We start from the raw sequence: 72,089 nt of genomic DNA on the forward strand, positions 1-72,089 counted from the left end.
TAAGGGTTTGTCTATTTTGTTGGTTTTTACATAGAACCAACTCTTAGTTTTATTAATTAATTCAATAGTTTTTTTTTTTACTTTCAATTTCATTGATCTCTCCTTTTATTTTTTTGAATTTCAAGTTTAGTGTTTGATTGGGGGTTTTTAATTTGTTCCTTTTCTAGCATTTTTAGTTGCAAGCCCAATTCATTGACCTTCTCTTTCTCTATTTTATACAAATAGGCCTCTAGAGATATGAAATTTCCCCTTATTACCGCTTTGGCTGTATCCCATACATTTTGGTATGATGTCTCATTATTATCGTTTTCTTGGATGAAGTTATTAATTATGTCTATAATTTGCTGTTTCACCCAATCATTCTTTAGTATGAGATTATTTAGTTTCCAATTATTTTTTGGTCTACTTTCCCCTGGCTTTTTATTGAATGTAATTTTCAATGCATCATGGTCTGAAAAGGATGCATTCACTATTTCTGCCTTGCTGCATTTGAGTTTGAGGTTTTTATGTCCTAATATATGGTCAATTTTTGTATAAGTTCCATGAACTGCTGAAAAGAAGGTGTACTCCTTTCTGTCCCCATTACATTTTCTCCAGAGATCTATCATATCTAATTTTTCTAGTATTCTATTTATCTCTTTGACTTCTTTCTTATTTATTTTGTGGTTTGATTTATCTAATTCTGAGAGTGCAAGGTTGAGATCTCCCACTATTATAGTTTTACTGTCTATTTCTTCTTGCAGCTCTCTTAATTTCTCTTTTAAGAATTTAGATGATACACTACTTGGTGCATATATGTTTAATATAGATACTGCTTCATTATTCATTCTACCCTTTAGCAAGATATAGTGCCCTTCCTTATCTCTTTTGATTAGATCAATTTTTGCTTTAGCTTGATCTGAGATCAGGATGGCTACCCCTGCTTTTTTGACTTCACCTGAAGCATAGTAGGTTTTGCTCCAACCTTTTACCTTTAACCTGCATGTATCTCCCCACTTCAGATGTGTTTCCTGTAAACAACATATTGTAGGATTCTGGCTTTTAATCCATTCTGCTAATTGCTTCCTCTTTATAGAGGAGTTTACCCCGTTCACATTTATGGTTAAAATGACCAATTCTGTATTACTTGCCATCTTGTTAACCCCGGTTTATGCTTTTCTCCCTTCTTACTCCCTTACCCCCCTTCCCAGTATTAAGCTTGTGAGCACCACTTGCTTCTCACAGCCCTCCCTTTTTTAGTATCACTCTCCCCCCCTTAGAGTTCCTCCCCCTAATTTACCCCTTTCCCTCCCAGTTACCGTCTTCCCTTCCACTTAGCTTATTCCTTCCCTTTTCACTTTTCCCTTCTCACTTTTCAATGAGGTGGGAGAAGTTTCACCATAGATTGAATATGTCTAAAATTTTTCTCTTAAAGCCAATTCTGAAAGCAGTAAAATACTCACTATATTCATCCCTCTCCATTCTTTCTCTCAGATATAATAGGTTTTCTTTGCCTCTTCATGAAATATAGTACCCCCACTTTCCCCTTTTTCTGGTACAATGTCCTTTCCACATCTAGTTTCTAGAACAAGGTATACATGTATTCTTTATACATCTTTATAGCCGAAATATAGTTCCCAAGATTAATCTTTACCTTTTTAGATTACTCTTGAGTTCTGTGCTTGTAGATCAAATTTTTTGTTAAGTTCTGGCTTTTTCATCAAAAATAGGTGAAATTCGCTTACTTTGTTGAATGTCCATCTTCTTCCCTGGAAAAAGATGCTCATTCTCGCTGGGTAAGTTATTTTTGGTTGCATACCAAGTTCCTTAGCCTTTCGGAATATCATATTCCAGGCCCTTAGATCCTTTAATGTGGATGCTGCCAGATCCTGGGTGATCCTTATTGTGGCTCCTTGATACTTGAATTGGGTTTTTCTAGCTGCTTGCAGTATTTTTTCTTTTGCCTGAGGGTTCTGGCATTTGGCCACTATATTCCTTGGTGTTTTGATTTTAGGATCCCTTTCAGTAGGGGATCGATGAATTCTTTCAATGTCTATTTTACCCTCTGTTTCTATGACTTCTGGGCAGTTCTCTTTGATAATTTCCTGGAAAATAGTGTCCAGGCTCTTTTTTTCATCATACTTTTCTGGGAGTCCGATGATTCTCAGGTTGTCTCTCCTGGATCTGTTTTCCAGGTCTGTTGTCTTCCCCAGAAGGTATTTCACATTCTTTTCCATTGTTCGATTTTTTTGGATTTGCTTGACTGATTCTTCTTGTCTCCTCGAGTCATTCAATTCCATTTGTTCGACCCTGATTTTCAGTGAAGTATTTTCTTCACTCACTTTTTTAAGATCTTTTTCTAATTGTCCAATTGAGTTCTTTTGTTCTGTGGATTTTTTTTCCATTTCGCCAATTTTGTTTTCCAGTTCACCAATCCTATTTTTCAAGGATTTGGTTTCTTTATCCACTCTCTCTTTAACTGACTTCTCCAGGCTCTTTTGCCAAGTCTCCCTCTCCTTTTGCCAAGCCTCCCTCTCCTTTTGAAATGCCTCCCTCTCCTTTTGCCAAGCCTCCCTCTCCTTTTCCCATTTTTCTTCTAGCTCCCTTGTGAGAGCCTTTTTAATTTCCTCCATGAGATTCATCTGTGCTGAGGAACATATGATCTCCTCCTTTGGGGATTCACCTGGGGACTGTTTGTTTTTAGTCTCCTCAGGATTTGGAGTCTGCTCTTTATCTGTATAGAAGCTGTCAAGGGTTAAAGTCTTTTTCAGTTTCTTGCTCATTATGTCTAATAATCAAAGACAAACTATCAAAGAAACAGAAGGAAAAAAACCCTTGAATGGAGGCTGCTTTCTTTGGGGGAGGGGCAGGGTAGCCGTGAGGCACGGGTCCTACTGTGCTGGCGCCTGCGCTCTGAGTTCGGAGAGAGTACTGAGACACTGTGGGGGAGGGGTGGCCAGGTCCTGAGAGACTCTAGCTGTTTGGGGTTGTATTCTTCACCCTCGGTGTTTTTAGCTTCTCTGCTGGGCTGCTGACTTGCTGCCGGAGCAAAGTATCTAATCCTGTAGCAAAGCTCTCCCCGCAGAGATGGCTGCGATCACGCCCCACCCCCTCTCCGCTCTGCTTGGCTCTGAGCTGCTTTCTGTGCTCTCGCTGCAGCTGCTGCCCGAAGTCTGCTTCCGATCTAATAACCTTCCCGCCCTCGTGAAAAACAGACCTTTCTTGAAGAGTCTCAAGGATGGTTTCTCTTGGTAAGTAATTGTATGTTTTTTTTTTCAGTCTAGCATTAATTCAGAGGCATGAAATGAAATGGATAGTGAGAGAAAAACACGGAGGTTACACAGCAGTGTGTCTCCTCTCCACCATCTTGGCCGGAAGTCCCCTCATGACACCTTTTGCATATGCTCATTTTTGTCCTATAATACTGCCTCTACTCTGATCCAGGTCCTTAATATTTCTGACCTAGATTTTTGTAGTGTCATTGGTCGGGTTTCATTCTCTCAAGTTTTCTTATCCTATTCTATACTCCAGTGAGTTGTCTAAACATCTCCCTAAAGCACAAATTTGATTGTGTCATCCTCTACTCAATCAACTCCAATGACTCTCTATTGATTCCACAAACAAATATAAAATACTTTGACTTTGAAAGTCCTCCATGGCTTTCCTTTTCTTTTCTTTCCCCTAGTTTTTGAGCTTTCTTATTCTTTACATCTGCCTATCTACTGTATTTTCACTGCATGCATTTGTCCTCCTGTCAGTCATGCTTAGAATTCTCTCTGATTCTCTGTGTGTTTTTCTCTCTGTGTTTCTGTCTCTCTCTGTTTTTCTGTCTTTCTCTCTATTTCTCTGGGTCTGTCTCTTTCTGTCTTTCTTATGTCTGTCTGTCTGCCCCACTCTCAATCTCCTTGGCTTTCTTCAAGTCTTGTCTAAAAACCTATCTTCTGAAAGAAGGCTTTTCCCAATCCTCTTTAATGCTAGTGATTTCCCTGCAAATATATATATATATATATATATATATATATATATATATATATATATATATATATATATATATTTGTTATCCATTTTCTCCCCAGGTAGGTTGGAACTGTCTCTCATCTTTGTCGTATTCCCATTTTTAGCATATGCCTAGAACATAGACAATGCTTAATAAATAATTGACTTATTGAAATAGGTAGGACTTTGCTAAGTGTGAATTTAATACATCTGAACAATGTTATAGCAAACCTGGGCAAGTGAAAAGACTGAGATGATAATGAAAAAACATTGATGCAAAAATCCTCCCTTGTAATTTATTTTATTCAATTTTCATTACAGCAAACATGAAAGAATAAATACAGTCTTATGTGATAGTAAAATCCTAGAAGGTTATGATTTTAGCTTCCAAGAGAATAAATGATGAGCAAAATATCAAGATATATGGCAATTGTGTATTTTATAGAGTTAAGTTAGTTCTTAAATAAAATTTAGTTATTTTTTTTCCTACTAGAGAACATGAGGAAGGTTGGAGGAACAGCTCCATACTTTGTAGATTGCTAGCCTAGAAGACTAGAATACGTGTTTCCTTGGGATAATAAAAAAGAAAAAACAAACAAACAAACAAACAAAAGTAATAGAGTATTGTAAATCTCTCTGGCATGAAATAAAAACTTTGGTGGCACAGGTGACCTTTGTATCACTTCTACCATTTGAATGAGGGGATTTCAGGAGAGTATAGATTTAGAAAGTTCGTTGATAGAGACAGAGAATATGATATACATTTTGGTACCACAGTTTAAGATATAGGAATGGTGCATTCTTAGTCAGAAAAGGAGCCGATATTAATCAGACTAGTGAAAATGTATCTGCCTGAGAGCATGCCAATCTGATAATGATAGTTTCAAAGCAAAAATAAGAGGAAAAGAGACATACACAAATATCTTCCAAGCTAGATCTCATAAATATTATGTAGCAGGTAAACACAGAAAAAAATTGGTGGATACAATATCCAAGAAGAAGAGTAATAATAATTATATATATATATATATATATATATATATATATATATATATATATATATATATATATATATATGTATATATATATGTATGGAAGATATATATGCTTTAATGATTTGACAATTATTTCATTTTATCTTCAAAACAACATTGAGAGATGATTGCTATAATTTTCTTCTTTTTATGTATGTGGAAATGGAATGTGTGTGTGTGTGTGTGTGTGTGTGTGTGTGTGTCTGTGTTCCACTACAGAATTTACACCAAATTTTCATTTTGCTTAGTTACTGGTATGAATAATAAAAAATTAAATAAATAAATAACATTGTACTGAAATTTGAACATTGATCTCTGAGATGATTGTAATAGAGAAGAAAACAAAAAAATGATCTTTCAAAAATAAATCAAATAAGCATGGAGTGGTAAAAACATGTAAAATAAAAAGAGAGCATCAGATGTAACTAGTGCTAGCTGAGCATAATCCTTCACAAATGTATTTCCATTCCTATTTCTCTATTATCTCTATTGTTCTATTATAATTTATAATATAGGAGAAATTTATGACAATTATTTGGAGAATTTGATAGGTTGAAGTGTTCTTTTCAATAATTTTGGTAGAGAAAAACCAAAATAAACTTAGAAATGCAATAATGATATTCTTCCCTCTAAAAATAATTAGACATATGAAAGACATAGGAGCTTGTTGATGAAGAAAAGTCTATGTTATTTATAAAACTAGATCTTCAAATGTAGCTGAAGATGAGTATATATAAGGTCAAAATGATTTTCATAATCATTCAGTGACATATTAATTGCCACTATGGTTAATAAAATTGCTATAATCCATAAAAAATGAAATGTTATAAGGAAGTACTCAATAATTTCATGAAAAAGTTTTCAGAACCAAAAAAATAATTATTATTATTCTATAAGTAATAGTCCCCCTAGTAGAAGGTAAGATCTTGAAAGAAGGGAAGGACTGTTTTTTATTTCATTTTTGTAGCTCCAATGACAAATATAATTGTTTGCATTTTATAAATACTTAATAACCATTATTGGGTTGAATTCACCAAATATCATAGTTGTGTAGAAGAGAGACAGAAAGATCAGAGAAGTCAAATTAAGGCTCTGTTAGCTTATCACTTATAAAATAACTGTGCTCATTATGTTCTGGGCGCTGTTGAGTGAAAATGTCCTTGACCTCAAGGATCTTATTAAAATAAATTTGTGTGCCTTTATTGAGAGAAAATTACCAAAAAGAAAGTAGATTTATGAGGACAAAGAATTCATCAGTGTAAACCCTACACAGTAAAATGGGTTTGTAATTTTTCAAGAGACCTTGAAAATAAAATTCAATACATAGAAAAATATTACATAAAAGATAAATTGCTTTAGGGGATATTGACTGGAACTTTCAAACATGAATTTCATACATCTAAACAAATAAATTCAAGAATCATAAAAGGATTTTCCAGTATGCTTTCAATTTTATCCACAAGTGAGCTTAATAATACACCCCAATGATTTAATGTCATTTCTATGTATAGGTTTTCTATAACATATAGTCTTTAGTGGGGTCAGGTAAGGAAAACTTCTAAAAGAAATGATTCTAAACATATCTGTACATAAGAATTTTACATTATTATTTTTGAATTTGGCTATATATGTGTGTATTACATAATACACACATTATATACATATTCATAATTTATGTATATTTACATATATGTACATATGCACATATACATAATACATAAAGTGTGTTTATATGTGCAATCTTTAAATCTGATACTGACAATTTAAAGTTCAGTAGATTTCTTTCTAAAAATCTTGTTTTGGGGTGCCCTTTTTCTTACTCAATGTCAAGGCAGATAATAAACTGACACATATGAGAAACTGAATCAGAGAGATGTTGTGGTGCAAAATGCATGATTGTGATAGAGATAAAATAATTTCAATACCAGAAGGAACTTTACAGATTGTATAAATTGACCCTCCTATTTTGGAGGTAAAGAAAATGAAATCTAATGAAGTAAATCAACTTCCATAAGATGACATAGAAAATCAGTAGCAAATTTCATAATGAAAATTATTGTTTATATGATATTATATGTTAAATTAAGAAAGTAGATTTGGAGAACATTATCTATGTAGTGTAAGTCAATGATGAATTGACTCATTCAAAAAATTAGGAAAATAACTAATAATTGATGTGGAAACTAAAACAGAGCAAGATTTAGTAACTTGCTCAGTATAACTCAACTTTTAAGATAGAGCTGATAACGATAAAATCATTTACAGGAACATCAGGATCATTTACTTGACAATGAAGGGAAAATTACAAACATCATCCTAAAAGGAAATAGAAATAAAGTGAAAAAAATAAGGGGATGGAGGGTCTTGATCTTTTTTAAAAGCATCAGGAACTTGGAAAAGAATAGTTTTTTATTGAAAATGATGTTGAAAAGGAGACTGTAGAGAGCCCAGAAAAAAATGCACAGCAAAAGTGGAAGCTATTGGAATAAATTCTCAGGGAGTTTAACCAAGAAGGGGAGGAGGCCATAGTTAATGGAATAATTAGATTGGATTGTTTTATTTATTTTTAATAACAAGGAAGTAACAGACTACAGAAGGAACCAAGATAGAAGGACGTACATAAGAGAGAAACTGAGAATAATGGGAGAGGGATAGCACAATCTGTTGAATAAAACAGGAAGGGACCAGATTGAGGGTGTATGTAAAAAGAATAACATTGATGAGGAGAGGAATCACTTCTTTATGTGAGAACAATAAAGTCTCTTTCAGTTTAGAAAATATCTAGAAGCTGAGTCAAAACAGCAGGAACTTGCCCAATTTCTTTCATAAATTGCTCCAAATTCCTTTAAATAATCATTCTAGGCAAATTTTAGAATATCAGAACACCCCAGAAAAAGGAGTAGGACATTTTCCTACCAAAGGTGGCTTGGAAGTTCAGCAAAAAAAGGTCTGTGACAACAGAATAGGAGCCTATCATGCAATTCTAGACCCAGCCTAGCCTGACCTCTGAATCAACAGCAGTACTGGTGGCTTCCAAACCTCTCAGCCCAGAGACACCAAAGAGAAGCTGGAAGGTCAGCAGAAAAGGTCTGTGGGAGCCTACTATGCAATCCCAGCAGAAACCTGGCCCTGGCTCCAACTCTGGCCTGGATCCCAGAGTCAGTGAGGTAGGACTTCAGGATCAGTAGCAGTGCTGGAGGCTTCTGAAATTCTCAGCCAGGCAACACTAGGGAGGACAAAGAAAGTCAGTGGAGAGGGTCTATGGCAATGACCTCGGAATTTGGTGTATAGTCCCAGTTCAGCTCTGGTCATTGCAGCCCAAGCCAGCACACTAGATCTTTAGATACAATGGGGCAGGAGCATACTTAACAGCTCCAGGGTGGAAAAGAGTGCTTATGGTCAGATTCCTAGAAGGATTTCTGAAAACATCTGGACAAAACCTCAGAAGCTTGGTAGAGTGGATCCTCTGCCCTGGAAAGAGAGTCCTACTCTAACAATGAGTTTAAAATTAAGGAATAGACTAGGAAAATGAGCAGAAAACAAACAAAAAAGTTTCTGACTTTTGAAAGTTATTATGGTGATAAGGAAGATCGAATACATACTCAGAAGATGATAACAAAGTTAAAGCTCCTACATCCAAAGACTCCAAGAAAAATAAGAATTGAGCTCAGCAATGGGAGAGCGCAAAAGATACATTGAAAATCAAGAAAAATAAAAGAAAAATTAGAGAAAGAATTAAGAGTGCTACAAATAAGAAACAAAATTGGTCAATTGGGAAAAGAGGTACAAAAGCACACCAAGGCAAAAAAAAAATCCTTAAAAAATAGAATTGAGCAAATGGATGTTAATGACTTTATGAGAAATAAAGATACAATAAAGCAAAACCAAAAAAATAGAAGCAGGGACAAAATGTGAAATATTTAATTGAAATAACAACTAACCTAGAAAATAAATCCAGGAGAGATAATTTAAAATTAATTCCAGAATTCTCTCAGGAAAAAAAAAAAACAAAAAACTGTAAAATCTTCCATGAACAAAGTGAAATATACTATATACAAAATAATAGCAATATTCCAGAATTCTATAAAAACACAATATTCCATCAATAGTATAATCATCCATATCTGCTCTAAAGGACTTATGATGAAAAGTCCTATCCATACTTAGAGAAGAAACTGATTAAGTCTGAATACAGATTGAAACATTCTCTATTTCTCTCTTTATCTATCTTTATTTTATAACATAATTTTCTTTATTTTCATTGGGGGGGAAGATCTATGTTTTCTTTCACAAGCTGACTTTTATAGAAATGTTTTGCATAACTTAATTTGTGGTTTCTTAATTGTGAGTGGAGATAAAGGAGAGAACCTTGGACTAAAAAGTCTTAAAAATAAATGAATAAAACATATTTTAATGTTACTGGAAAAATACTAAATAAATAAAAATTATAAATAGTCATACAGCATGTATATTCAAAAAAAGGAGTAAAATATCTATTTATTTTGTTAAATATAAATATCTTCAACAAAAGTCCTTCAAATGTGAATTTTTTAGTCTCCTTTTAAATAGTGTCATTATAAACTTGGCCTCCTATGCTAAGATAATCCACACCATTTGAAAATCCCTAAGTGTTGGGAAGATTTTTCTTAACACCTAAATCTTAGTGCTTTTTCTACCATTCTATCCTTCGAACAAGAAGAACAAGTTTAATCTTCCACATTATAGCTCTTCAAATATTTGATAACAGCTAACAACATTTCACAATACCTAATACCCTTCTAATAGTCTCTTCTCTAGGTTAAAGACTCTCACTTCTATGATTTCAAAATTATATTGTGCTTACTCTTTGATCTAGTTATACCATTTGTTGTCTAGTCATTCAATCATGTGAGACTCTATATAATCTATGAATTTTTGTTTATGAGGTTTTCTTGGCAAAAATACTGGAGTGATTTATTTTCCATCTCGTGAAGTGTCTCCATATTATAAATGAATTGCTGAGGCAAATGAGGTTACATAACTTGCCCAGAGTCACATAGCTAAGACCTGAGGCCAGATATGATTTCACATCTTTCAAACTGACTCCATATTCTAACCATTGCACCACCTAACTATACCATATTCCAAAGAGAATCAAAAAAAGTTCTAAAGAACTAATAAGTACAAAAACACTTATATTAACTCATTTTGTAGTAGTAAAAATGCAAACTAGGGATTGTCCACTTATTGAGAAATACCCAAACAAATTAAGATATAAGATTATAAAGTCATGCTTTTTGTGACACAAGAAATTATGAAATGGACAGATTAAAGGAAATAGAGAAGGTCTCTATGAATTAATACAGAATAAATTGAGTTGATTTGGAGGTGAGCTATGGCATTTGCAGTAGCTGTTACAAGGATTATTTCCACAGGAATTATTTCCTGGAATGAATCATTGCTATCCCAAATGCTCCGGAGCTCAACATATTCCCTTGGGTGAAAGAATATATTCAATGTATTGTTTGTGATTTTATTTGTCTGGCACATCATGCCTCCTGTATCTCCTTGTTTGAACTGGGTTGGTAATGGGTAGAGATGGCTGGCCTTTCTTTACATGAAGTATGATGGCTCTGAGGGCTGAGCTAGAAGTAGGACTGAGGGTCTGGAGGATGTAGTTATTCCCAGACTTCTTTTGTACTAGACAAAGATACTACTTCCCAATGTAGGGAACCTCATATCCAAAATTAAGGAAATTATTTCTAAACAAGGCTCAGACTTCTATCTTACTGCTAACCTGAATTCATTTTAGCAGGAAGTGGGTAACTTGATTGTATATGCAATCTATATAATCATCAAAATTATTGACTTCAAAAAATAATCATTAAAATGATCCAGTTATTGAACTAAGGAAAAACAGATCAGAGTGAGATTGTTGAGAACTTTAATAACAATTTAAAAGATTATCTAAAACAAAATAGGGAATTACTATCAATCCTTGAACAGGGGAGTAATATGTTTAAATCTTGTAATTTTCTCCTTGGTTTTCTGGAGGTCTCTGGGCAGCCTTCGTTTCAGTAGAGTAATCACCACAAGAATAGCCAGATGTTAAAGTCCAAAGCCTTTATTATCTCCTGTACAATCTAGTTTCCTTGCCTAGAGCTGGGGACAGCTTTCTGGAGAGCTTTTCAGACTGGCTTTGGTCTCAGTGGGGGAAATGCAGGAGGCCAGCCACCATGGTACTGTGAGATGAAGTGAATGAATCTGACGCTGAGTCCCCAGGCTTGTGTTTTAGCATCCAGCCACCACAAAGGTGGACAATGGAATGAATCTGTCTCTGAGTCCCTGCTGGCTGAATCTGTCCCAGCTTTATATGCTCATTTTAATTACACCATTGTAGGTATGAATCTTGTGGAACTATATTAAGTACTAAGTACATGTACTGAACTAGAGAACTATTCTGAGTTAGCACCTTGTAAGAATCCTTGTTTTAAGTACAGAGTTCTGGCCCATAACATCATCTTTGTTTTAAGAATATGTTTAAGAGATATATTGCTAAAGATGGATTGGAAGAAGAGTAATTCTTCAAGCAGGATGACCAATTAAGATCATTATTTGTATTATAACAAGGACATTTTAAAAACAGTCTTGAAAGTCTTAAGCATTCTAAGCATTGCAATGAGGGACATAATTCTAGAAAAACACTGATTTAGAATGCTACAGAGCTCCTTACAATAAGTTGATGTACTAGTTGTATAGAATGATATATAGATAAATAGACTTTCAAAAGTTTGCTTTACTTGTCTGATTTTCTAAATTAAAGCTTTTTATTTACAAAGCATATGCATGGGTAATTTTTTCCAACATTGATCCTTGAATAACCTTTTGTTCCAAATGTTTCCCTCCTTTCCCCTCACCCCACTCCCTAGCTGGCAGGTAGTCTAATACATGTTAAATATGTTGAAATACATATTAGATCCAATGTATGTATACATATTTATACAATTATCTTGCTGCATGAGAAAAATAGGATCTAGAATGAAAAAAAAAAACTGAGAAGGAAAATAAAATGAAAGTAAATAACAACATAGAGAGTGAGAATGCTATTTGGTGTTCCACTCTCTGTTCTCATGGTTCTTTCTCTGGATTTAAGTGGTTCTCTTCATCACTGCACAAGTGGAACTGGTTTGAATCATCTCAATGTTGAGGAGAGCCACATCCATCATACTTAATCATCTTCTTATTGCTGTGTATAATGATCTCCTAATTCTGCTCATTTTATTCAGCATCAGTTCATATAAGTCTCTCCAAGCCTCTTGGAAATCATCCTGCTGGTTGTTTCTTAGAGAACAATAGTATTCCATAACATTCATATACCATAATTTATTCAGCCATTCTCCAACTGATGGGCATCCACTCAGTTTCCAGTTTCTTGACACTACACAGAAGGACTGCCACAAACATTTTTGCATTTGTGGGTCCCTTTCCCTCCTTTAGGACTATATCCTTTGGGATGTAGTACCAGTAGAAATACTGATGAGTCAAAGAGTATGCACAGTTTGATAATTTTTGAGCATAGTTCCAAATTTCTCTCCAAAATGTTTGGATCTGTTCAGAGTTCCATCAACATTGTATCAGTGTCCCAGTTTTCCCACATCCTATACAACATTCAGCATTATCTTTTCCTGTTATCTTAGCCAATCAGAAAGTTGTGTAGTGGTATCTCAGAGTTGTCATAATTTGCAGTTCTCTGATCAATAGTGATTTGGAGCACCTTTTTATGTGACTACAAATAGTTTAAATTTCTTCATCTGAAAATTGTCTGTTCATATCCTTTGACCATTTATCAATTGGAGAATGGCTTGAACTATTATAAATTTGAGTCAGTTCTCTATATATTTAAAAAATGAGGCCGTTATCAGATTCTTTGAATGTAAAAATATTTTCTCAGTTTATTGCTTCCCTTCTAATCTTGTCTGCATTAGTTTTGTTTGTACAAAACCTTTTTAATTTAATATAATCAAAATTACCTATTTTATGATCAATAATGATCTCGACATCTTCTTTGGTCACATATTCCTTTCTCCTCCATAACTCTTAGAGGTAAACTATGCTATGTTCTTCTAATTTATTTATTATCTCATTCTTTATGTCTAAATCATGAACCCATTTTGATCTTATCTTGGTATACAATGTTAACTGTGAGTCTATGCTTATTCTCTGCCATACTACTTTCCAATTTTCCCAGCAGTTTTTGTTAAATAGTGAATTCTTTTTTTTTTAATATTTTATTTTATTTTATTTAATAATAACTTTATATTGACAGAATCCATGCCAGGGTAATTTTTTTTTACAACATTATCCCTTGTACTTGCTTCTGTTCCGATTTTTCTCCTCCCTCTCTCCACCCCCTCCCCTAAATGGCAAGCAGTCCTATATATGTTAGATATGTTACAGTATATCCTAGATACAATATATGTTTGCAGAACTGAACAGTTCTTTTGTTGCACAGGGAGAATTGGATTCAGAAGGTAAAAATAACCCGGGAAGAAAAACAAAAATGCAGATAGTTCACATTCGTTTCCCAGTGTTCTTTCTTTGGGTGTAGCTGCTTCTGTCCATCATTTATCAATTGAAACTGAGTTAGGTCTCTTTGTCAAAGAAATCCACTTCCATTAGAATACATCCTCATACAATATCGTTGTCGAAATATATAATGATCTCCTGGTTCTACTCATTTCACTTAGCATCAGTTCATGTAAGTCTCTCCAAGCCTCTCTGTATTCATCCTGCTGGTCATTTCTTACAGAACAATAATATCATTCATATACCACAATTTACCCAGCCATTCCCCAATTGATGGGCATCCATTCAATTTCCACTTTCTAGCCACTACAGGGCTGCCACAACCATTTTGGCACATACAGGTCCCTTTCCCTTCTTTAGTATCTCTTTGGGGTATAAGCCCAGTAGTAGCACTACTGGATCAAAGGGTGTGCGCAGTTTGATAACTTTTTGGGCATAATTCCAGATTGCTCTCCAGAATGGTTGGATTTGTTCACAACTCCACCAACAATGCATCAGTATTCCAGTTTTCCCGCATCCCCTCCAACATTCATCATTATTTTTTCCTGTTATCTTAGCCAATCTGACAGGTGTGTAGTGGTATCTCAGAGTTGTCTTAATTTGCATTTCTCTGATCAATAGTGATTTGGAACACTTGTTCATATGAGTGGTAATAGTTTCAATTTCATCATCTGAAAATTGTCTGTTCATGTCCTTTGACCATTTATCAATTGGAGAATGGCTTGATTTCTTATAAATTTGAGTCAGTTCTCTACATATTTTGGGAATGAAGCCTTTATCAGAACCTTTAACTGTGAAGATGTTTTCCCAGTTTGTTGCTTCCCTTCTAATCTTGTTTGCATTAGTTTTGTTTGTACAAAGGCTTTTTAATTTGATATAATCAAAATTTTCTATTTTGTGATCAGTAATGGTCTCTAGTTCATCTTTGGTCACAAATTTCTTTCTCCTCCACAAGTCTGAGAAATAAACTTTCCTACAAATAATGAATTCTTATCCCCAAAATTGGAACCTTTGTGTTTGTCAAAAACTAGCTTATTATAGTCATTGGCTATTTTGTTCTGTGAACCTAAACTATTCCATTTATCAGCTTCTCTATTTCTTAGCCAGTACCAAATGGTTTTGGTAACTGCTGCTTACTAATATAGTTTTAAATCTGGTATAGTTAGGCTACTTCATTTACTTTTTTCTTCATTAATTCCTTTGAAATTCTTGCCTTTTGTTCTTCCAGATGAATTTTGTTATTTTTTCTAGTTCACTAAAATAGTTTCTTGGGAGTTTGATTGGTAAGGCACTAAATAAATAGAATAGTTTAGGGAATGTTGTCATCTTTATTATAGGCACTTGACCTATCCACAAACTTGATATTTTTCCAATTGCTTACATCGGACTTTAATTGTGTGGAAAATGTTTTTTAGTTTTGCTTATATAGTTCCTGACTTTCCCTTAGCAGATAAATTCCCAAATATTTTATATTATCAACAGTTATTTTAAATGGAATTTCTCTTTGTATCTCTTGCTGTTGGATTTTGTTAGTGATGTATAAGAATGATATTGGTTTATATGGATTTATTTTGTATCCTGCAACTTTGTTAAGTTGTGGATTATTTCTACTAGCTTTTTAGTTGATTCTCTGGGTTCTCTAAGTATACCATCATATCATCTGCAAAGAGTGATAATTTGGTTTCCTCATTACTTACTCTAATATCTTTAATCTCTTTTCCTTCTTTTATTGCCAAGGCTATCATTTCTAATATAATACTGATTAGCAATGGTGATAGTGGGCAACCTTGTATCTCCCCTGATCTTACTGGGAATGGTTCCAGTTTATCACCATTACAAATGATGCTTGTTGATGGTTTTAAATAGCTGCTATTGACCATTTTAACAAAAAAGTCTATTTTTTTTCCTGTATTCTCTAGTGTTTTTAATAGGAATGGCTGTTGGAAGTTATCAAATATTTTTTTCTGCATCTATTGAAATAATCACCTGGTTTTTGTTATTTTGACTATTGATATCAGTTATGAATCAGTTATTGAATCAATTATGCTAATAATTTTCCTAATACTGAACCATCCCTGTATTCCTGGTATAAATCCTACTTGGTCATGGTGTATTATCCTGGGGATGATTATCTGTAATCTTTTTGCTAGTGTTTTATTTAAGATTTTTTCATCAATATTCATTAGGGAGATTGGTCTATAATTTTCTTTCTCTGTTTTCAGTCTAACTGGTTTAGATATCAGTATCATGTCTGTGTCATTAAAAAAAAAAAAATTGGTAGGAGTCCTTCATTGTTGGAATCCTTACTAACTGCTAAGTAATTAGAGTTGATCTAATCTTACAAGAAGTTGTTTTGGCCAGAACCTGAAACAAGGTACTAAGTAGAACTAATCAAGACAAGGCTTGTGTTCCCACCTTTACTCAAGGAAGTCCACACCTTAAAGCTCTTTGGGCCAGAGAGCACTATGGGAGAAAACCCATAATCCCATTCTCTCAGAAGGTTCACATATAAGGCGAGACAGCCATTCCAGAACACACTTTTTCCTCTTGGCTGGCTGGTCGCAGAAGAAAGTTCAGCTGGACTCGAGAGGAGCGACTCTGGTGGCAGACGAAGGGTTTTCAGAGGATAAAGCTACGAGTGGAGAGTTCAGTGGACAACCAGATTCATCTTCATCTCACACCACTGTAGTTGGTGGCTGGGCTCCCCAGAAGGAGTCAAGAGAGACATTCCATCTCTGTGTTGGTTGGAGGCAGAAGAAAGCAGAGGCAGAGGCTGGAGGACAGAACCTTTGGATTTTGAGACATCCGAAGGGCTCTAAGCCTCTAAATCGGCTGTGCTTTGAGAAGAACAAACTCCAACATTTGAACTCTAACATTTTGGCGCCCAAGTGTGGGAACCAAGGACCCTACTTTCACTGAAGAAGTCTCCAGTGACCAGGAACTGAGTGAGTACAACCTTTTTTGGCTGAAATGGGACAGATCCTAGGTAAAGATTCTCCATCCCCCACCCCAACCCCCCCAACCCCAGACCCACCCAGGAGTGGTGCTATAGAAAGCCTGCTTAAGCTGATAGAAGATCAAGGGCTACTTGTAACTTGGGGACAGGCAGCTAGACTTCTGGCTACATTAAAACGCACCTCCCCTTGGCTCTTAGAGGAAGAGAAAATCTCTCTAAAAAACTGGGCATTGGTTGGTCAACAGCTCTCCGCATATTACAATGAAAACAGTCCTCGTTCAGTTTCCATTGAAGTATTCTTTTTATGGAGGGAGGAGGGGTAGTGGGGGGAGCAGTGACAGCAACAGCACCTCCCCCGCCAGCATCTAGCACCTCCCCCTCAGCATCCAGCACCTCCCCCCCAGTATCCAGCACCTCCCCCCCAGCATCCAGCACCTCCTCCTATGACTAGATTGCAAAAGGGACTAATTAAGGCCAGAGAAGAAGGGAAAAATGTATCAGAATTTCAACACCACATTTTTCCTGTAATTCAACAGTTTAATTCTTCAGGTCAAGAAAGTAGAAGATACTCACCTTTTGATATAGAAATCCTCAAAGACCTGAAAAAAGCTTGCACTCTTTATGGGGCTACATCAGCTTATGTTAAGATGCTATTACAAAATTTGTCTTTTGAAATCTTGACCCCTAATGACTGGAAATCGATAGCAAAAATATGCCTAGAACCTGGACAGAACTACTTGTGGCTTTCTGAATATAGTGAGCTCTGTAGGATACAAGCCCAACAAAATATTCAAAGTGGAGTTCATACGGCAATCACCTGTGACCTATTAACAGGTACAGGTCCTTATGCAGATGTCACAGCACAAATTAGTTATTCTGTAGCAGCATATCAGCAAATTGCTGATAATGCTATCAAAGCGTGGGCTTCTCTTCACAATAAAGACGACAAGGCGGGGGGGGGGGCTTCACAAAAATAACACAAGGGCCAAATGAACCCTTCGCTGACTTTGTGGGACGTTTGCAGACAGCTATCATAAGAACAAATGGAGAAAATGCAATAACAGACATTTTGATAAGGCAACTTGCTAAGGAAAATGCTAATGAGGTTTGCAGAAGAATTATACTAGGACTGCGCAAGGATGCTCCTTTAGAGGAACTCATAAGACGCTGTGCCACAGTGGGCACAGGTGCCTTTTATAGCCAGGCTATGATGCAGACTTCCCAAAATCCAAACATGAGAAGACAGAATCCCTCTTGGCAAGGGACTTCCAGAGAGACTCGTAGATGCTTTCAGTGTGGAAAAGTAGGACATCTGAAAGCTCAGTGTTGGTATAGAGATAGAATGGGAAGACAAGGTGGGAGAACAAGACCCCAAAACCCATGTCCAAAATGCAACAGAGGCTTCCATTGGGCCTCAGAATGCAGACAGATTCAGGGAAACGGGATGAGGGGCCCAGCCCCAGGGCCCAAGGCAAAAAACACTTGGGGCATGATGGCAGCCAATGGTGCACCCAGAGAGTGCCTAGAAGTCCAGTATCCAGACATGACCAATCAGCCAGAAAGCCATATGATGGGAGAAGGGTATTACACAGTCAACCAGCCAGGAAGCAACCTGATGGCAGAAGGGAATTACAATTGGGGAGAATAGAGCTGTATGCAGCTGGGACAACTGAGATACCCCCTGGAGAGGTGAAATCTGTTCCTCTCCAGCCTATGGATCCCCTACCTCCAGGCACAGTAGGCTTGACCATTTCACCTCCTTGTATGTACAAAACAGTGTCCATCCACACACTGATGTGGGAAACTGGGGAATGTGTAGATAATATCCCAGTCACTAATACAGGTAGTCAATGTGTGACTTATCACCCAGGAGATGTAGTAGCATCAGGTTTACTCATACAGAATCCTAATAAGCAGCCTCGTGATAGTCACCCAGGTTCTGACTCCAGACCACAAAAACCAGGAATATACTGGACAGCAGCAGTAACGGCTGACCGACCTATGCTCACTATCTATATAAATGGCCTACCATTGGAAGGATTGGTAGACACAGGTGCGGATCGTACAGTTATTAGAGGTGCCAGTTGGCCCAGTCACTGGCCAAAGATTAAAGCAGATACCTATATGTCTGGAGTAGGAGGATCAATAGCAGCTGAAGTTAGTGCTGCCCCTATGAGATGGACTTTTGAAGGCAAAACAGGAGTTTTTACTCCTTTTATAGTTGAAAAAATCCCCATCAATCTGTGGGGAAGAGACATTTTACAACAATTGGGGTTAAAAATGAGTACTTCGGTTTTTTAAGCAGGGCTGCTGTTGAAGGCCTGCCAACACTTTCACCTATTTCTATACAATAGAAAACTGATACACCAGTGTGGATAGAACAGTGGCCCTTAAGTAGCGATAAAATTCAGGCCTTATTATATGCGATCATGCTAGCTCTCACTTATTACCCAGGTGACATAAATATAATATCTGATTCAGCCTAACTTCAAGAGCAAGTGAGAAAGCATCCAGGAAAGATTTATATCCTGCATGTCCATTCACATAGTGGACTTCCAGGTCCTATTTTTGATGGAAATTCAAAGGCAGATAGCCTTTTAACTATGTTGGCCAGTACGCCTTTATTTCAAGAGGCCCAGGAATCCCATTCTAAATACCATCAGGCTGCTCGAGCTTTGCGTTTACAGTTTGGGATTACAAGAGAAGAAGCTAGGAGCATAGTGAAAAGCTGTACAGCTTGCCTTCCCTTCCATGCTCCTACACTGCCTCCAGGGAAGAACCCTCGTGGTTTGAAACCCAATGAAATCTGGCAAATGGATGTGACTCATTATAAATCTTTTGGTCGTCTGTCTTTTATCCACGTTGTGGTAGACACCTTTTCAAGATTCACTTTTGCCATACCAGCAGCAAAAGAGACAGCCCGAGTGGTCACTGAATTCCTCATTCAAGCATTCGCAATTATGGGTGTACCACAAGAAATAAAAACAGATAATGGACCGGCATATACCTCCAAACATTTTGAACACTTTTGTGCACAGTATAAGATTCTACACACTACTGGCATACCCTTCAATCCTCAAGGTCAAGCAATAGTAGAAAGAAGAAACAGAGACATTAAGACACTCCTCCAAAAACAAAAGAAAGGGGGAGCCACGGGTAACCCTAGAGAACTTCTAAATTTAGTTCTCTATACCATTAATTTTTTAATCTTTGATAAAGATGCACTGGCTCCAGCAGACAGGTTTTATAACCCACCAAAAGAGCAGTGTCCAGTGCGAGCAGCTCCACTATCTTTAGATAATCGCCAGGTGATGTGGAGAGACCCAGAAAGTGGTGAATGGAAGGGACCAGATAGGCTAACTGCTTGGGGGAGAGGATTTGCTTGCATCTCTACAGGTGGAGAAGGAATCAGATGGGTGCCTACGAGCCGCATTCGCCTTGTCCATCGCAGAAAGATGGAGCAGACCCTTGAAACAAAGGAGAAGACCCAAGAAATATCGGGTGGTTCTGTTGCTGATTGTGCTCACAAGAATTATTAGATTCCTGGCACATGAACTAATGGACAATGGAATCCTATTGGACTGTTTCTAGGACTTATGGACATGTGTAAATTTTCAGATTGATTCTTGTTATTTGTTACATTACTACTAGCCTGTGTTATATTGCTATGTGCTCATGTAAATTATGTATAATGCCTCCCATATTGATGGATTTACGTATACCATGTATATCTGTTACAAAGTTCTGGCCCATATTGATGGATTTATGTGTACCCCCTCAGAAACCCCCTATGTTTTAAAACAAAAGAAAGGGGGAGATGTTGGAATCCTTACTAACTGCTAAGTAATTAGAGTTGATCTAATCTTACAAGAAGTTGTTTTGGCCAGAACCTGAAACAAGGTACTAAGTAGAACTAATCAAGACAAGGCTTGTGTTCCCACCTTTACTCAAGGAAGTCCACACCTTAAAGCTCTTTGGGCCAGAGAGCACTATGGGAGAAAACCCATAATCCTATTCTCTCAGAAGGTTCACATATAAGGCGAGACAGCCATTCCAGAACACACTTTTTCCTCTTGGCTGGCTGGTCGCAGAAGAAAGTTCAGCTGGACTCGAGAGGAGCGACTCTGGTGGCAGACGAAGGGTTTTCAGAGGATAAAGCTACGAGTGGAGAGTTCAGTGGACAACCAGATTCATCTTCATCTCACACCACTGTAGTTGGTGGCTGGGCTCCCCAAAAGGAGTCAAGAGAGACATTCCATCTCTGTGTTGGTTGGAGGCAGAAGAAAGCAGAGGCAGAGGCTGGAGGACAGAACCTTTGGATTTTGAGACATCCGAAGGGCTCTAAGCCTCTAAATCGGCTGTGCTTTGAGAAGAACAAACTCCAACATTTGAACTCTAACACTTCATTCTCTATTTTTTCAAATAGTTTATATAGTATTGGAGTTAATTGTTCTTTAAATGTTTCATAGAATTCACATATAAATTCATCTGGCCCTGGGGATTTTTTCTTGAGGAGCTGATAAATAGCTTGTTCTATTTCTTTTTCTAAAATGGAATTATTTAAGTAATTTATTTCTTCTTCTGTTAATCTGGGCAATCTATATTTTTATAGACATTTCTCCATTTCAATTAGGTTGGCAAATTTATTGGCATAAAGTTGGGCAAAGTAACTACTGATAATTGCTGTAATTTCCTCTTCAGTGGTGGAAATTCTCCCTTTTCATTTTTGAGACTAACAATTTGATTTTCCTCTTTCCTTTTTCTAATCAAATAAAGTAAAGGTTTATCTATTCTGTTGATTTTTTCATAAAACCAACTCTTAGTTTTATTAATTCAATAGGTTTTTACTTTCCATTTTATTGATCTCTACTTTTATTTTTATAATTTCAAGTTTGGTATTTCATTGGGAGTTTTTAGTTTGTTCTTTTTCTAGCTTTTTAGTTGCAAGGACAATTTATTGACCTTCTCTTTCTCTATTTTATGCAAGTAAACATCTAGAGATATAACATTTCCCCTTATTACTGCTTTGACTGCATCCCACAAATTTTGTTATATTGTCTCATTATTGTCATTCTCTTGGATGAAAGTATTGATTGTGTCTATAATTTGCTGTTTCACCCATTCATTCTTTAGGATGAGATTATGGTGTTTTCAATTTTTTTGTTTTTTTTTTCCCCCTGGCCCTTTATTTAATGTAATTTTTATTGCATTGTAATCTGAAAAAAATGCATTTAGTATTTCTGCCTTTTTGTATTTGATTTTGAGGTTGTATTATATGGTCAATTTTTGTCTCATTTCCATCAACTGCCAAGAAGCAAGTGTAGGCTTTTCTGTCTCCATTTAATTTTCTCCAAAGATCTATCATATTTAGTTATTTGTAGTATTCTATTTACCTCTTTAACTTCTTTTTTTTTTTAATTTTTTTATTTAATAATTACATTATATTGACACTCGTTTCTGTTCCGATTTTTTTCCCCCTCCCTCCCTCCACCCCCTCCACTAGATGGCAAGCAGTCCTTTATATGTTGGATATGTTGCAGTATATCCTAGATACAATATATGTTTGCAGAACCGAACAGTTCTCTTGTTGCATAGGGAGAATTGGATTCAGAAGGTATAAATAATCCGGGAAGAAAAACAAAAATGCAGATAGTTTACATTCGTTTCCCAGTGTTCTTTCTTTGGGTGTAGCTGCTTTTGTCCGTCATTTATCAATTGAAACTCAGGTCTCTTTGTCAAAGAAATCCACTTCCATCAAAATATGTCCTCATACAATATCGTTGTCGAAGTGTATAATGATCTCCTGGTTCTGCTCATTTCACTTAGCATCAGTTCATGTAAGTCTCGCCAGTCCTCTCTGTATTCATCCTGCTGGTCATTTCTTACAGAACAATAATATTCCATAACATTCATATACCACAATTTACCCAGCCATTCTCCAATTGATGGGCATCCATTCATTTTCCAGTTTCTAGCCACTACAAACAGGGCTGCTACAAACATTTTGGCACATACAGGTCCCTTTCCCTTCTTTAGTATTTCTTTGGGATATAAGCCCAATAGAAACACTGCTGGATCAAAGGGTATGCACAATTTGATAATTTTTTGGGCATAATTCCAGATTGCTCTCCAGAATGGTTGGATTCGTTCACAACTCCACCAACAATGCATTAGTGTCCCAGTTTTCCCGCATCCCCTCCAACATTCATCATTATTTTTTCCTGTCATCTTAGCCAATCTGACAGGTGTGTAGTGGTATCTCAGAGTTGTCTTAATTTGCATTTCTCTGATCAATAATGATTTGGAACACTCTTTCATATGAGTGGTAATAGTTTCAATCTCATCCTCTGAAAATTGTCTGTTCATATCCTTTGACCATTTATCAATTGGCTTGATTTCTTATAAATTTGAGTCAGTTCTCTATATATTTTGGAAATGAGGCCTTTATCAGAACCTTTAACTGTGAAAATGTTTTCCCAGTTTGTTGCTTCCCTTCTAATCTTGTTTGCATTAGTTTTATTTGTACAAAGGCTTTTTAATTTGATGTAATCGAAATTTTCTATTTTGTGATCAGTAATGGTCTCTAGTTCATCTTTGGTCACAAATTTCTTTCTCCTCCACAAGTCTGAGAGATAAACTATTCTATGTTCCTCTAATTTATTTATAGTCTCGTTCTTTATGCCTAGGTCATAGACCCATTTTGATCTTATCTTGGTATATGGTGTTAAGTGTGGGTCCATGCCTAATTTCTGCCATACTAATTTCCAATTATCCCAGCAGTTTTTATCAAATAATGAATTCTTTTCCCAGAAGTTAGGGGCTTTGGGTTTGTCAAACACTAGATTGCTATAATTGACTATTCTGTCTTGTGAGCCTAGCCTTTTCCACTGATCCACTAATCTATTTCTTAGCCAATACCAAATGGTTTTGGTGACTGCTGCTTTATAATATAATTTTAGATCAGGTACAGCTAGGCCACCTGTTAGAGTTCAAATGTTGGAGTTTGTTCTCAGAGGACAGCCGGTTTAGAGGCTTAGAGCCCTTCGGATGTCTCCAAATCCAAAGGTTCTGCCTTCAGCCTCTGCCTCTGCCTTCTTCTGCCTCCAACAGAGATGGAAGATCTCTCTTATCTCCTTCTGGGGAGCCCAGCCACACTTTTGCCGCGGAGAGAGGGCTTCTGGCGTAGCTCCACTGAAGTCCGTCAAAAGTGTTCTCTGCAGCAGAGTCGTTTCTCTCGAGTCTAGCGCGATCAGCCAGCCAAGAGGAAAAAATGTGTTCTGCCATAGATCCTTCATCGCTGGCTTTTTATCTGCCTCTTCTGAGAGAATGGGATTATGGGTTTTCTCCCATAGTGCTCTCTGGCCCAATGACTTTAAGGGAGGTGTGAACTCTCTTGAAGTTAGAAAGTGTACTTTGTGAAGCTAGCATACTTGTGGAGTCCCATGAGTAAAGGTGGGAACACAAGCCTTGTCTTGATTAGTTCTACTTAGTACCTTGTTTCAGGTTCTGGCCAAAACAACTTCTTGTAAGATTAGATCAACTCTAATTACTTAGCAGTTAGTAAGGATTCCAACATCTCCCCCTTTCTTTTGTTTTAAAACATAGGGGGTTTCTGAGGGGGTACACATAAATCCATCAATATGGGCCAGAACTTTGTAACAGATATACATGGTATACATAAATCCATCAATATGGGAGGCATTATACATAATTTACATGAGCACATAGCAATATAACACAGGCTAGTAGTAATGTAACAAATAACAAGAATCAATCTGAAAATTTACACATGTCCATAAAGTCCTAGAAACAGTCCAATAGGATTCCATTGTCCATTAGTTCATGTGCCAGGAATCTAATAATTCTTATGAGCACAATCAGCAACAGAACCACCCGATATTTCTTGGGTCTTCTTTGTTTCAAGGGTCTGCTCCATCTTTCTGCGATGGACAAGGCGAATGCGGCTCGTAGGCACCCATCTGATTCCTTCTCCACCTGTAGAGATGCAAGCAAATCCTCTCCCCCAAGCAGTTAGCCTATCTGGTCCCTTCCATTCACCACTTTCTGGGTCTCTCCACATCACCTGGCGATTGTCTAAAGATAGTGGAGCTGCTCGCACTGGACACTGCTCTTCTGGTGGGTTATAAAACCTGTCTGCTGGAGCCAGTGCATCTTTATCAAAGATTAAAAAATTAATGGTATAGAGAACTAAATCTAGAAGTTCTCTAGGGTTACCCGTGGCTCCTCCTTTCTTTTGTTTTTGGAGGAGTGTCTTAATGTCTCTGTTTCTTCTTTCTACTATTGCTTGACCTTGAGGATTGAAGGGTATGCCAGTAGTGTGTAGAATCTTATACTGTGCACAAAAGTGTTCAAAATGTTTGGAGGTATATGCCGGTCCATTATCTGTTTTTATTTCTTGTGGCACACCCATAATTGCGAATGCTTGAATGAGGAATTCAGTGACCACTCGGGCTGTCTCTTTTGCTGCTGGTATGGCAAAAGTGAATCCTGAAAAGGTGTCTACCACAACGTGGATAAAAGACAGACGACCAAAAGATTTATAATGAGTCACATCCATTTGCCAGATTTCATTGGGTCTCAAACCACGAGGGTTCTTCCCTGGAGGCAGTGTAGGAGCGTGGAAGGGAAGGCAAGCTGTACAGCTTTTCACTATGCTCCTAGCTTCTTCTTTTGTAATCCCAAACTGTAAACGCAAAGCTCGAGCAGCCTGATGGTATTTAGAATGGGATTCCTGGGCCTCCTGAAATAAAGGCGTACTGGCCAACATAGTTAAAAGGCTATCTGCCTTTGAATTTCCATCAAAAATAGGACCTGGAAGTCCACTATGTGAATGGACATGCAGGATATAAATCTTTCCTGGATGCTTTCTCACTTGCTCTTGAAGTTCCTTAAAGAGCTGATATATATTAGAAGCTGCAAATTTTATTTGGGCTGTGGCAATTCTTTGTACCACACCTACTGAATAGGCTGAATCAGATATTATATTTATGTCGCCTGGGTAATAAGTGAGAGCTAGCATGATCGCATATAATTCGTTCTGCTGAGTGGACTGAAAAGGAGTTCTGACTACTCTTTTTACAGTTAGATCATGAGAGTATACAGCACAAATATTTTGTTTGGCTGCGTCTGTAAAAATGGTTGGTCCTTCAAGAGGAACCTTAGAAACCTTCTCCTCAAAAATCCATTGCCAATTATGCAGTAGTCTGGTTATCTTTAATGGAGATCCATGTGCAAAATTTGGAGCCATGGCCAATAAAATCTGCCACTCTGGGATGGTTTCACAGCATACATTAATTTGTGCATTTGTATAGAAGGTATATATCTTGTCAGGTCTTGTTCCAGATAATTGTACTGCTCGCTTAATGGCCTTTAATAGAATTCTAGCCACAAGCACTGGGTAAGGAGTAAGGCTTTGTTCTGGTTGTGCTGGGAGGTTCACCCACTCTATCACACTGTCTCCTTGATGAAGGACTGCTGTGGGTGCTTCTTTTGTAGCAAAAACTGATATTTCCAAGGGTTTTTGAGTTACTCTCTCAACTACATTGGATAAAGCCAGTTCAACTTCTCTCAAGGTCTCTTGAGCTTCTTTTGTAAGCCGGCGTGGTGAATTTAAAGCAGTGTCTCCCCTTAAAATGTCATATAGGGGTTGCAATTGATTGGTAGTTAAACCTAATACTGGACGCATCCATTGGATATCTCCTATTAATTTTTGGAAATCATTTAAGGTGTTCAACCTTTCTGTTCTTAAAGACAGTTTTTGTAGTGTAAGTGCCTTAGGATATATTTCATATCCTAAATATTGAAAAGGAGCATGTCTTTGAATTTTTTCCGTAGCGATATGAAGTTTGTAGTATCTTAGTGTTTCTATGGTTTTTTGTAGACATGCTTCTAGAATTTGTTCCTCCGGTGCACATCCCAAAATATCATCCATATAATGTAATAGCATAACTTTTGGAAATGCTTTTCTTATTGGAGCAAGAGCAGCAGCAACATACATTTGACACATAGTGGGGCTGTTCTTCATACCCTGTGGCAAAACCGTCCATTCATATCTTTTATAAGGCTCAGCTAAATTGACACTGGGCACCGAAAAGGCAAATCTCTTCATATCCTCCTTATCCAGAGGAATGGAATAGAAACAATCCTTGATGTCTATAACCCAAAGAGGCCATTCTCTAGGAAGCTGAGTAGGAGATGGAAGTCCAGGCTGAAGAGTTCCCATAGTTTCCATCTGTTCGTTCACTTTTCTTAAATCAGTGAGCATCCTCCATTTTCCCGATTTCTTTTTTACAACGAACACTGGTGAATTCCAAGGACTTAGAGAAGGTTGTAAATGCCCTTGTTCAAGCTGCTCCTGTACTATATCTAATAAGGCCTGAATTTTATCGCTACTTAAGGGCCACTGTTCTATCCACACTGGTGTATCAGTTTTCCATTGGATAGGAATAGGTGAAAGTGTTGGCAGGCCTTCAACAGCAGCCCTGCTTAAAAAACCGAAGTACTCATTTTTAACCCCAATTGTTGTAAAACGTCTCTTCCCCACAGATTGATGGGGATTTTTTCAACTATAAAAGGAGTAAAAACTCCTGTTTTGCCTTCAAAAGTCCATCTCATAGGGGCAGCACTAACTTCAGCTGCTATTGATCCTCCTACTCCAGACATATAGGTATCTGCTTTAATCTTTGGCCAGTGACTGGGCCAACTGGCACCTCTAATAACTGTACGATCCGCACCTGTGTCTACCAATCCTTCCAATGGTAGGCCATTTATATAGATAGTGAGCATAGGTCGGTCAGCCGTTACTGCTGCTGTCCAGTATATTTCTGGTTTTTGTGGTCTGGAGTCAGAACCTGGGTGACTATCACGAGGCTGCTTATTAGGATTCTGTATGAGTAACCCTGATGCTATTACGTCTCCTGGGTGATAAGTCACACATTGACTACCTGTATTAGTGACTGGGATATTATCTACACATTCCCCAGTTTCCCACATCAGTGTGTGGATGGACACTGTTTTGTACATACAAGAAGGTGAAATGGTCAAGCCTACTGTGCCTGGAGGTAAGGGATCCATAGGCTGGAGAGGAACAGATTTCACCTCTCCAGGGGGTATCTCAGTTGTCCCAGCTGCATACAGCTCTATTCTCCCCAATTGTAATTCCCTTCTGCCATCAGGTTGCTTCCTGGCTGGTTGACTGTGTAATCCCCTTCTCCCATCGTATGGCTTTCTGGCTGATTGGTCATGTCTGGGTACTGGACTTCTAGGCACTCTCTGGGTGCACCATTGGCTGCCATCATGCCCCAAGTGTTTTTTGCCTTGGGCCCTGGGGCTGGGCCCCTCATCCCGTTTCCCTGAATCTGTCTGCATTCTGAGGCCCAATGGAAGCCTCTGTTGCATTTTGGACATGGGGTTTGGGGTCTTGTTCTCCCACCTTGTCTTCCCATTCTATCTCTATACCAACATTGAGCTTTCAGATGTCCTACTTTTCCACACTGAAAGCATCTACGAGTCTCTCTGGAAGTCCCTTGCCAAGAGGGATTCTGTCTTCTCATGTTTGGATTTTGGGAAGTCTGCATCATAGCCTGGCTATAAAAGGCACCTGTGTCCACTGTGGCACAGCGTCTTATGAGTTCCTCTAAAGGAGCATCCTTGCGCAGTCCTAGTATAATTCTTCTGCAAACCTCATTAGCATTTTCTTTAGCAAGTTGCCTTATCAAAATGTCTGTTATTGCATTTTCTCCATTTGTTCTTATGATAGCTGTCTGCAAGCGTCCCACAAAGTCAGCAAAGGGTTCATTTGGCCCTTGTGTTATTTTTGTGAAGGCCCCCCCTTTGTCGTCTTTATTGTGAAGAGAAGCCCACGCTTTGATAGCATTATCAGCAATTTGCTGATATGCTGCTACAGAATAACCAATTTGTGCTGCGACATCTGCATAAGGACCTGTACCTGTTAGTAGGTCACAGGTGATTGCAGTATGAACTCCACTTTGAATATTTTGTTGGGCTTGTATCCTACAGAGCTCACTATATTCAGAAAGCCACAAGTAGTTCTGTCCAGGTTCTAGGCATATTTTTGCTATCGATTTCCAGTCATTAGGGGTCAAGATTTCAAAAGACAAATTTTGCAATAGCATCTTAACATAAGCTGATGTAGCCCCATAAAGAGTGCAAGCTTTTTTCAGGTCTTTGAGGATTTCTATATCAAAAGGTGAGTATCTTCTACTTTCTTGACCTGAAGAATTAAACTGTTGAATTACAGGAAAAATGTGGTGTTGAAATTCTAATACATTTTTCCCTTCTTCTCTGGCCTTAATTAGTCCCTTTTGCAATCTACTCAAAGGAGCAGCTGGATGCTGGGGGGGAGGTGCTGGATGCCGGGGGGGAGGTGCTGGATGCTGGGGAGGAGGTGCTGGATGCTGGGGGGAAGGTGCTAGATGCTGGGGGGGAGGTGCTGGTGCTGTCACTGCCCCCCCCACTACCCCTCCTCCCTCCATCCCGGAGGGTGGAGTTGATGAAGGAGAGTCAATTACCTGCTCCTCAGGTGGGGCTGAGGCTGCCTCAGATTCACCCCACCCTTGAGCCTCACTTAAGTCTCCCTGCCCTGTGGGGATATGGCCATTAATCTGTTCTTTGTCTTCCTCCTTTATCTCAGGCTTCCCCCTTTGGATATCCTGGTATTTTAAGGCCATCTGTATTGTATTGTATAAATAGAACACTGCAATGGAAACTGAACGAGGACCGTTTTCATTGTTATATGCAGACATCTGTTGACCAACCAATGCCCAGTTTTTTAGAGAGATTTGCTTTTCCTCTAAGAACCAAGGGGAGGTGCGTTTTAATGTAGCCAGAAGTCTAGCTGTCTGTCCCCAAGTTACAAGTAGCCCTTGATCTTCTATCAGCTTAAGCAGGCTTTCTATAGCACCACTCTTGGGTGGGTCTGGGGTTGGGGTGGGTGATGGAGAATCTTTACCTAGGATCTGTCCCATTTCAGCCAAAAAAGGTTGTACTCACTCAGTTCCTGGTCACTGGAGACTTCTTCAGTGAAAGTAGGGTCCTTGGTTCCCACGCTTGGGCGCCAAATGTTAGAGTTCAAATGTTGGAGTTTGTTCTCAGAGGACAGCCGGTTTAGAGGCTTAGAGCCCTTCGGATGTCTCCAAATCCAAAGGTTCTGCCTTCAGCCTCTGCCTCTGCCTTCTTCTGCCTCCAACAGAGATGGAAGATCTCTCTTATCTCCTTCTGGGGAGCCCAGCCACACTTTTGCCGCGGAGAGAGGGCTTCTGGCGTAGCTCCACTGAAGTCCGTCAAAAGTGTTCTCTGCAGCAGAGTCGTTTCTCTCGAGTCTAGCGCGATCAGCCAGCCAAGAGGAAAAAATGTGTTCTGCCATAGATCCTTCATCGCTGGCTTTTTATCTGCCTCTTCTGAGAGAATGGGATTATGGGTTTTCTCCCATAGTGCTCTCTGGCCCAATGACTTTAAGGGAGGTGTGAACTCTCTTGAAGTTAGAAAGTGTACTTTGTGAAGCTAGCATACTTGTGGAGTCCAATGAGTAAAGGTGGGAACACAAGCCTTGTCTTGATTAGTTCTACTTAGTACCTTGTTTCAGGTTCTGGCCAAAACAACTTCTTGTAAGATTAGATCAACTCTAATTACTTAGCAGTTAGTAAGGATTCCAACAGCCACCTTCATTTGATTTTTTTTTTCATTAATTCCCTTGAGATTCTCAACTTTTTATTGTTCCATATGAATTTTGTTGTTATTTTTTCTAGATCAATAAAATATTTTCTTGGAAGTCTGATTGGTATAGCACTAAATAAATAGATTAGTTTAGGGAGTATTGTCATCTTTATTATGTTCGCTCGGCCGATCCAAGAGCACTTAATATTTTTCCAATTATTTAAGTCTGACTTTATTTGTGTGGAGACTTTTTTATAATTTTGCTCATATAATTCCTGACTTTACTTTGGTAGATAGATTCCCAAATATTTTATGGTATCAACAGTTATTCTGAATGGAATTTCTCTTTGTATCTCTTGCTGTTGGGTTTTGTTGGTGATGTATAAAAATGCTGAGGATTTATGGGGATTTATTTTGTAGCCAGCTACTTTGCTAAAATTATGAATTATTTCCAATAGCTTTTTGGTAGAATCTCTGGGGTTCTCTAGGTATACCATCATATCATCTGCAAAGAGTGAGAGTTTGGTTTCCTCATTGCCTACTCTAATTCCTTTAATATCTTTCTCGACTCTTATTGCCGAGGCTAGTGTTTCTAATACGATATTAAATAATAATGGTGATAGTGGGCAACCTTGCTTCACTCCAGATCTTACTGGGAAAGGTTCCAGTTTTTCCCCATTGAATATGATGCTTACTGATGGTTTTAAATATATGCTCCTGACTATTTTAAGGAAAAGTCCTCTTATTCCTATGCTCTCAAGTGTTTTTATTAGGAATGGATGTTGGATTTTATCAAATGCTTTTTCTGCATCTATTGAGATGATCATGTGGTTTTTGTTTGTTTGGTTATTGATATAGTCAATTATGCTAATAGTTTTCCTAATATTGAACCAGCCCTGCATTCCTGGTATAAATCCTACTTGGTCATAGTGTATTATCCTGGTGACAATTTTCTGTAATCTTTTTGCTAATATTTTATTTAGGATTTTAGCATCAATATTCATTAGGGAGATTGGTCTATAATTTTCTTTCTCTGTTTTCAGCCTACCTGGTTTAGGTATCAGTACCATGTCTGTGTCATAAAAGGAGTTTGGTAGGACTCCTTCAATCCCTATTTTTTTCAAATAGTTTATATAACATTGGAGTTAATTGTTCTTTAAATGTTTGGTAGAATTCACATGTAAATCCATCTGGTCCTGGGGATTTTTTCTTAGGGAGTTGATTGATAGTTTGTTCTATTTCTTTTTCTGAGATGGGACTGTTTAGGATATTTACTTCTTCCTCTGTTAGTTTGGGCAAGCTGTATTTTGGGAGGTATTTTTCTATTTCATTTAAGTTTTCGAATTTATTGGCATAAAGTTGGGCAAAGTAACTCCTAATTATTGCTCTAATTTCCTCTTCGTTAGTGGTGAGTTCTTCCTTTTCATTTTTAAGACTAACAATTTGATTTTCCTCTTTCCTTTTTTTAATCAGATTTACTAAGGGTTTGTCTATTTTGTTGGTTTTTTCATAGAACCAACTCTTAGTTTTATTAATCAATTCAATAGTTTTTTTACTTTCAATTTTATTGATCTCACCTTTTACTTTTAGAATTTCAAGTTTAGTGTTTGACTGGGGGTTTTTAATTTGTTCCTTTTCTAGCATTTTTAATTGCAAACCCAATTCATTGACCTTCTCTTTCTCTATTTTATACAAATAGGCCTCTAGAGATATGAAATTTCCCCTTATTACCGCTTTGGCTACATCCCATACATTTTGGTATGATGTCTCATTATTATCGTTTTCTTGGGTGAAGTTATTAATTATGTCTATGATTTGCTGTTTTACCCAATCATTCTTTAGTATGAGATTATTTAGTTTCCAATTATTTTTTGGTCTACTTCCCCCTGCTTTTTTGTTGAATGTAATTTTCATTGCATCGTGGTCTGAAAAGGATGCATTTACTATTTCTGCCTTACTACATTTGAGTTTGAGGTTTTTATGTCCTAATATATGGTCAATTTTTGTATAGGTTCCATGAACTGCTGAAAAGAAAGTGTATTCCTTTCTGTCTCCATTACATTTTCTCCAGAGATCTATCATATCTAACTTTTCTAGTATTCTATTTACCTCTTTGACTTCTTTCTTATTTATTTTGTGGTTTGATTTATCTAATTCTGAGAGTGCAAGGTTAAGATCTCCCACTATTATAGTTTTACTGTCTATTTCTTCTTGCAGCTCTCTTAGTTTCTCTTTTAAGAATTTAGATGCTACCCCACTTGGTGCATATATGTTTAATATAGATAGTGCTTCATTATCCATGCTACCCTTTAGCAAGATATAGTGTCCTTCCTTATCTCTTTTAATTAGGTCAATTTTTGCTTTAGCTTGATCTGAGATCAGGATGGCTACCCCTGCTTTTTTGACTTCACCTGAAGCATAGTAGATTTTGCTCCAACCTTTTACCTTTAACCTGCATGTATCTCCCCGCTTCAGGTGTGTTTCCTGTAAACAACATATTGTAGGATTCTGGCTTTTAATCCATTCTGCTAACCGCTTCCTCTTTATGGGGGAGTTTACCCCGTTCACGTTTATGGTTAGAATGACCAATTCTGTATTACTTGCCATCTTGTTAACCCCGGTTTATGCTTTCCTCCCTTCTTTCCCCTTTCCCCCCCTTCCAAGTATTAAGCTTGTGAGCACCCCTTGCTTCTCACAGCCCTCCCTTTTTAGTGTCCCTCCCCCGCCTTAGAGTTCCTCCCCCTATCTTACCCCTTTCCCTCCCAGTTCCCGTATTCCCTTCCGCTTAGCTTATTCCTTCCCTTTCCACTTTTCCCTTCTCACTTTTCAATGAGATGGGAGAAGTTTCACCATAGATTGAATATGTCTTAAGATTTTTCACTTAAAGCCAATTCTGAAGGCAGTAAGATACCCACTATATTCATCCCCCTCCATTCTTTCTCTCAGATATAATAGGTTTCCTATGCCTCTTCAAGAGATGTACTACCCCCACTTTACCCTTTTTCTGGTACAATGTCCTTTCCACATCAATTTCTAGAACAAGGTATACATGTATTCTTTATACATCTATATAGTCAAAATATAGTTCCCAAGATTAATCTTTACCTTTTTAGATTTCTCTTGAGTTCTATATTTGTAGATCAAACTTTTTGTTAAGTTCTGGTTTTTTCATCAGAAATAGATGAAATTCGCTTACTTCGTTGAATGTCCATCTTCTTCCCTGGAAAAAGATGCTCATTCTTGCTGGGTAAGTTATTTTTGGTTGCATACCAAGTTCCTTAGCCTTTCGGAATATCATATTCCAGGCCCTTGGATCTTTTAATGTGGATGCTGCCAGATCCTGGGTGATCCTTATTGTAGCTCCTTGATACTTGAATTGGGTTTTTCTAGCTGCTTGCAATATTTTTTCTTTCATCTGAGGGTTCTGGCATTTGGCCACTATATTCCTTGGTGTTTTGATTTTAGGATCCCTTTCAGTGGGTGATCGATGAATCCTTTCAATGTTTATTTTTTCCTCTGTTCCTATGACTTCTGGGCAGTTCTCTTTGATAATTTCCTGGAAGACAGTGTCCAGGCTCTTTTTTTCATCATGTTTTTCTGGGAGTCCAATGATTCTCAGATTGTCTCTCCTGGATCTGTTTTCCAGGTCTGTTGTCTTCCCCAGAAGGTATTTCACATTTTTCTCCATTGTTTGATTTTTTTGGATTTGCTTGACTGATTCTTCTTGTCTCCTCGAGTCATTCAATTCCACTTGTTCAATTCTGATTTTCAGTGAAGTATTCTCTTCACTCCCTTTTTTAAAATCTTTCTCTAATTGTCCAATTGAGTTCTTTTGTTCTGTGGAATTTTTTTCCATTTCGCCAATTTTGTTTTTTAGAGAGCTGTTTTCTGTTTCCAGTTCACTAATCCTATTTTTCAAGGATTTTACTTCTTTATCCACTCTCTCTTTAACTTTCTCCAGGCTCTTTTGCCAAGCCTCCCTCTCCTTTTCCCAAGCCTCACTCTGCTTTCCCCATTTTTCTTCTAGCTCCCTTGTGAGAGCCTTTTTAATCACTTCTATGAGGTTCATCTGTGCTGAGGAACAGACAATCTCCTCCTTTGGGGATTCACCTGGGGACTGCCTGTTTTTAGTCTCCTCAGGATTTAGAGTCTGCTCTCTATCTGTGTAGAAGCTGTCAAGGGTTAAAGTCCTCTTCAGCTTCTTGCTCATTCTGTCTATTAATCAGAGACAAACTACCAAAGAAAAACAGAAAAAAACTGGAGTCTTTCTTTGGGGGGGGGCTGGGTGTGTTATCGAGCTTCCTCTACAGACTGCAGGGGGCAGCAGTGAGGCACTAGCAGGACTGTGCTGCGCCTGCGCTCTGAGATCCCAAAGCGTGCTGAGTCACTGAGGGGGGGGAAGGGGGAGGCGGCCAGGTCCTGAGAGACTCCAGCTGTTTGGGGTTGTATTCTTCAGCCCCGGTGTTTTTAGCTTCTCTGCTGGGCTGTTGACTTGCTGCCGGAGGAAAGTATCCAAACCTGTAGCGAAGCTCTCCCCGCAGAGACGGCTGCGATCACTCCCCACCCCCTCTCCAGTCTGCTCCTGTGCCCTCACTGCCGCTGCCCGCCGCCTGCGCCCGATCTAAAACCGCCCCAGCCCTCCAGTAAAGACAGACCTTTCATGGCGGATCTCAAGGATGGCTTCTCTTGGTAACTATTTGTGGGTTTTTTTCAGTCAAGCATTGATTCAGAGGCTTGTAATGAAATGGATAGTGAGAGAAAGCGTGGAGCTTATGCAGCTGTGAGCCTCCTCTCCGCCATCTTAACCGGAAGTCCTCCTTTAACTTCTTTATTGTTTATTTTGTGATTTGATTTATCTAGTTCTAAGAATGCAAGGTTGGGATCTCATACTATTATAGTTTTGCTGTCTATTTCTTCTTGCAATTCTCTTAGCTTCTACTTTGGGAATTTAGATGCTACACCACTTGGTGCATATATGTTTAATATTGATATAGCTTCATTGTCTATGGTACTGTTTAGCAAAATATAGTTTCCTTTCTTATCTTTTTTCATTAGATCAATTTTGAATGTGGGCATCTACTTGTGTGGTTTTACAGATCTTTCATTTTTTCATTTTTTTGGGAAAGAGAATGGTAAGGAGAGAAGGTAGAATTTTATTAATTTTCAAAAAGATGAATTGTAAAACAAAAAGGAAGGGACAGGTATGAGATATTTTATGGATTTGAATTTTAAAGGTTTACAAATGATTACATATAGAAGGCTAAGTAGTTGTAAAAGAACTGAAGACTTACTTTTGTGGAGCTGGCTAACTAGAAAGATAGAAATGCATTCATCAGATGTAGGGAAATTAGGAAGTAGGAGGAATTTAGAATAATGATAATGAGTTCTGTTTTAGACAATAGTTAAATTGAAAATACAATGAATCATTTTTTCTATATTTTTCAATGTATTATTTTGTTCTTATAAATTTTGAAAAAATTCAGAGAAACTTCTCTGGGAAATGATACATACACATTTGAATTGAACTTTGGTGTGATGAAGAAAAATAATTAATATTAGGATATTTTAATCTGCACAGGTACTGCCTGTCTAAAAGTAAAACTTAAATGTGTATATTTTAATTTAAAAAAGTTCTAGAGTTATTTTCAGGTGACAATTCAAAATGTATTTACAATCTGCCATGAAATGTGAGAATAGAGAAAAAAATGTGTGAAAAAAAAATCAATCATTGCTACTATAAATCCTAAAATTGCACTTAACTCATATGATTTTGGATGGATATTTAACCCTTAACTATAAAGTTGATATCTATATTTAGAAAAGAGAACAATATTTTTTGGTAATTTATGCTACCTGTTTTGGACCAGATATGATGACATTTAATTATATTATAAGCATTTATTAATCATTTACTACCTGTCATTCACTTTGAGGATACAGAGAGATAAAGGTCAAATAATATCTGCTTCCCCAAACCCTAGATTCTATTGTTAGAGATAATATGTACATATACAAGAAGGTGCAGGATAAATAATATTTAAAAAACAGTCAAATATAAGGTAGTATATGAGAACTGGCATAACAACTTGGGGTAGGAGATTCGAAAAAGTGGTCCTTGAATTACAGATAAGGAATTCTGTTAATCAAAGATGAGGAATAAGTATATTTCAGACATGATAAATATTACAAAGAACAGTAAGAAAGGGAATGTTATGCATGAGCAAATGAGAAATCAGTTTGATTTATTCATAGCATTCAAGATAGGGAATAATGTATAACATCCCTGAAAAGAAAGATTGGAGTCAAATTATGAAGGGCTTTACCAGACAAACAGAATTTATTAAGTAAAGGAACAACATAGTAAGATCTGTGCTTAAGGAAAATAATTTTGGCAGCTTTATCAAAGGTGGATTTCATAAAAGAAAACTCCTTTTGCCCTATCAGTTCAATGCCTTTACTTCAGTTTATAATCTCAGTTGCCCAAGCTACTGAGAAGCGAGGTCAGTTGCTCATGGCAACCTAGCAAGCGTTAATAATGGGAGGAGTACTTGGGTCTTCTTAATGCTTAGATGAACTCTCTGTTGACCTTGCCATACTTTCTCTTCATTTTATTTCCATTTCTTATGTTCAGTGGACTCATTGTTCAGGCCAGAGAAAGAAAGAAAATAATATAGAGCAGACATTGTCAGATATGGACAAAAAGTACTCAAAAAAACTTTTATACAGAGATATTTCCAGGGTAGTAATGTGTACCTGGAAGAACATGAAGAATATCCTTATTGGTTTCATCTCAGTCAAAAGGAAATTGAAGAACTACCTATCTGACATATGGAATAATAACTTCTGTGATCCAGGATATGGATGTTCCATGTGTGAAGATCATAATTTCTTTACATATCAAAAGACAATATCATGAGTTGTTATGTCACCAAAAAAAACAAATATCCATACTCTGATACTGATGAACCTCTCCTCAATGAGTCTGATTAATTACCAGATAGCAGACTATCTATCATTGGGTCTATATTTGAAGCGCTTCCTACTTCATAGGACTGTTTAAAGTTAGACTTTTCTAGTAGAAGCTTCTAGAACCTAAAGAGTCTACTCTGGGAATTTTGCTCTGGTCCTAAAAATGTAAATACCATTAGATTTCTTTTAGTACAAAGAATAGTTTCATATGCTTCTTTCTCAATTATTCCCTGCAAAAAGTTGCATTTAGAAAAACCTGGAGAATAAAAGATAAATTAATGAAATATAAGGTTAAAATTCACCTAATTCTGAGGATAAATTTCAAAAGTTATCCTCCAAAATAACTCCCCAAAATGAGAAATTTGATTCTAGTAGTAGTCTTCTCATGAGGAAAATGAGGCCTTTTATGGGAAGTGTTCTGCCCAAACCCATACACAAGTGATAGAAGCAGGAATCTAAACCTACCTAATTAGTTGTGGTTTTAGAGCAGAATTACTTAAGTTTGAGCACATATATACCTTAGGGATCTGTCAATAGATTACAGGGGATCCATGAACTTGGATGTAAATTAGATCTTTTGCCATCTCCCTTTAATACTATGATTTAATTTTGTACATTTAAGTCATTATTCCAATAGGTTCATAGGACCTCACTAGACTACTAGTACATTCTGTGATACATAAAGTGGTTAAGAACATTTGTTCTGGATCAATATCATAAAAAGGCATACTAGGTATGGCTAACATGCAAACACAATGAAGAAAATGGCCCCACATAAAAAAGTGGTCTAATAATGAAAATTATTTGCCAAGTTATCTATCCTTTGGTACTAGAAGTAAAATGTCCTAATCAGAACTTTGCTACTATGTTCCACTTGACCTGTCTGCTGACTTTGAACACTGAAAGTTCCTCATTCATTTTTCAACCTCCATTTCTCTGCCTCCTCAACCTTCTTATGGAACTTAAAATTTTCCATCAATACTCCATTTAACTATAGCTATTTGATCTGCTAGTTTGATCATGTTTCAATTCTTCCATTTTATCAATGAATAATAAATATGTGACTCCAAGCTAGGATTAGAATTAATGCCTTTGCAATTCCTTTTTGGAATTTTTCTACAATAGCAAGTTGGATCTTTTCACATAAAAAAAGCCATCATTCCACTTTAATTACTCTACCTTGATTACTGACCTGCATGGGCATTTCATTAAACAAGTAGGATGTCAGAAGATATCACTTATTCTATGATTGACACATTAACAGGCAAGCTTTCAACACAACAATGTAAAAGAAGCTTTGTCTTATTCAAAGTCATTCATCTACCAAGTGGTAGAGTAAATGATTAAGAAACCAGAACCAAGTTTGTTCAGGTTACATTTCTCTCCCCTCTTCAATTTACTTTTAAATATCTATCACCCTTTTCTATCATCTTAATTTCTAACTGTATTTCTCCATTGGCTCCATATTAGAAAAAGGATATAGGAAAAGGAAAGTATAGGATATTAAAAAAAAAAAAAAACAAAAGTTGCCTTCCATTGTGTTTATAATCAAGATGGCTAAAGATATATACTGATTTAAAAAATGATAGTTTGGATTTAAGAAAATAAAGTAGAAGACCCCACAAAATTATTTCTAAATATAGAAACTTGGGGTATATTAAAAATGATTATAAAATTAAAATTATCTCTAGCCACACAGAGATAAAAATATCATCTTTGATCTGCTGTTTAACCACAACCTTAAAGCTAGGGATGGTGGGAGAACAAGATATTTGAACAGGTGAAGTCAAGTGGCAAATGTATGTATCAAGGTAGAGGGATGGGGTTAATGAATGTAACATGATATATCCACTGAGAAAAGTGAATTTAACCCATGCATGTGTAGCAACATTTTTTCTAATATTACTCATTTGTATTCTCCAAGGTTCTTCATCAACTTTTGGGAAGAAAAATAAAGGAATTAATTCCAGATGTTCTTTGCATTACAATACAAACTCAGTAGGACAAATGATCAAAGGGAGGAACACAGGATCATAGACTTAGAATAGACATTGGAGAACAGATTTCTAAATGTTGAACAACATTTTATAGATAAGGAAAATGTGGCACGTGCAATTTCATAGAGAAATGGCAGAGCTGAGATTTGAAAATAGGACATCTGAGCTCAAATCCCAGAGCTCTAGACAGCACAACATAATATGCCTATAACATCCTTTACGGATGATTTATAGGGTAATATGATCAAGGATCTCACTAGAAGATATACATATTTAATTGAGAGAGAGAGAGAAAGAAGGAGAGAGACACAGAGAAACAGAGACAGAGACACACAGAGAGAGAAACAAAGAGAGAGAGACAGAGAGAGATTGAGAACTGGGTTGTAATATGCACAAACCCATTTAGTGGGAACATTCACTATAACAAGATCATGAATATATTATAATATTGATGTAAATATCATTCATGCTTACCCCATTTGGTGATGTTGCTGTTTGTAAGTTGCTTGTTACTTGCTTCACAGGAAAGTCAATTCTGCACAAGAAAACATCAAATTCTCTGCAATAAACTTTCATCAATTTACAAAGTCTGCATAGTGAGGTATCCTAGGTAACTGAACATTTTTATTATTATCTGTATTATATGTGCATTACCAGTGTTTCAGAAAATTTTATTGCAACCAAATAGTTTTGATAGTAACATTATTTAATATATTCTCCCTAATAATATAAGTGGAAAACAGGTATGGAATGATAATTATTAACTATGATTATTATAATTAACACAAAACATAACTAATTTTATAGTCTTTCAATACTTGAAGATAATTATATCCTTTCTCACTCTTGTTTTTTCTGTGCAACATATCTTCATATCCTCAATTCTTTCAGATATCCTTATAATCCATGAACTTTATGCTCCCAGCCATACTGGTTACTCTCCTCTGAATGACATCAAGTTTATTGGTGTCCTTCCCAAACTTACTGCAATGAATTAAACATGGTCTGACTAAGGAAGCTGTGCCTGATCAAGGCAATCCTAGACCTTATGAGTCATTTTTATAAATTCATATTACAATATTCACTCATGTTGAGCTGACAAACAAAACTCTTCCTCCCACACAACTGTGGCTTAATCATGCTTGCCTCATCTTATACTTATTATTTTGATTTTGAAATCCAAATACAAAACTTGAAATTTGGAAAGATAGTCTAATGATCAGTTTACTAAATAGAATTTGAACTCTGTGTGTGTGTGGGGGAATGTATGTGTGTGTTTCTTTCATTAACACAGAGAACAGTCCTTCCATGCCTGCCAATTCTATAGTATTTTTGTTCATGACCTTCCATATGTTCACAACAAGAAACACTTGAAATATTTGTAGTTGTTGTTCTTTGTTGTTGTTTTGGGAGGAGGAATTCCTTGTTTTCTCCTAACATCTGAATCATAGAGGCAATCCACCAATTATCCTCTTCTCTTGACCATCTTTCTAGTTTAATTTATAGTAAGTTGGTATAATACTTTTCCTGCAGGAGAATGCCCACTTATTGCTCATTGGACAAGGGGCACACAATGTAGAGCAGTATTAAAAAAATAACTAATTTTAAGAAGTTCAATGTCAATCATACTACTTCTTTGTGATAATTCTGGTAATATCTTTTAATGGATGTATTATACAATGTTCTAATGAATCAGCCAAAATCACTGTCTTTTATCTTCAATATAGCATTCTATTCATTTTTGAAAATGAAGACATTCATATTTTTTTCACATTTTTGCTAATATTATTATTATTTTTTTGATGAGGCATTTGGGGTTAAGACTTGCCAGGATCACATAGCAAGGAAGTGTCAAGTGTCTGAAACCAGATTTAACTCAGGTCCTCCTGATTTCAGGGCTGGTGTTCTATCCACTACATCACCTAGCTGCCCCTAATTTTCCTATTTTTCAATTTTTTTTTCAAATATAACCGACAGTAGTTCAATCATTATCTCTGCTTCTTCTTTTTTTTTTTTTTTCCAATTCAGAGGATCGGCATCAAGTGTCTTGAATTCATCCAAAGCAGGTAGGTGCTCTATTAAAATCTATTTCCTTAATTATCTGGGTTATCAATTCCCTACCAGTAACTTTTGTTTTGTCTTTTGTCTTGTGATATATATATCCTAGAAGTTATATTTTTGAATAAAGCCTTCATCATTTACATGCCATTTATCTTTCCAATTATTTGAACTAATTCAATGTAACTGAGAGTTTACTTTCTGACTGTTATTGTTTCCCTCTCTACTTCTATATAGAAATGACATATTTGTTATGTATATACCTATATCATTTTTATTTACATATATCAATATATATGTATATCTCGTCACTATAGAATCAACAAACTTTTAGGGGTTATCTAATGTACCCATAGATCAATGACAAGTATTCATTCACCTCTCTCACAAGTGATTGTTCTTCTTTAGTCTGTAGAGACTTGAAGATCCTTGTTAATGAAACACTCATTCTCTCCAAGGGCAATCCCTTTCAGACATTTCAATATTAGAGAAAATCTTTTTATAGTAATATATAGTAATGTACCTTCTTATAATTTTCAGCCAATGGAACTGGATATTTTCAAAACTCTGCTCTCTTTGGGCCATGAAAAATGTCTAACTTCTATCACACAGGTCATCTTTTCAAATACTTGAATATGAGATTCATGTGCCTCCTGAATGTTTCTAATTTTCCCAATTACAATAACTTAAAATTTTCATTTTTTAGGTTAGACACAATTGAACAGTCATCTACCTAGCATCAATGCTAAAAAATCTGTAGAATATCCATGTATATGTTTAAGGAGAGCGATGAGATTACAGGTATGAAAATACATTAAAAAGTGTGAATCCAGGACAAAATAATCAATGACTATAATAATCTAATGTTTGACAAACCCCCAAATCACAGCTTTAGGAATAAAAAAAAATATTAGTATTTGAAAAAAAAACTGCTGGGAAAATTGGAAATTAGTTTGGCAGGAACTAGGCATTAACCCACACCCAACACCCTATGCCAAGATAAGGTAAAAAAGGGTTCATGATTTAGTCGTGGAGTTATAAGCAAATGAGAATAAAGACGGTTTATCTCTCAGATATATGGAAAAAGAACAAATAATGAACAGAGAAGTGAAAATCATTATTGAACAAAAATAGGTAAAATATAGAAATGAAATGAGGCATTTATCAGAACCCTTATATGTGGAGAAGGAAGGAATTTGTGTCCAAAGAAGAACTGGAACTCATAATTGAACATCAGATAGATAATTTTGATTATATTAAGAAGTTTTTGTACAACAAAACTAATGCAGAGAAGATCAGAATGGAAGCAGTAAATTGGGAAATAATTTTTATATCTAAGGATTCTGATATAGGCTCATTTCTAAAATATAGACAGAATTAAATTTATAAGAATTCAAGCCATGCTTCAGTTGATAAATGGTCAAAGGTTAGGAACAGATAATTTTCAGATGAAGAACTTAAAACCATTTCTAGTCTTATGAAAAGAATATATAAATCACTATTGATCAATGAAATGCAAATTAAGACAACTCTGAGGTACCACGACACACCTCTCAGATTGGCTAAAATGACAGAAAAAGACAATGACGAATGTTGGAAGGAATTGGGGAAACTGAGACACTAATACATTGTTGGTGGAGATGTGAACTGATCCAAACATTCTGGAAAACAATTTGGAAATATGCCCAAAGGGCTATCAAACTGGGCATACTCTTTGATCCAGCAGTTTTTCTACTGGGCTTATATCCCAAAAAGATCTTAAAGAAGGGAAAGGGATTTACCCATATGCAAAAAATGTTTGTGGCAATTCTTTTTGTTTTGGCAAGAAACTAGAAACTGAGTGGATATCCATCAATTGGAGAATGGCTAAATAAATTATGATATAGGAATGTTATGGAATATTATTGCTTTGTAAGAAACAACTAGCAGGATAATTTCAGAGAGGCTTGTAGAGATTTACATGAACTAATGCTAAGTGTAATGAGCACAATTTGGAGATCATTGTACATGGCAACAGCAAAATTATACTCTGATCAATTCTGATGCACATGGCACTTCTCAACAATTAGACGATTCAGAGCAGTTCCAATGATTTTGTAATGAAGAGCAGCATCTACACCCAGAGAAAAGACTGTGGGAACTGAATGTGGATCACAACATAGCATTTTCACTCTTCTTGTTGTTGTTTGCTTGTATTTTATTTTCTTTCTCATTTTTTTCCCTTTTTGACTTGATTTTTCTTGTGCATGTATTGGATTTAATTTATTTTAACCATGTTTAAGATATATTGGATTACTTGTTATCTGGAGAGGGAATGGGAGTGGAAAACGGAAGCACAAAATTTTGCAAGGGTTAATGTTGAAAATTTATCTGTGCATATCTTCTGAACATTAAAAAGTTTTACAAAAAAGAAAAGATTTTTTTTAATGTTGAAACATCCATGCATATGTTCTGAAGATTAAAAAGCTTTAATAAAAACATTATAAAAAACTTTGAATCATATTACTGGTCCTATAAATACCTATAGTCAATTTGACAAGACAAGACCAGACTAATGGCAACAACCTGTAGGAAACTATAATTGCATTGAAGAGATATGGTGAATAAAGTTCTAGAGCTGGAATCAGGAAGACCTCGGATTCTTACTAGCTGCATTACTGTAGGCAATTCATTTAATTTCAACCTGTCTCAGTTTCATTTGTGAAATAGGGAAGGTAGTGCTGAGGGTTGCTGTGAAGATTTAAGGAGTTATATTTTTGAAGCACTTAGCAAAGTATAAGGTGCTCTAAGCTATTCTATTTGCTGTAACCAATGCAACAGGAGGGAAAAAATACTTATTGTAGAGCTATTTAACTCCTACCTATATGTAAAATATAGACACTTTACAGTTTTCATCATTATTGACACTTCAGTTCCAGAATAAGCTGCTGTAAAAATCCATTGATCACACTGAAAGTAGGTGACCTTTGCTGTTAAATAGAAAGTTAATGAACTTTTGATACTCTAATGTATCTCACAGCAAGGATCAGGCTTGTACCCTTATTCTCCTATGACTATCATAACAAAAACTAAACCACACTTCTCCTTTTCTCAAACATTTATCAAAAGTCATATCACCAATTTTTTTTTCCCTTCTTGAGAACAATTTTTCAGAAAACTTAAAAAAATGTTATTGTTTTCTATTAGCAATTTATTATCTATAAAATAGTTTCCATTTAATTTAGGAAATTAATTAAAAAATACTCATTCACCTTATTTTGCTGGCCAAAATTATATATACATATATACATATATATGTTTTGTTTTTCTATTACTTTACTTTTCCCCCTCTAAAATTTGATAAAAAGAAAATAATTGTGGTTTAAAATGCATCCTTGTCATTCTTCAATTGAAAAATGATAAAATAATATGAATAAGCAGTTTTCAGATTAAAAAATTAAAATGATCCATAGTCATATAAAAAGCTCTGTGGGGCACTAGATGACACAGTGGATAGAAACTGGCTCTGGATTCAGGAAGAACTGAGTTCAAATCTGGATTTAGATATGTAATATTTCCTAGCTGTGTCACTTAACTTTAATTCCCTCACAAAAAAAAACAAAAAACAAAAAATGCTGGCTGGTGAGGCTGATGAAGATGGAATGTCTCTCCCAGTATTAGAATTTGAGCCCTAGCTTATATACTTTATTATATCATTACAGTATACTGAGTATAAACCAATCATATCACTAAGGTAATCATACTGAATTAGAGAACTCACATGCTAAACTAGACAACCATTGTTGTATCAATTCCACTGAGTTAACACCTTGTTTAAATCAATCATACTGAGTCTTAAGTATATTTCTCCAAAGTTCCTGCCTTTTACATCTCCTGCTTTCTTTTGTTTTAGAACATAGATGGCCATGCTCTCCCTGACTTCTCAGGGAGGTAAAAATCCCAAAAAGGAGGTGATCACACCCTCCCTGATGTGTCAGGGAGGGAGCTGAAAACACCATAGGGAAATGGGGAGTCAAACCAGATTTTGTTAGTGAGTTTCTGAAGGGTCTTACTTGAAACATGTATATATAAATCTATCAGCATGGGAGGTAATACACAAGCACATAATACTATGACACAGGCTAATAGTGATGTAACAAAAAACATGAATCAATGTGAGGAATTATACATGTCCAAAATTCCTGGAAATAGTCCAAAATCAATCTATTGTCCATTACTTCACATGTAAGAGGATCCAATGATTCCTGCAAGTTTTGAAGGCCTGCATCAGTCTTATCATCTCTCAGGAAACCCAATGATTCCTGCTGGTTTTTAGTTCTGCAATGGTCTCATTATCAGTCATGCTCTTTCCATGTTAGATGTTTCCTAAGTCTTCTTCTTTGTTACAAGGTTTTTTTCTCTTTTTCTGTCTCTCTCCAATGGACAAGGCAAATATGGCTTGTTGGCACCCATCTGATTCCTTCTCTATCTGTAAAGATACAAGAAAACTCTCTCTCCAAGCAGTTAACCTATCTAGTCCCTTCCATTCACCACTTTATGAATATTTCCTCATCACCTGGCAATTACATTGGTGGTGCTTGTACTGGACACTGCCATTCTGTTGGGTTAAAAAGCTTATATTCTCCCCAGTTGTAATCCCTTTCTCCCATCAACTCTGGGTGTAATCTAGACTGCCATCATGCCCCATCTGTTTTTTACCTGGGACCCTGGAACTGGGCCCTGCCTCTCATTTCCCTGGGTCAAACTACATTCTGATGTCCACTGGGACCCTGGAGCTGGGCCTCGCTTCCTGTTTCCCTGAGTCAATCTACATTCTGAGGCCAGTGGAGTCCTTGTTGCACTTTGGACATGGAGTTTGGGGTCTTGTTTTTTTCACCCTGTCTTCTCACTCTGTCTCTATGCCAACATTGAGCTTTCAAATGCCCTACTTTATCACTTTGAAAGCACTGACTAGTCTCTCTGAAAGTCCCTTGCCAAAAGGGACCCTGTCTTCCCATGTTCTGCATCATAGCCTTGGTATAAAAGGCATTTGTGCCCACTGTGGCACAGCATCTTATGATCTCCTCTAAAGGAGCATCTATGTGTAGTCCTAGTATAATTCTTCTACAAACCTTATTAGCATTTTCTCTAGCAAGTTTATTTATCATTATTCATAATTCCAAAATTATGCATTTTCATCAATAGTTCATATTTCAGCTGTCTTCAGACAGTTCACAAAATCAGCAAAGGGTTTGTTTGGACCTTGCATTATTTTTGTGAAGGCTTCCCCTCTATCTTGTTTTCCTGGGAGGGTGCCCCATGCTTTGATAGTAGCAGCAGCAATTTGCTCATATTCTATCAAAGGTTAAGTAATCTGTGTAAAGTGTTTGCATACTGACCTTTACCTCATAGTTGATCAAAAGTGACTGGTATTTTAACTCCAGGTTGCCTATTTCACTGGGCTTATATTCTACATAGTTCATTATATTCTGAAAGTCACAACAAGTATTGTCCAGGTTTTAAACATGTCCTTACTATAAATTCCCAATCACTAAGGGTTAAAGTTTCATAAGCCAAATTCCCTAATACCATCTTAATATAAGATGATGTAGCCCCATAAAAAGTGCGAGACTTTTTCAGATCTTTGATAATTTCCAGATCAAAAGGAGTATATCTTCTTCTTTCTTGACCTGAAGAGTCAAACTCTTGAATAAAGGACATGCTTTTATTCTTAAATCATATACATACTGTCCTTCTTTTTTAGCTTTAACGAGTGCCTTATATAATCTTGTCATAAGGAGTTGATAAAGCTCCTGTCTGGATTGTGTTGATGGTATCAATGTCTCTCCTCCTCCTTTTCCTTCTCCCTCCACCCATGAAGGGTTAATTAGGGGGGTATGTCAGGGGATGGGGAATGCCCTAATAGTTCCTGTTGTGAAGTACTACACTCCTTAATTTCATCAGCACTATATTTAACTTCTTTCTTGTCTAATTCTTCATGCTTTTCAACTGTTTGATCAGTATCCCCCTCCAGCCTTTTCTCCTTTTTCCTAATTCTAATACTTATGTAAGTCTTTAAAGCTAATTGTATTAAGTTATATGTATAGAATTTTTTTTTAATTGAATTAGGACCATTATCATTGTAATATTCAATTAGTTGCTTTCCCATTAGTTTTCATTCATCTGGATCTAATTCTTCTTCCTTAAAGAACCAAGGATGTGTATTTTAATGTTTTGAAGAGTTCAGTGATCTTCTTCCAAGTTACAGTCAATCCTTTTTTATTATTATCATTAGCTTAACTATGCTTTCTACACACTTCCCTAAGGGTGGGGAAGGTTCCTTTCTAAGCATTTGTCCCATTTCTGCTGAAACACTAGTTTAGCCCTTAACAAAATTTCCTGCTTGTCTATTTTTGTACTCACCCTATTTCTGGGTCTTTTCAGTGGGATGTGGATCCTTAGTCGCTGTTTGGGTGCCAATATGTAATGTTCTGGTTAGCTTTCTGTAGGTCTTGGGACCAGCCTTTGTTTCAGCAGAGTAATCACTATGAGAATAGCCAGGGATAAAATCCAAAAGTCTTTATTGTCTCCTTCACAGTCTATCTCCTTGCCTGGGGCCCAGGCTAGCTCTCTGGAGCTTACTAGAGGCCCTTCAGACAGGTCTTGGTCTCAGTGGGGGAAATAGGAGAGCCACAACGAGGCTAATGAAGATGGAATGTTTCTCCCAGTCCCAGAGCTTGAGCTCTAGCTTATATACTCTATTACAATTACATCATTACAGTATACTGAATATAAACCAATCATATCACTAGGGCAATCATACTGAACTAGAGAACTAACATGCTAACCTATATAACCATTGTCTTATCAATTCCACTGAGTTAAGACCTTGTTTAAATCAATCATACTGACCTTAAATATATTTCTCCTGCCCTTTACACTTCTTAATCTGATTTTTCTTGTGCAGCAAGATAACAGTCTAAATAAATAAACAATGATTTAACATGAACTTTAACATATTTAACACACATTGGACTACCAAGCAGCTAGGGGAAGGGTGGGGGGAAGGAGGGGAAACTTTGGAACAAAAGGTTTTGCAAAGGTCAATGTTGGAAAAATTACCCATAATTATGGTTTGTAAATAAAAAAGCTTTAATTAAAAAAATAAACAAAAGAAAGAAAAAGACATGATGAACAAGGAGATTTCAGAATAATCTGGACAAACTTACATGAATTGATGCTGAGCTAAGTGAACAGAACAGGGGAACATTGTACACACTAACAACAACATTGTGTAATAATCAATTATTACAGTCTTAGCTCTTCTCAAAAATACTATGATCCAAGATCACTCCAAGACTTGGGATAAAAAATGCCATCTACATCCAGAAAAAACAAAACGTCTGAATGCATTTCAAAGTAGACTATTTGCACTTTTTTTCTTTCTTGTGTTTTTTTCTCCTTTTCTTCTGATTCTTCTTTTACAACATGATATAGAAATGTGTTTAACATGATTGTGCAGGTATTGCCCAACCAGATGGCTTGCTGTCTTGGGAAAGAAGGGAGAAAGGGAGGAAGGGAGAAAAAAATTGGAACTGAAGAATTTATAAAAAATGAATTTTGAAAACAATCTTTACACATAATTAGAAAAAATATATATGCATGCATACATACATATATACATATGCACATAAATGAATAAATGAATGAATTTGCATTTGGGGCCAGTATATTCACATGTTCACGACTGTCATTCTGCTTTTGTGGTTTTATTTTTGTTTGAACTCTTCAGAGTTGACTAACACACACATGATATTCTCAAGAACTGTTTTCAATGGAATGCTTATTTTTGCTGCTATATGTGTGAAAGTAGATGGAAAAAAAATCTGTATGTTACCAATGTGATATCTGAGAAGTTAACAATGTCAGTTATAAAAAAATACAAAATTTTGAAATTTGTCTTTCATGTAATTATAGACTTACAGAGCTAAAAGGAATCTCCATCAAAGGAATTTAGACATAGAGTAAAAATGAACTTCAAGAGTTAAGTAGTCAAAATCCCTCATTTTACTAATAAACTGAGACCCAGGAAGGTAGTGACTTAACCAGAGTTATTCTGAGAGAAATAATAGTAATGTCTTATGTTTTACGGCTTTAAGGAATATGTAGTACTTTACAAAATTCAAAGCTGGAATATGTATGAATGTACACATGTATAATATCACTTCACAGAAATATTATGAGGTAAATGTAAGTATTATCCATCTTTTATACATAAGGAAATTGAAGTTGGAAAAAGTGACTTTCCAGAGTTACATAGCTTATAAGTATGTATGATAAACTTGCATTCAGATATTCCTGATTTCTGTTCCAACATTCTATCCAATATGCCACATAGCTCCATCTAAGTAATCATCAAAGTCCATACTTAAGTCAGATTCTTTAAAAAGCAATGTTTTGTCCTATGTACTAGTCCAGAACTGAAGAGTTTCACTAAAAGACAAATCATTATACTGACCCTTCTTGAAGACATCCAGTAAGAGAGAACTTTTAATGTCATATCACTTAGTATATAGCAGGTCACAGATTAGATTTTTGTTGTAGCTTTTGTAATGTAATTCTGATATGTTAATGGTTGTAGCAAGCTAGATATTTCCCCAAAGTCCACATTTACTAATCTTTGAGAATATTACCTATTTCTTAAGCAATATTTTCTATTTATTCTATGGCTTTCAGAATAAAAATTGTACATTGTTTCTTATGAAAAAGATTACAAGATAGGAGCTTATTAGTTTTTAACAGATATGATAGATAAATGTATACAGCATACTTAACATCTTTTTTGATAAGGATAGCTATATAGTATTTAAAATATATTATTTCCTCCTACAGTCTCCAAATTCAACAACAGCAAAAAACCAACAACAAAAACAACAGTAACAAACAAAAACCTCTTTCAAACAAACACAGAGTCCAGAAATACAAATCCTATTTACAAATGGGGATTGGACATTTAAAATATGAATGTTTCATTCTGTATTTTAAATCCATTGCCTCTCTGACAAGAAATGTTTGACTCATAGTTTACCTATCTTTAGTTCAGGGAACAGGCAGACTGAAGCTAGAATCAGGAAGCCCTATGTTTAAATTCAGTTTCAATAATTGTCAACAATAATTCTTAAGCAAGTCACTTAACCTCTGTCTCAATTATTATGGAACCTGTCTCTTGGGTATGGTGTAAAGATCAAATGAGTTAATATATGTGCTTACCATATATATATATATATAACATATGTGCTTACCATATTGTCTGGCAAATAATAAATGGAAGTAAAAAAAAAAGGAAGGTGGGAGGAATGGAAGGAAGAAGAGAGATAGATGGAGACAGAGAGAGACAGAAATAAACAGGAAGATAGAGAGAAAGAGAGAGACAGAGAAACAGAGAGAGAGAGAGATAAACACACAGAGAGAAATAGAAAGAGAAAGAGAGAGAGATTAAGAGAGAGAGATGGAAGATATCAAGTGATTCAGGTGATTCAGTTGAATATTAATCCTGGAATAAGGAAGACCTGAGTGTAAATATGTCTTTAGACAATAGAAGCATGCTCTAGTTCCTGGGGTCCAAAGAATAGGATTTGACTGAAAAACAACAAATATGTATGTGTGTTTATATATCCAGATATATAGTTTTAGGTATATATGCACATACATATACCTATATCTATATCTATATTGCTACAATATAGATAAAAATAACATAGATAGATATAGATATGAACATGTATTAGCTGTCACTACTGCTGTTGCTGTTGCTATTATAATTAGCATTACCACTCCTTTGTACTCCCAGTTTACCTTGCGTTAATTACAGTTTTAAAAGTTGTTTTTTCTCTTTGAAAGTTTTTTTTTTCTCTATGACATTGATTTCAATGAGTAATTATTCCATAATTCTTTTTATTTCATTCTACAGTAGGCAAAAAGATGTCTTCTTTTAAAAATATATTCCATCATTTCTTATGGCATAATTACATTTATATAGCACATTTGTTTTAGACATTCTGTAGTGGTTAATTGGGCATCCCCTAATCTTCCTGCTTGGAGTAAGTAAAAACAGCTACTATAAATAATAATTTATATGAGTCCTCATTCACATTATTTGATCACTGTGGTATATAGTCTTTGTAGAGATATAGTTGAATCAGAAAGGATACACTTTAAGAACTTTCAAATCATAGTTATCATAGTTTCAAATTATGCTCCAGAATGACTAGGGTAGTAAACAACTCACTAATAATGCATTAGTGTTATCTGATTTTTTTACAACCTCACTCATTTTTGCCATTTTCTTCAAGTGTTGCACTGGGATTCAGGATGATGAACTCAAATCCTGCCTCGGATACTTCCTATCTTGTGTGATCTTAGACAAGTCATTTAATTTCAAATACAGTGTTACCATATGTAAAATGAAAGTGATAACAGCACTAGTCTTGTAGCATTACTATGAGGAGTAAATGTTGAATATATTTTGCAAACATTAAAGCTGAATATAAGTGAATTATTGTTATTTTTGTGGTGGTTTTTATTGTCATCCAGGCCAGTCTGACTGTGAAATAGAAACTGCAAGTTTCTTTAATTTGCATTTCTCTAATGATTCATAATTTGGATATTTTTCATGTTTTTATTGGAAACTTAGATTTATTTGTAAAGCTTCTTGATCATATTCTTTGAATATCTATTCCTAAAAGTTGGGTACTGAATTGTAAGGAGCCCTGCCCACCATTTCTTTATATGATTTGTCTTCCTTATTAGAATATAAGGGATATCTAGGTGGCACAGTGCCTGGAGTTGGAATGCTTGGCTTGGAGTAAGGATGACTTATCTTCACGGGTTCAAATTTGGCCTTAGACACTTACCAATTGGGTGAACCTGGCCAACTTACTTAACTCTGTTTACTTCATTTTCCTCATTTGTAAAATGAATTGGAAAATGAAATGGCAAATCATTCCAGTATTTATCAGGAAAACCCAGATGAGATCACAAAAAGTTTATAACAGTACTGAACTGCAACAATTAGAATTTAAATCATTTAGTGTAATGTTAGGCAAAAAGAAGAACTTAATAAATCTCTGTTTTCCTTCCTTTTTTTTTTCCCTTTCTTCCTCCTTTCCTTTCAGTAATTCCAAAAGTAATAAAGAGATGTACATGAGTACATTCAGAACTTTCTATGCTGACATTTTGCTTTAAATAATAGATAACAACCACAACTTTTGAGAAGTGAGTACTATTATTATTATTCCCATTTAGATTTAAGGAGATTGAGTGAGAATGCTAAATAATTTTCTCCATATCACATAACTAGTAAGCATCTGATATTTTATTTGAAATAAAACTGTTCTGACTTCTAGTCAGCATTGACATATTAAATCAAAGAATTCTTAAATCTTAAAAATCAAGGTCTACTTTTCATTTTTGAAGTATTTCAAAATTTCCTACCTTAAGCTCATGTTTATATAAAATTGTAAGAGCATAATATATTCTGATGAAATCAAATTTACTAGATGTTCCATGAATGGGTAATCAATTTTTAAAATAAAATAAAATTAGGTATACTATTAAAATTTTACAAAATAATCTTGTTTTTATGATTCTAAAGACCTATCACTGTTTTGCAGGGCCTCTGTATGATCACAATAACATCAGTATTCACTATTCTAAATTATGTTAAATGTTTATTATTTTTTGAAAAAAAAACTCTGTTATCTTGTTCTTATTGTTCTATGTATTCCATTCAACAGATAATAATTATGGACTTAATACACAATGTATTAAGGTAAGCTTTGTGGAGATAACAATTTTAAATACAAGAAGATACCTGACTTCATATATAGCAATGGTGTGGTACAATGGGAAGATTTCTGGCTTTATAGTTAAAGGCCCTGGGTTTGAATCTTGTCTCTACTAGTGAGATGATGATTAATTTATAGTCTCTTCAGGAAAACAAATTCCACTGGTTCAGAATTTGTGAAAAATGAAGTCTGGGTTAGGTTGTTAAATTGATGCTTTGTTTCTATCTCTATGACTGATATCATCACAGATCAGAGAGTAAAGTGGGTTACAATCAAACAGGTGGGAGCAAGATACATTGTACAGATAATTGGAAAAATCACTTAGTAATACCTGAGTTCAAACTTGGCCACAGAAACTCTAGTATTGTTACTATGGATAAATAACTTTACCTTTCTAACCTTAGTTTTCTTATTTGTAAAGTGAAGATAGTATCAACATTAATTCATAGCTGTGGTAAAGATCAACAGAATTTGTAAATTTCAGAACACTATGCTTATGTGAGATATTGTCATTATTATTATTATTATTGATTGACCAACATTTTAGAAAATGGTACTTAAATACCCAGCAGAATCCACCAATTCTTCTTGTCATTTTTAATTTTGCTACATGTGTGTGGACCTAGTCTGAATTTTTTATGATCTTTTTCTACTAGCAATATCCCCCATTCTCTTTGCGTTCTCTTATTTCATTGTGTTTATAGAACTGCTGAAATATGCATGACCCTTTGTACATCAGGGTAATTTATTATGGCATCTGGGTTTTCCCATGCCAGAATTGTTAGGTTATCACCTTTTGTGGAGTCAGCAAATAAGAACACAAAATGCTGGGTCAGATTCTGCCAAAGCCAATTCCTCCTATGGTGTAAGTTTAACATACCATTAATTCTAAATGCAATTTCAATCTATGATAATTTTCAGAACTGCAATGAGTGCTATTGTCACTGTGGAGAACTCTTCATTTTCTGTTATTGAATTCTTCAAAGCAATACTTCTTATCAAATCATGAAATGAATTATTGAGTATTTACAATTCTTTCATCAAGCAGCTAGTGTGGGGAAAAAAAAAAAAAAACTGATATTAGATGAGAAGAGGCTTACCACAGAAATTTAAGACTTCCTCCCTACCCATAGCAAATTACTGTCTTTTTACTAAGGAAAGGCAAAAAGGATATGTAGCAAATCAAATAAAAACAGAAAGCAATATATTATATGGTGAACAGAACAATGACTTGGGAGTCAAAAAAAAAAAAAGCTAATTTCTGGTACTGATTCTGTCACTAATTTTCTTTGCAAACATGAACAAGGTGTCATTTTCCCTGAGATTTGGTATCCTTTTATATGAAATAATTAAACATGGAATGCAAATAAAAAAAAAGACAGGAAACTTGCTTTTCCCCTCCCCCAATTATGGAAAAATAGAGATAGCCAGAATTATATTAGAGATTCAACTTCAGGAAAGAGATGGTTTCTTTATGAAAGGAGAGAATTTCATTTAATCTGAGAAAGTATAGGAAAGAAGTGAGGGAAAAAAAAAACATTTCACAATAAAGATAGTTTAGTAATAGTTTAAATAGGAGTTCAAAATTATATGTTTGGTCAGGAAATGGCAAATCACTGCAATATCTTTGCCTAGAAAATCTAATGGACATATGACATACTTTTAAAAGATAGAGAAGATAGATGAGTCTGATGTGCTATGATGGAGTCATGAAGAGTCAAATTTGACTGAACAGAGTCTATAAGCAATTATTAAATGTTAACTATGTGAACTGAGAGTTCAAAAGAAAAGTAAAAAGAAGCAAATAAAAACATCCCCTGTCATCAAGGAAATCACAATCTAAAGGCAGATGATAAGAATATGCATATTTCCATATGTATACATAAATATAAACAAGATATATAGACATTCTAAATTAGATAAAATTGTAGAAGGAAGGCACTAGCATTAATAATATTCCTGAAAATAATCTTATATAACTTGGGATTTTAGATGAAAGTGAAGGAATCTAGGGAAACCAAGGAAAGAAAAAAGTTAAGTATAGAGGAAAGACTTTGAAAATGCTTACAGTCTAATGATGAGATGTCTTTTGACTGGAAAGGAAGTCAGCATTATTGGATTCCAGAGTTAATTTTGAAGGAGTAATGTGTAAGAACACTGGTAAAGTAGGAAGAGATCAGACAATGAAAATTTTTAAAAGGGATAGGATTCTACATTTTATCTTGAAAGCATAGTAAGTCACTGGATTTTACTGAATAGGGGAGTGACATGGCCAAATTTGAACTTTGGAAGACTACTTTAATAACTGGATACATAATAGATTGGACTGGAGAGACTTTCGGCAGGGGGATCAACCAGAGAACAAACAGAAAGTTTTCTATTTTTATTCCCACTAGCTATAATCCTTGGATTTGACTTCTATCATCATGTTCCTAGGGGAAAATCACCACAAAACTCATCATCCCAGATATTGAATCAACTTCAGTATTTATACACTATTGATACTTCAGTAGCCTTTGTCCTTCAAGTTGGAGAATTGGAGGGCTGAGCAAAAAATTTCCAATCATTATTATGCTTGGAGAACATCCCTTCTTCCATGCTTTTCAATTTACTTTTCTATGTTATGTACCTCATTGAGATTCTAAGTTTTTTGAGGGAAGGAACTGTCTCTCTTTTTCTTATTTGTGCATTCAATGCTTAGCCCAGGGCCTGGAACATGTTAGGCAATTTATAAATATTTATTATTGTATTATATTGTATTGTAGCATATTGTTTTGCATAGTATACTATCATATAGTACTATAATATATTTTATTGTATTGCCTCACAGTTGTTTAAGAGTAAAGCTATCTGTATGTAGTATTAGTAGTGAATTCATAATGTGTCTTCTACATGCTCTCTTCTCGAAGAGAGCATGTAGAAGACACATTATGAAAGTAGAATTGACAAGATTTGGCAAGAAATAGGTATAGGATGATGGAAAGAGTACAAAATTGAAAATGATACCTTAGTAACTGGAAGGATGTTGGTTCCTTTAAGAATACAAAGGTAATTGAAAAGAATAAAGAAAGGGTTTGGAAGAAAAACTCAATGAGTTAAATTTTGGATCTGTTGAATTTAATATTCCTATAGGATACCTAGTGTAAGATGCATAATTGGCACTTTGAGATAAGAGACTAGAGGTAAGGAAAGAAGTTTAAAAATAAAAACATCCAAAAATCATTTGCATAAAGATAATTTACTATTTGGAAGCTCAACTGAATAAGTGGATTATATATATGTGTGTGTGTGTGTGTGTGTGTGTGTGTGTGTGTATGTATTTATATACACAAACATATATATATATATACATATATATTTATATACACATATATAGGTGTGTATATTACAGAAATATAGATAATAGACATAGCTAGGTAGCTAGCTAGCTAGCTAGATAGATAGATAGATAAAGAAAGAGAGAGAGAGAAATAGAGACAAAGGGAGAGAAGAACACAAGATTCAGCACATACTTTAAGACACATTTAATGGTACTTTTAGGAATATCCAATAAGAGCAAAGTGCAATCTGAATGAAGATCTTGCAAAAGAGACAAAGAAAAAATAGTTAAGTAGGTAGGAGAAGAAACAGGATATAAGAATATTAAGGAAACCCGGAGTACAAGAGCATCAAGGAGAAAGAGAGATTAATGATGAGAAAAGCTGCAGAGAAGTCAACAAGGATAAAGATTAAGAAAATAGTTTTAAAAAAAAGAGATCATTGGTAATCTAGGAAAAGCTCAGTTTCAGTTATAGCAAGATTAGATGACAGATTACAAAGAGGAGAAAACATAGTGAGAGGAAAAAAAAAAAAAAACAAAGATATTTCTTTAACTCTGGCACCAGGTCCTGACCGACAGACAGACAGACAGATAGGTAGACAGACAGAGACAGACAGACAGACAGACAGATAGATAGATATTGAAGTCCCCTAGTATAAAGTTCACTGGTATAGAAGCTGAAAAGAAAAGATTTTGAGGCAGGAACTAATATCACTGAGGAAGGAATAAGGGTGATCTGCAATTCAGAAGATAACTTTCAGAATCTTCATTGAATGGAACTCAAAGAGATGAGAGGCTGTGAGGAATGGTAAGAGTTTGGAATTGATAATAGGAGACAAGGTGTATTCTTTGTGTGCCAACCTGATCAGGGAATCCCAGGTAAGGAAAAAAGTGAAACTAATGCTGGAAAAGCTGACTAATATCTTGACATCAGGAGGGAATGGGGTTTCAATAACTACAAGAAGAAAGGGACAAGAAAGAAATATAATTAAATCTGAACTGACAGTAGTCAGTAAGCAATATGCCTGATCCTTTTCATGCTATGACATTTCCTTACAGACCCATTAACCATTGAGTTGACCTATAGGAAGGTTCTATCCTAAGGATCAGAAATGGGACAATAATTGTAAAGTGCTTAGCACAGTGCTGATACAAGTGCTTGTTTGCTCTATTACTAAACAGATCAGTTACCATTTCTGGAAAAGTTAGAGTTAAATTTTACTTAAATAAAAATAAAACTACTCTTTAAAAATATAAGTATATTAGAGCTTCAAAAATCTTTTAAATTCATAAAAGTGTTATGTAACCACTCATCCCAGAAACTAGCATGCAAAATACATGTATTAAATCAAATACTGTTAACAGCAATTGCCTGGAGGCTTTGGAATGGCAAGAGACAATAAGCTCCCTTTGTCTCTGGGTGCATTTCATTTATAAGAGAAGAGTTCAACAAGCTGCCTAAAATTATTCTCTCTTAATATCCATAGAGCATCTAATTTAATCCACAAAATTATTCTTCAGTGCTTCTGGAGTTTCCATATAGCAGATACTATACATTTTTAGGACTTTTTCCTTTTCTTGTTGGAGCTTACATTCTAAATAATGAAAATTAAATCAAGTTAAATAAATCTTGATGTTCAGAATGATTGAGGAAAGCTTGCCACACTGAAGGGAGCTCATTAAATAACAAGACTGAACTCTTCTGCCATGGAGATAAATGATAGATAGATAGTTAGATGACTGTATATATGTCTATAGATATGAATGCACATAATACATTTATATATGTATGCAAATGTACAAATAAAAGTGCATGTTAATATATGCATATAAACATACACATTCAACCCATAAATATATATAGCTATATATATACTGATATATAGATACACATATATGATATATAATCAAATGTTTATATAAACACATATACAATCATGGATATATACATATATGTATGTATGTGTATGTATATATATATATATATATATATATATATATATATATATATATATATATAAATATTTTCTTGATCTGAAAATGTGTTATTACATAGTTTAAATCCTCCCTGATGTCCCGTTGGACACATGAGAATGCTCTCTTTTGTTTGCTTTATTTTGTTTTGTATTCCTTTTCTGTTTTTTCTTTTTTTTAAATAAAATTTTAAAAGATATTAAAAATAAATCGAGATAATGCTTTAAAAAAGAATAACACAGAATAATAAATCAATTAGACATAAAAGTCAAGTCTTCATCTCAGGATAATTTTTAAAAACACTTCAAAAGCTTTCCAGGAAAATCATTTTAAATATTCACAGAATAATCATTAGTTTCTTATACATTTTCATATGTTTATATATATATATGCATACACACACACACACACACATACACACACACACACACTCACACATACATACATTCCTCTGAATCAGGGGAACCTGAGTTCAAACCTGACCTTAAACACTTACTAGCTGTGTGACCCTGGGCATTTCACTTAACTCTGATCACCTTAGTTCCTCATCTGTAAAATCATATGGAAAAGGAAATGGCAAATTGCCCTAGTATCTCCGCTAAGAAAATTTCATACTGGATAAAGAGTCAGACAGAACTGAAAAAGTTTGAAAATTATATCTCTAGGGGCAGCTTGATGGTCCAGTGGAAAGACTGCCAATCAGGGAGTCAGGAAGTCTATCTGAATTAAAATCTGGTCTTACACAAGTAACTAACTATGTGAATTAATATCTGAGTACTGACACATATAGTTTGTGTGTGTATGTGTGTGTGTGTGTGTGTGTGTGTGTGTGTGTGTGATATTTAATTTCTTGGTGTTTAAGCCAATTCTTTAAAATGATAAAATCACAAATGAAATGCTATTCTTCATCTATGTAAGGATTTTCTCAGTAAGGAGCTCCTACTACTGGCATAAGAAGAGATCCATATTCAAATTAATAAATAAAATGAAGAACGTGCTGATATTGGACTATAATCAAGAAGGCATTTAGCCCATAAAGCTCCCCAGGGATAATCTTTGTGAAATGAGTATGAATGGGGCTAGGCTGACCTCTCATATTTATTGAAGGGGTTCCATTCTCCCCTCAGTTTAACCCTAATACAAATTTTGCCTTTTAATGAAATTCATTACAGAAAATGTTTGCTCAGCTATGGAGGCTGTTTCAAAGTAACAAAAGCACCCCAGAGCTATGTTTTTGATCTCTCAAAAATGTGTGAGAAGCATTTTCCCAGAAGAGATTAAAATGTTATCTGTGGAATTTTAGTTTTACTGATATCTTTATAATGAATTGTATATGCCAGTTTCCTAATTTTAGAAGCAGTTATTGAGGGACATTTTAGTGGGACTGAATCTGTATAGCTCAGGGACAAATAATGAAATGACTGAGCCCAGAGGGTAGGGTATAAGATTTTTATTTTGAGAATCCAAGTTCCAAGCTCTATTCGGGTATTATCTAGGTGGTACAGTGTATAGAGCACTGGACCTGGAGTTAAAATAAACCTGAGTTTGATTATTGTCTGGAAATACTTATCGACTGTGTGACCTGGGGTTGTAAATCACTTAACCTTTGTCTAGAACAATTTCCACATTTTTAACATGGGGATAAAAATAAAAGCAGTTACTTGGAAAATTTATAAAAATAAAAACAGGTAATATTTGTAAAGAGCTTTTCACATCTTAAGTTACTAAGTAAATATTGTTATTATTTCTTTGTATAGAAAGAATTGATTTACAAATAATCTGTTTTGGTTTAAAAAGAAAAAAAAAACCTCTTTAAGAGAGCATTTTTAGTCACACAGTCTTCCTTGATTTTTTAATTGGATTAAAAATGCCATTTGCCTATTTCATTTTAATGATTTCCTTAACCCAAATTATCGGCAAACCAGTTATTCAATTGAAAATCTTGACTGATTAGAGTCATGCCAAAGAATTTAAGGTGCTTTAGTTCCCTTGTTCATCTTGTTCATAAAAAGCAAAGGAAGAATCTTTTTAGTTGAAAAAAGATTTGGGAGCAGTAGAAGGGCAGGGCCTGAACAAAAACAAAACAAATTGTAATACTCCTTGCCCAGATCAATACATCATTGTTTACCTGATTCTAAGTCTTTGATGCCTAAATCCTGGATTTTGTTTTCTGCTGTTTTGCCTTGGACATGTTCCTGACCAATCTCATTTTGACCTGGCTTTTTCTTTGGATGCCAGATTTCAATGCTTCTGGATCATTCATCTCAGAGTTACGTAACTATAGCTACTTCTGACACTATTATTGTTTTTGGACTATTCAGTTCTTTCTTTTCTAAACAAGAACATATGCATAAATTTATACATGTATATCGTTATATACTTCTTCCTTACTTTATTCTCACAAAGTCCCTCACTTTAAGATGATGTTTGGATACTATTTGGTCTTTACATTTAATTTGTGGAATAAAATAAGCATTTCCATAACAGTATAATAAAAAAAATGATTGCACATGAAACTGCAAATGTATTATGTACAACTTACTATTCCTTTTAAATGTATAATAAAATTTCCATGCATCTTTTCCTCTTTTACTTCTCACCCTCCCAAACGCCAATCAGGATTTAAATCTGCTATTTTTAGTTTCTGTAATTTCAGATACAGAGCTATTGCTACTCTACTAGGCTACCTTTAAATTCACTCCCACAGAGTATTTGTCTTACTAGAAGATAGATAATCATGTCACTGTTGTTGTTGGGTTTTTTTTTTTTCTGTTTATAATCAAGGAGGCTTTAATATTTTATTACCTCCTCTTGTCACTTCTAGAAAGTTACCAGAGCTCAGGACAATCAGGGTCTGTGCTTCAATTGTCTTTCTTCCAGCCACACAAATATAAGGCCAACGAAACAAGAAACAGGAGCAGCCACTCAAGCATTGTTCAATTCTATTTCAAAATGTCACAGTTCAGATGTGTTTTTAGAAAAGCCTTATAGTAAGGAGCAAGTCCTTTTCAAGAACTGACAGAATTTTGTCTGTGAATTGGATTTCTAATCTATAAGTAAAGTCGGCTAATACAATGCATTTATACCTTCAGGGAGCTGAAATTAGTCTCTCCACATATCATTTATAACTTTTCATTATCTCAATTGAGCCTTGAAACAACCATGAGACACTATAGCAGATATACATCCATTATTGAGATGAAGAAACTGAGATTCAGATGCTAAGTGACATGCCCCAAACACATGGGTAATAGATATCAGAGGTGTAATTCACATGCTTACCTACCTAACCCAGAGAACATATATATATATATAAATACTTACAAACCGTAAAGAACTTCAAATGTCATTCATTATTATTTTTTATCTTTTCTGAAAAGTTCAGGTAGAAAATAATCAGAAATGCAATACTATCCTACTATATGCCCTACACATTATTGGATAAATGAATTAAATTATTCATTTTACTAAGTATTGGGATGAAAATTTATCTTCTCTAAGCTCAATGAAAGCATCTTTAAAACAACTCTAGTAGCCTAGGAGAGAAACATGACAAGTATATGCCAGTTAGTTTCCAAATAATTTTTGCTACTTTATCTAGGTCTTTATATATAGAAAGATAGCCATTCCACACAAATAGATGACTATGCATATTTGGTAGAACAATATTTTATTTTTAAAAATCACCTTTAAATTTTTATGAATCATTGCTCTGCACAGATGATTGTGGGTAAAAAAAAGTTTTGTCTGTGGTAATATCAAGATGGAGCATAGTTTATTTTTTTAATTCTCAAGCATATTTTGAAAGGCATTTGAGGGTCATTTTTCTTCCTTTAACTCATGTAAGATAATCATGAAACCTGACATACAATTCTAGTTATCAGGTCATATGTGACCTAGAAATCAGTAGGTATTAATATTTGTGGGCCACAGTGATACATTGCACAGTCTCATCATTTTTTTTATAATGAGAACTGGATAATAAGTCAGCTTTTATGAAGATCTACAGTATAATTTGTTGTCAGTCTTTTTTTTTTTTGTATATTTGGAGAATAAGTTTTAAGGTTTTATTAATAAAAATTAATTGGATTTTACACATAAATTATATTGATAATGGTACAGAAAGCGAAAATATTTTCCCATTTTAAGTATCTATGTGATAATTTTATGTTTTTAGTTTATTTTAATACACATTGTTTTATGAATTGTATGCTTCAACAATGATACTATATGATGATCAATTCTTATGGACGTGGCTGTCTTTCAGTTCCATTTGTTCAATAATGAATAGAACCAGCTACTCCCAGTGAAAGAACTCTGGGAAATAAGTGTGAACCATTATATAACATTTCTAATCCCCCTGTTTTTGTCTGCTTGCACTTTTGATTTCTGCTCAGGTCAATTTTACATTATTTCAAAGTTGGATTCTTCTTGTGCAGCAAAATAACTGTATGGATATGTATACATATATTGTATTTAACATACAATTTAATATATTTAACATGTATATGTCTACCTGCCATCTGGGAGAGGGGGTAAGAGGAAGGAGAGGCAAAATTGGAACAGAAGGTTTTGCAAGGGTCAATGCTGAAAAATTACCCATGCATATATCTTGTAAATAAAAAACTATTAAAAAAAAGAAAAAGAGGCTAAAAGTAGATGGGATCTGTGCAGGGATGCCAAATAAAAGCACTTGTGTTTTTAGCTGAGAACAAAAAGGAGTCTTTTATTAAAAATAAATATTTAAAAACCAAAAAAAAATAATAATATGTATTTTCTCCTATGTAAATTTTTATGGTTCTCTTGACTCCTGTGTTTGTAGATAAATTTTTCAGGTTAGTTTTGTTCTTTTTAATAGAAATGATTGAAAATCTCCTATTTCATTGAAGTTGTATCTCCTCTCTTGAAAAATGATGATGAGTCTTGCTGTATATTTAATTCTTAGTTGCAACCAAAGGTCCTTTGATTCCCAGAGTATGATATTCCAAGTCCACTTATCCTTTATTGTAAAAGCTCTCAGATCTTGAGTAATTTTGGCTGTTGCGCCTTGATATTTGAATGGTTTTTGTCTTGTGGTTTGCAGTATTTTTTTCTTTGAGATTATGCTTTTGGAGTTTTGCAAAAATGTTCCTTGGCATTTTTCTTGTGGGAATTTTTTCTAGGGGTGATCAATGGATTCTTTAATTGACTATTTCCCACTCTATTTCTAGACTATCAGGGAAGTTTTCCTTAATGATCTCTTATAGAATTTTTTCCAGGCTCTTTTTTTGATCATGGCCTTCAGGTAGGCTAATAATTTTTAAATTGTCTCTTCTGAATCTATTTTCAGGCTAGTTGCTTTGCCAATGAGTTATTTAACATTTTCTTGCATTTTTTATTCTTTTTCATTTGTTTGACTGATACTTGCTATCTCATTAGCTTCCATTTGCCCTGTTCAAATTTTTAATGTGTGATTTTCTTCAGTAATCTTTTGAATCTCTTTTCCAATTTGGCTTATTCTACTTTTTAAGAAGTTCTTTTATTCAGGAAAAAAAAAAGTTCCTTCTTTTTCCAAGCTGTCGATTCTCTCATGCATATCTCTCATTGCTTTTCTCTCTCTCTCTCTCTCTTTTTCTTCTTCTACCTGTCTCATTCGTGTTTTGAAGTCTTTTACAAGCATTTCCAAGAAATCTCTTTGGACTTAGGACCAATTTGTCTCATGCTTTGGAATTTCTTCTTGGATTTTTTGACCCCCTCTGATTTTGTTTTTTGGTCTGGCCTGTCACCACAGTAGCTTTCTATGGCCAAGGTTCTTTTTCGTTTCTTGCTCATTTTCTTTCCTTTTCTTTTGGTATTTCCTTTTGTTTATTTTTAAGGTGAAACTCTGCTCCTGGGATATAGGGGGCACTGACCCTAGCTTCCTGTGCAGTTCTGGGCCTTGGCTTTGAGCACAGCAGCCCCTTGTGTTTGCAGGGCTAGCTTTGGCTGTTCTTTTCAGGAAACAATCTGGTTTCCCAGAGTTTGTCTTCTGAGCTGGTACTGGAAGCTGCCTTCTCCTATGCTCTTCTACTGAGCCAGGACTGAGGGTCTTAATTGCTGATTTGCTGTGATTAAGACCCTTTCACAACCTTTCTCAGAATCTATCTGACTTGAGTTTAACACCAGTGAGAGTGACCTTTCTTGAAGTTTTTTCAGTCTGTTTCAAACTGGAGAGGGGTTTCATTCCATCAGACTCTCTTCAGAGGCTTAGTTTCATGTGGTTTTGGAGGGAACTTGGGAGATCTCCAGCAGTTTCCTAACTTTACTCCACCATCTTGCCTCCACCCCTGGAAATCCTTAATTTAGTCTTTGAGTGAATTTGAGTATGTTGAGTTCATGAGTGAAGTTCTAATCCACTATATGGTGAAAATAAAACTTTTTGACTGAGTGTGAAACCAAAAGTAGACTCAATTCAAAAAGATACTACTTGACCAGAATCAATCTCTTGCCATTATAGAAGGATGATGAGCTGCTGAAGAATTCTCCATTAGGGAAAAACCTTGGGCACATTCTCACATGGAGTCAGTATGAATTTAAGAACATGTATCCTTGTAATTGTTCTATGTTGTTCCATTCTTTCCAGTTTTATGGTAAATGAAATAGGAGATGTATATGGACATTTAGACTTTCAAAGGTCAATATGATAAGCCAATAGGAGCTTCAAAAGAGAAGTGCCTATCAGATTAGGAAGGCAATTCTCACTGAGTATTGAGCAATCAAGGAAGGGTCATTAGAATTTAGTCCAGCAGTAGCCAAGATTTAGATTCAAGTAGCAGTGATTCAAGCAGCTGAATTTTTAAGTAAACTTAATTCAACCAATCTATCTATGTAGAAATTACATTATATATGACCCTATTTTACTCAGTGATTAAGCTGTTAATAGGTGAGAGAATGCCCCCAGATACTAGCCGATTGTGATACATATTTGTACCTCTGTTCATGCTAAATCTGCAAAGTCAAGACCCATGAAAAAGACATGTTACTTGATTAAATGGAGCTGCATTAGTAGTTAACATTTGAGAGGGGAATATAATAATACATAGTTGATATATAGAGGAATAATTGGTAGTTAACAGTGGAGGAAGGAATATAATAGAATGGGGAGTGATGGAAATAAAGAAAGATAACTCCATGGGAGTACCCCTGGAATTTCTAGAGAGATATAATCAGACTCATTCTAAACTAGTGAAATTGTGATTGTTATACCTTTAACAGTATTGTCCTATAAATCCAGGATTCATAGGAATGATCCTTCCATAATTTTTGATGACAAATGAATTGCCAGTAAAAATCCTTCCATTTCTATAAATAAACCTGTACAATTTGTCCATTTTAACATTACTTAATTATTAACAATGTTAATTGTGAGTTATGTGAATGTAATCCATTCAAGGTCTTTGGATTCTGTTTTTAGATCTTAATTGTTTTTATAGGCTTTTTCCAGAAGTAAACTATTCAAAATTATACTGGAGAAACCTATATAATCTATATATTTTCAACTTTCATTGTTTTATTGTTCTACCAAGATGGTAGAGATAGACAGGTCTTTGTGTGATATCTTCCTTCCTGGATAACACCAGATCAAGCTTCTAAACAGGTTTTGGAGTAAAAGAACCCACAAATATCTGGAGTGTAACAAATTTTCAGCAGAAAATAGTATGTAAGAACTTCAGGAAAGGTTTGTCTCAATCAAGTAGGTGGGTTGAAGCCCAGCACAGATGTCGTGCAGTGCAAGGAGACCCAGGATGGAGCAACCTCCTTGTGCAAAGGTAATCTAGTGGAAAGTTCTTCGACAAATTATAGCAGCATTTGCTATTATATCCTGGTTCAGAAGCTAGGGAACCAACAGAATATATCTGAAACCTGCAACACACCCATGGAAGGCAACAAGTGAGCCTCTGAACCTCATTATAAAAAGCAGGATTTGGCCATGCTCATCCTGCACAATAAAGAAATCAATAGCACCGGCCATAGGGCAGCTTGAAGCTGCTGTCACTTGTAGCAGAAGCTGTAGACAAATCTTCACTTTGCCCTAAGAGCACAGCTCAACCTTTAAAAATGAGCAAAAAAAAAAAAAAAAAAAAAAAAAAAGGCAGCAACGGCTTTGACGGGAGATACTTTTATGGAGACAGTGAAGAACATACTTTAAACCCAGAAGACACTAAAAGCAAAATACCTTCAAATGAAGTTTTAAAGGGTGCTGCTGACTTCTATCTGAAAGAACAAAAAGTCAAGAATTTCAAGGGAATTAATGGAAAAAAAAAGTTAAATGAAGGTGGCTTAGCTGGACCAAACCTAAAATATTATAAAGCAGTGATCATCAAAACCATTTGGTACTGGCTGAGAAATAGTGCAGCTGATCAGTGGAATAAGTTAGGTTGACAAGACTCAATAGTCAATAACAATAGTAATCTAGTGTTTGATATACCTAAAGAAGCTGGAGTTTTTATCCAAATTACTATATAAAAACCTACTATTTAAAAAAAATGCTGGGAAAATCACAAACTACTATTTCAGAAAATAGGCATTAAATTACATTTAACATCCTATACCAAGATAAGTTTGAAATACTTTCATCATTTAAACAAAGAGTGATACTAAATGCAAATTAGAAGAACAAATAATAGTCTCTCTGGAATTTATGGCCAAAGAAGATCTAGAGTACATTTTGAAATGCAAAATGGATACTTTTGATTATATTAATTGGAAAAGTTTTTTTTTTTTTTTAACAAACAAAAGCAATGCAGACAATATTACAAAAGTAGCAACAAACTTGCAAAAACATTTTACATTCAAGGTTTCTGATAAAGGCTTGATTTCTAAAATACATAGAAAAGTGACTCAAATTTTTAAGAATACAAGCCATTCTCCAATTGATAAATGGTCAAAGGATATGAACAGACAATTTTCAGATGAAGAAATTAAAACCATTTCTAGTAAAAGGAATTAATGCTTTAAGTAACTACTGATCAAAGAAATGTAAACCAATAGATACAATTCAGATTGACTAAGATTACAGAAAAATATAATGATAAATGTTGGAGGGGATATGGGAAAACTGGGACACTAATATATTGTTAATGGAGTTATGAATTTATCCAATAATTTTGGAGGGCAATTTGGAACTATGCCCAAAGACCTATCAAACTAGGTATACCCTGTTCCAGCAGTATCTCTATTGGGCCTGTATCACAAAGAGATCATAAAAAAGGGGAAAGGACCCATATGAGCAAAAATGTTTTTAGCAATCCTTTTTTTGTAGTGGCAAGGCACTAGAAACTGAGTAGATGCTCAACAGATGGAGAATGACTAAATAAATTATGTTGGATAAGAAATGATCAGCAGAATGATTTTAAAGAGGCCTGGAGAGACTTATATGAACTGATGCTAAGTGAAGTGAGTAGAACTAAAAGAACATTGTACAAAACAACCGAAATATGTGATGATCAATTCTGATGGACATGGCTGTTTTCAACATTGAGTTGATTCAAGGCAATTCCAATGGTCTTGTGATGGAAAGACTATGAAACTGAATGTGGATCACAACATATTATTTTCACCTTTTTCTTGCTGTTTACTTGCTTTTGTTTTTTTTTTTTCCTAATCTTTTTCCTTTTTTGATTTGATTTTTCTTGTGTAGCAAAATAATTGTATAAATATGCATGCATATATTGGATTTGACACATATTTTTTACCATGTTTAATATATATATTGGATTACTTGCCATCTCAATAGGGGGTAGGGTGAAAGGGGACAAAATGGAACACAAGGTTTTACAAGGGTTAATGTTAAAAATTATACATGCATATCTTTTGAAAATTAAAAAAACTTTAATAAAAATAGTAGTACCTACCTCCACTTTTTCTTGTATAGCAAAATGAGATAATATTGTAAGTACTTTGAAAACTTTAAAAAGTTATATAAATACTAATTGTTATTATCTACAAAATTGATAAATATGCTATGTGTACCTTCATATATCATTAAAAAAATTAATATACACTAAATGGTCAAGTATAAATTTCTGTAGTATTGCAATGGAGAACAGTTGTAATGTTACTGAATCATTAATGATTACCCTCTTAGTCAGCATCTATTGAATTCTGAAACCATCTACTTTCATTTATCTAGGCCACAGAGCTCCATCTTCTCCATTAAAAGATGTCATGCATTTTATGTAATATAAAACTATCATTATGAGGAGTCAGATAGTTCATTTAAAGCTGTAACTTAATGTACTTAAGGCTAGGAAGACTCATATCAGGCTTAAACTGTCTTCAAGAAGAGGAGCATACTCTGTCAGTGTTCTTGACATTATTGTGTTGGTAATATGTTTAAATTTTTAAAAAAAGTTTTTCATGACAGCCAATGACTAAACATTTCATAGTATTTAGATTTATTATCATCATCAATCATCATAATCATTATTATTTTAAATGAACATGCCTTTTCTTAAGTGACAAGATTGTGCTATAATTTATTGCTACATTTGTTTTGTGAACTTAATGATATGCATATTTGATCTAAGGGTACATATTATGATTCACACAACTGCCTACACTTTGGAAGTCTCATACATATGCCATTCCGTAAACTCATCAAAAAATTATACAGCAATAGGTAAAGGACTTTCTTGAATTGTTCTCACATCATATTAGCACAAATGGGACATAGGAACTGTCCATAAAATAGCCTTCACTCTCAATATTTCATTAGACCCTCATTTTTTTTGTAATGCATTTTTCTCATAACTTCTCGGTAAGAAATCATCAAAACATCAGGTAAAGGAAGGAGCAGTGAACATGTATTCATGTATAACCCTAAAAAAAATTGAGTAAACTGTGCATGCCATTTGATAGGGCTGTAACAGAAACATCAAAGAACTATACACATAGATATTTATAGTAACTCTTTTTATGGTGACAAATGAACTGGAAACTAAAGAGATTCCTCTAAGTTGAGTAATGACTGAATACATTGTGATAAGGGAATAATACAAAATAATATTTTCTATAAGAAATGAGGAAATAGATGACATAAATGGAATAAGCATTTATATAGGACCTGCTATGTCCAAGAATTGTGATGATAGCTCTTTTGGGATATTATTTCATTAAGCAATAAAAGATATATATTCAACCCTCCTTATTTGAATTAAGGTGTCCCTTGGGTCAAAGCAGATTCAGTGGGTTATAGTGAACTGTCTTTTTCACTTAAAATATTTACTTCATTGAGTACCTGAGAGACTAATACCACTTCAGTGAATACTAGCAAAAAGAGTGAGATGTGGTGCAGTACATATGCATAGTACAGGTACATAGTTCATGGATCATCTGTAAGGAATCCATCATATGTGATCTCCTCATTCCATGAATAATCCAATAAGGCTGTATAAATAAACATTTTACTCTGAAGTTCCTGGGGTTTATTACATGTAAAAGTCAGTGATATACTGAATATGGCAAATATATTTTGCAAAATATTGACTAAAATTGAATCGATTCCCAGTTCACTATGGGATATGTATATGCATATGTGGGATGTTTATGTATACATACTGACAAAAAATTACAAACTGTCAGTAAAATTTCAGTTTCTTGTATTTGGTGAATTGAACTGGGAAAAAAAAGAACATTTCTTATTTTCTCTTGATAAGTATAAAAATGAATCAAAAAAAGTTTTGTTTTGTTTTGTTTTGTTTTGTTTTGTTTTAGCAAAGGGTAGTCTTGAGTTAGGTAATTTTTTTCTCAGAAAAAACTTTATTAAGCTTCTTGCTGACCTAAACAGAAGCTTTTTCAAAACTATCTCATCAACATTCTATCGAAGCTCTATATAAAACCATAATAAACACACCTCTAGAGTACAAAATAGATGATACTAAAGAACAGCAGGATTGGGATTATAAAAATAGAGCATGCTTCTGCTTTGTACTGCAATCTGTCACACACCTTATGGGCAAAGAACATTTGAGATGATATGTTACCGAACACCATTGAATGATTGCACAGCTAAAGAAATAACACTGTGTTTATAGGGTGAATAAGGAGCCAGAATATTGAAAAACAATGGGCTAACCAGTCACAGAGGAAACCATTCAAATTCAATTTATCCTTCTATTAAAAAGGATATTGCCTCTATGCTGCATTCTGTGCTTGGAATAAATAGTGAATTTATACACGAGCCACACAATATAGTGATAGATTAACCCAACTCTTCAAACATGTTTTAATGGAAGATACAGGTTTAATTTAGCAGATACACACATTGATACTGGGGATTGGGGAGGACAAGAGGGATGAATGACCAGTGATGAGTACAGCTGACCATGAATCTCGATTTCATCTAGTTCCTCTGTTACTAATTTTATTTATTGAAACAGCATATTTCAATGAATGGAAAGAGCTGTAGACTTAAAGTTATGAGACCTGAATTAGAATCTTGGCTTTGTCATGTGGGTATTCCTTAGAAAAGTAATATAATTTCAGTATTTCTCAAATTCCTCATAAAATAAAACAATTGGACCATGTGGTCTCTGAGTATTTTTCCTGTTTTTTATTTATGATCTTATGATTCAAAATTTGTGGTAGATATAAACTTGTTGAACATTCCCTTAGGCATGCAAGGTGGTCCCTGGTTTCTGTTCTCAAACTTTGTTTCTCTATTTTAAAGAGTCCATAAAACCATTGCAGTCAGTAGTTTCCAAAGACTGGCTTTCAGAAATTCTGGGAAGAAGGCCAGATGAATAGAAAGTCACCAAGGGAGCTCTGGAAAGGCATTCGACCCTCTAAGACTTAAAAAAATGGGATTGTTATACCCCAGGGAGCCACACGAGGGCAATTCAAAAAGAACTCTATGGATATTGTATTATTAATTGTTATTCAAGACAATGAACCGAAATTGAGTCAAAGCACAAATTTAACATATAGGAATTTTCTAAGAACGTATTTGCATAATAGTCTAAGCTAAGTAGTGAGAGAAACAAACACCATGGGGTTTTAACTATATGCTATCCTCTCCATACACTCATAAGTAAAAATTAACTTGTTTTTTGTTTGTTTGGTTTAATTTATTTTAGAAATTTCTTTGTCCTTAAACATGTATTGCAGAGTTTTATTTTAAATTTATTACTTCACTCATTTTTTTTTTCTCAATTTGTAACTAAGATGATGTTAGCACTGTTTGGAAGCATTCTGAGTATCAAGATATAGCTGATGTGAAAGAAAGGCTGAGTTTCATAAGCTTCAGAGTTGAAAAACACTTAGAGGTCATATAGTCCAACTGTCTTATTTTAAAGATGAAAATGAGCTTGTTAAAAATTATAAACAACATGTTAGAGTGGAAGGCTATATTTGGATACAGAGAATATATATTTGAATGCCAACCCTGTTACTTCCTAGCTATATGGCAATTCCATTTGGCTTTCATTTCCCCAACTATAAAATTTTAAGCCTAGAATATATGACTTCTAGCATCCTTTTCCCAGTTTTGTGTTATAATTGCCCAGTTTCATACAGGTAGGAAGTAGAATATCTAGCATTCAAAAATAATGTCTTCTGATATAGTGCTCTTTATATCTTTTTCACAGTGTCTCTTTCTCATTGTTTCTGTCTCTGTCTCAATCTCTCTCTCTCAAAAAAAAAAAAAAAAAAGAAAAGAAAAGAAAAAGGAATCAATCAAAGACTCACCTGGCATTTATTAAGTAT

The sequence above is a fragment of the Antechinus flavipes genome, chromosome 1, assembly GCF_016432865.1.
Source record: "Antechinus flavipes isolate AdamAnt ecotype Samford, QLD, Australia chromosome 1, AdamAnt_v2, whole genome shotgun sequence".
NCBI lineage: Eukaryota > Metazoa > Chordata > Mammalia > Dasyuromorphia > Dasyuridae > Antechinus > Antechinus flavipes.